Genomic DNA, 54,839 nt, shown 5'->3' with positions numbered 1-54,839 from the left:
CTTATTTACATTGCCTTTGTCCTTCACTTCTTGGCCTAAATCAGGGGTCTCAAACAACGTTCCTGATAAACTTTTTCATCCATGTGCAGAATAAATTTATGTGCACTGAGGCATGTGTGAATGTGCACCACAAGCAGAAACATAAAACCCAGCTGTGTGTGCTCTGCTCGTCAGCTGGGCAGCTCTGGAATTTCTCCGGAGTGGCTGCACAAGCGCCCGGCTTCCAGGGATAACGACTCAGAGCACTGCTGCTTTGTGTGCCGGGGCTCGTACTCATGGCAACATCAGGCTGTTTCCATAACGTACTCATTCAGCAAACAAAGTGCGTTTTTAGGAGATTAACCCAAACATTCTCGAAGACATGAATCACATTCACAGGAGCTCTCTCGGGTGCAGATGGCAGAACCTGCTGCCCAAGTTCTATAACCAGAGATCAGTCTCTGCCGTAAGGGAGGCTAGGGCTGTAGCACTCTGGCTGTGGGCACTTGTGTACTGGGAGTTACTGTCTGCGATGATACTCACTGTCACAGGGTGAGGAAGAAGCCAAGCCAGTGCAGGATTGCAGCAAATCTGCATGCACCAGGGTGGCCTGTTGAGTCTAATAGAGGATCTCCACTCAGGTGGACAAGGAGTCAGGTACAGGAACGGATACATGAATTTTAGGCCACGTCTCCACTTGCTGGAGGATTGACACTCTGGCAATCAATTCATTCTCTGGGATTTGATTTAGTGGGTCTAGGGAAGACCCACTAAATCAAACGCTGAGCGTACCCTCATTGGCACTGCACTCCTCGCTCTTGCTGTTACAAGGAGTTAGGGAAGTCAAGGGGAGTGTTTCTCCCACCGACCTCCTGTTGTGGGGCCGCCCCAGAAGATCGGTGCAAGATACATCGACTCCAGCTATGCAATTCACGTAGCCAGAATTGTGCATCTTGCATTGATTTTTCCCACCAGAGTAGACTTGGCCTTAGTGCATTAGATTCTTTTTCCCACCCATGATCCCACTCCAGAATGACATTTTCTACTGTTTGGTGACATCGACTGACCCTGTATGGTAAAGAGCAAGTAGCCGTCTTGTCTGAGAGCACGTGTGCTGTCGGCATAAATGAGCAGGGAAGCCATAATCTGTTGTGGGGTCACATCTTTGGCCACAGGAGTGTGGTTCTGCCTCTGAACATTTGCAGAGTCAGTGCAACAAGGCACCAAAACAAAGCTCCAAGGATACTCCGCGGAAATGAGAGACACACGACTGCTTGCTTCGATGGCACAGTAGTGACTGGAATGACTTGTTAGACCTCTGGGTGGCTGGATCGCGTAGGACGGTTTGGCTCCGTCACAAGAGGGACACCTTACACATAGTGTATATTACATGCCAAGGCTCATTCTGAGTGGCAGGATAATGCCGACTCGCACGCTAATTCTCACACCATTTCCAGATCTGCTCCTACTGATCGTTATTCCTTGTGCTTACTTTTTTAATGCTATTTCATATGCAGCGTGGGCCTGCAGAGTTAAGAAAGCTAAGAGAGAGAACGGGATTATTTTCGGGCTCACGCATCTTCAACAAATTTGTTAGTCCTGGTTTTAGACTCTATTAAAAGGTGATGCTAAGGGAACCGTGAAGGAAAGAGAGGGACTTACAGATCCCAGCCTGATCTGCAGGACTCCTGCACATTTGTATCCCTCACACACGTCTCCTCCTCTCCCTCCCTACTTTTGTAATGAGAAAAATCACTGACACATAATACACATTGTTCCCATAACAGCATTAGTGGAGAGACATCAGCCAGACTACAACCACACTCTAAAAATGAAAGCTTCATCCTTGAAAACTGCATCCTCTGGTGCTTTGGCCACACTTCTCTATTGCTGCAATAATTACTCAAAGCTCTGCAAAAATACCACACTGCTCCTGTGTTGTGCCGACCTTGCCGAACACCAGGCACGTCTCACGAAACCCGAGTTTGTTCTGAAAGACTTGAGCCGTAAGTAGGATTTTACCTTTATAAAGCACCTCTCCTGCCCCAGCAATTTGCAAAGTGTAGCGGGTACGAACCTCACCTGGAAATGCAGCTGAGATGGAGCAGTCGGCAGGGTAATGCACAGCTCCCTCTGGTGGGAGAGATGCAGGAGCCCCAGGGACACAAGCAGGAGCCTCTGGTATTAAATATGCCACAGGTTTGGTTTAAGGTCTCATTACTACATGCACGTATGTTTATTAAACCCGCTTTCTTACCTCAACTATCCAGCAGGGCCTATAAATCTTTTATTTCTGTCCCTGCACCCACCAGACAGTAGCTGCCTTTGTTTACAAGGGACACAATCAACTATTTTTAAAAAATCATCTTTTGGTGTCTGAACATTTTCAACCTACTAGTACAACACAGGGAGCATTAGGAGTCCTTCCAAATGAGAGATTAGAGAAAAACGTGTCCCTCTTCTTCCGCCAGTATCATGTGTTTGACAGCACTGTGGATGTCTCTGGTTTTTGTAAGGGGTTATTTCTTTTCTTTTTTTTCCTTTTTACAGAAAGGAGGAGGGAGAGACAAACACAGCTGGGGGATCTGAAACGGATTGTAACAGCCCATAAAGGGGCCAGCAGGCTTAGAGACTGGAACATCGGCCAAGACTGGACCATTTGTTTAAAAGAACTTAACAGATTTCAAAACGACGGCATCCAGTGAAGTTGTTTGCTGAGGATGATATCTCAAAGAAGTTTAAAAAAAACAAAGATTTTTCAATATTGCCACTAGAGATGGAATCAGACTCAAAATATTCATCCAAAGAGACGGGCAAAGGTTTGTGGGTTTTTTGTTTTGTTTTTTGGCAAATAGAAATGTTGCCCATTTTTTTTCCCAAGGCTCCAAACCTTGAACTTGGGTCAAATTCAACTCCTAGTTGCAGCCATTGAAGAAAAATGCCAAAATGTTTTATTTTGACCTTTTGTTTCAGAGCAGCTTTTTGTTTTCAAATTTGGCCAAGTGGAGAAAAAACACGGGAAAATAGCTGAACAAAACAAAACAAAAAAATCATCAACTGGATGCAAAATGTCTTTGTCAATTCAAAACAAAAATGTGAGGTATTTTCTAAATTTGATAATTGTTAAAAATTGGTTTGTTTGCCTTAAATCTGGATTTCTCATTCCCCCTCCCTCCCACTGGAAAAAAATTCACTGAGCTCTGTCTGCAAGCTCACTGACCTTATTCGTATAGAGCAAACGACTCTTAATTCACTGCCTTTCCTGGAGTTATTCTAGCTTTACACGAGGGTAACTTAATGGGTTTACTTGCATAAGTGAGGGTTGCGTCCCACCATTTAAGATCACAAGATCATGGCTGAAACGCTCTCTCTCTGGCTCGCAAAGCATGGTGGCAGCTAAATGTAGGTTTTCTAAAGGCAGCACATGGATGGAGAAAGCCCTAGTTCCATACACACAGTTGTTTGAAAAAGTAGATAGGGGGAGGGGGAGCTATTAAAAACCCACACCTGTGGGACTGTTTTGAAAGCATGTGATGGGATTCCTGTGGGGAAGTGATCAGCCTGTAATAATTTAGATGCTCTTGTTGCTATGGTTACATTTTTTTAGAAAAGTGACACATGGCATTATTATTTAAATTTACGGTTAGCAAAAAGCTAGCACATTCAAAATCATTTTGACAAGAGCCGGAGATATAACTGCGTTCTTGTTCCGGGCAGTTTTACTAACAGCGGCCCAGTCCGAAGAGGCAGAATACGTCCACACACGCGCCCCGTGCATTAGACTTCAGGCTTGCACACATGGGCATGTCATCAGGAGGCCGAAGGCCAAACCCTCTGATGTCAGAGTCACATTCATGCCACAGAGGGGAAGAGGAGGAGGCAGGTCCCAAAGCAAGCATGGCACTGTCACGGCGGGAGCCGAGGGGACAGGGAGGTACCAGAGCGAGAAAGCAGCAGCGTTTCTAGCTGGGAGGGAGGTTGTTGCCTAAAGTGATGTGACCATGGCGAACCAGGTCATCAAACTCCATCCACAGCTCATCTGTAACACCAGGTGTGGGGACACAGTGCTTAGGGTTACCAGATGATTTCAAAAAAATACCGGACACACTTGATCTCAGATGGGGGGATGGTGGCTGGGAGGGGAGTGGGGCTGGCTGAGAGGAGGGGGGGGGCTGCAGGAAGCAGGGCTGTCCAGGAGAGAATTGGGGGGGAGTGGGGCTGGCCAGGGAGAAAACCAGCTGGTGGGTTGTGGGGCTGGCTGGGGGAGATCGAGGGAAGGAACCGGCCAGTGGGAAGTAAGGATGGCCGGGAGGAGGTTGGGGGGAACAGAGCTGGCCAGGGGGGAGGTGGGGGGAACTAGCTGGCGGGAAGCGGGGCTGGCCGGGGGGGGGGGGAACTAGCTGGCGGGGAGCGGGGCTGGCCGGGGGGGGGAAGTGGGGGGAACTAGCTGGCGGGGAGCGGGGCTGGCCGGGGGGGAGGTGGGGGGAACTAGCTGGCGGGGAGTGGGGCTGGCCGGGGGGGGGAACTAGCTGGCGGGGAGCGGGGCTGGCCGGGGGGGAAGGGGGGGGAACTAGCTGGCGGGGAGCGGGGCTGGCCGGGGGGGAGGGGGGGAACTAGCTGGCGGGGAGCGGGGCTGGCCGGGGGGGGGGGGGAACTAGCTGGCGGGGAGCGGGGCTGGCCGGGGGGGGGAGGGGGGGGAACTAGCTGGCGGGGAGCAGGGCTGGCCGGGGGGGGAGGGGGGAGGGAACTAGCTGGCGGGGAGCGGGGCTGGCCGGGGGGGGAGGTGGGGGGAACTAGCTGGCGGGGAGCGGGGCTGGCCGGGGGGGAAGGAGGGGGAACTAGCTGGCGGGGAGCGGGGCTGGCCGGGGGGGAAGGTGGGCGGAACTAGCTGGCGGGGAGCGGGGCTGGCCGGGGGGGAAGGTGGGGGGAACTAGCTGGCGGGGAGCAGGGCTGGCCGGGGGGGAAGGTGGGGGGAACTACCTGGCGGGGAGCGGGGCTGGCCGGGAGGGAAGGTGGGGGGAACTACCTGGCGGGGAGCGGGGCTGGCCGGGGGGGAAGGTGGGGGGAACTAGCTGGCGGGGAGCGGGGCTGGCCGGGGGGGAGGTGGGGGGAACTACCTGGCGGGGAGCGGGGCTGGCCGGGGGGGGGTGTGGGGGGAACTAGCTGGCGGGGAGCGGGGCTGGCTGGGGGGGAGATAGGGGGAACTAGCTGGCGGGGAGTGGGGCTGGCCGGGGGGGAAGGTGGGGGGAACTAGCTGGCGGGGAGCGGGGCTGGCCGGGGGGGAGGTGGGGGGAACTAGCTGGCGGGGAGCGGGGCTGGCCGGGGGGAGGTGGGGGGAACTAGCTGGCGGGGAGTGGGGCTGGCCGGGGGGGGTGGGGGGAACTAGCTGGCGGGGAGCGGGGCTGGCCGGGGGGGAGGTGGGAGGAACTAGCTGGCGGGGAGCGGGGCTGGCCGGGGGGGAGGTGGGAGGAACTAGCTGGCGGGGAGCGGGGCTGGCCTGGGCACATGCAGATCCTGGGGCGCTGCCTGTCCCGCACATGGTCCCAGCAGGGCGCATGGGCGAGTCTGGCCCCGGGGATTCCATCCCGCCCTAGACCCTGCCCCCCTCCTCTCTACTGCGTAGTTGCTACTGCCCGGCTGGTCGACACGCTCACCCAGTGCGACTCTCGCAGCGTGAGCCTGTCGACCGGCCAGGCAGTAGCAACTACGTCCTGATACTCATGATACTAAAACTAAGTTAATTAGAAAATACCCAAGATTTCTATGTCCGGTATTTTCTCTATTTGTTTCCCGGACAGAAAGCTCAAATACCGGACACCTGGCCACCCTCGCGGTGCTCTCCCTCGGACAGCCCATTGCTCCCTGAAGAGGGATGCGGCAAAGGACAAACTGGGGAGGTGTGAACAGGCCTCAAGTGATCTTCAGTCTCAGCTTTCATCGGAAGCAGGTGGCTCCTTTGCAAAGAAAAGCTGCAGACCTGCCCTGAGCGTTACCAGCACCGAGCTCCCTGCCTCAACCAGTATCTGAAAACAACCAGCAGTCCTGAAATTCACCAGCTACTTAGAGAGCGAGTGGGGAGCTGCCATTCACCTGCGAACTGGACACGGTTTCCCTGGGCTTGAGCAAAGCCAGTAACTGGATGTCACACTATAAAGCCAGACTTTCCTGCGTTTAACCCTCATTTACTTCAGAGGCTCAGTACATGACACTTCCTGTCCTCTTAATTAGCTCAATTGGCACCGAGCCTGCAATTGACAGGTACCTTCCCCCTTCTCTTCTGTTCTAATGTCTGGGTTCCTGTTGTCCCTCTCCAGCTCACCCGAGGAAGTGCCCACGAAAGCTCAGGATGCCGCTGTACTGCGGTTAGTCTCTAAGGTGCTCCAGGGCTGCTCGCTGTTTTTAAAGTTACAGACTCTGAGACTTTTTAAAATAACATTGGCGAGGTGTGAACTGACCCACCCACTTCCTTGGGCACGATCAGATGCCAGCCCCACCGTTACCGTGCACTCACCGCCTGGCATCACAGCGTGCAAGGGTGGGCAGGAAGTGTACCAGGAAAAGCTGCACTCTGCTCTGCAGAACGGATGGCAGACGAAGCCACATCATGGGGGTTGGGTGCCTGGCTCCTTTCCTCGCAGCTCAGGTGCTGAGAGTCTGGAGGGAAGGGGGCCTCAGCCAACGCCATGGACAGCACACCTCAGCCTCGTGTAAAAGACACACGCGTGTGTTAAACGCTACGTCACAGCCAGACCCTGGAGCCGGCGTGTCGGACCCTCCCCCCACTGCGCTTCTCCCAGCTGACACCTCCCTGGGAGTGGAGGGAAGCGTTGCTGAGCACACGCTTCTCCAAGCAGCACTAGCGCCCAAGAGCGGCTGTCCCGGGGCAGGGAGGAAGGGATGGGGGGAAGCGGCAGGCTGTGGAGCGGGTGCCTTGTGGGCAGAATTTGGCCAGGAAACCTGCTTCCAGGGAATGGGCCCCAGGGGTAGCTACCAAGGAAATGCATTACTCAGGCGCTCGGATGAAATGTGGCTTTTTCTTTGTAGTTTTCAAAGAAAACATCGACCCCCACATCTGTCCCCCTCCCCCCGCAGCGGGAATTCACCAATTCCATTAGCTTTCAGCACTTCGGGAAGGAGAGGAGGGAAAACCCCCAAAGCTTAAGACTGCCGCACCAGGCAGGCTAAACGCTCTGATCCCAAACAAGATGTGACACCCACCTGCTACACCCCGCCAAGCACTCGACTGACACCCCTGAATTGTCACACGGCTTCCCCAGCATACAGATGGGGAAACTGAGGCACGACCGCTCACCCACGGCTGTGGAAAATCTGGAAAAAAGACCCAGAGGTCCCGGTTCGGTGGCGAAGCCATTGGACCGCACTTCCCCCGTCCCAGGCAGCCAGGTACAGCCCTGCCCAGTGCCTGGTGATCTGGAAGAAGCGGGGTTGGGTGGGGGTGGGGAGGTGGGAGGCCAGCGCTGGCGAGACAGAGCTCGAAGAGCATCGCGGCTCGAATAAAGTTGTTTTCCGGCCAGCGCTGTGACTCCTTGGGCTCCCGCCCCAAGCCAGCACGAGAAGCACTAACCTGGTCCCCAGCGGTGGCCGGAGCCGTGGGGCGTGGGATGGCCCATGGGGCGGATGGGAAAGCAACGTACAAAAGAGAAGAAAAGGAGTTAAAGCTACTGCCTCCGGGGGGGGAGGTCACCTGCTCACAGGCCAGCCAGCAGAGTGGGGGGGGCAAAGGGGCAGTTGCTCGAGGGCCCAGCGATTCCAAGGGGCCCGGAGCTCCCAGCCACCACAGCTGCACCATGGTCTGGCTGCTGCAAAGGGCTGACTGCCCTCAGCCCCGCCCCTTCCGCCCTCGGCCCCGCCCCTTTTGGGGCACAGAGCTGCCTCCCTCCGCCCCCTCCCCGCGCCAGGTGGCTGTCAGCATAGCCGCATCTCAGCAGATGGGCGCGTTGGGATTCTCCTCCCGTTACGTCTGCCCCTTCGCCCTCCTTCCCCGCCGAGGCCTTCACTGAGAGCGGCTCCCTCCATCCTGCCCCCCACTGCTCCCGCTCCTACAGACCGAACACGCCCCTCCAGCAGCCACTGCCCGTCCAGCCCACGTCCAGCCCACACGGCCCCTCCCCCGGCTCCCGCCGCCAGGGACCCAGACCCAGCTCACGCCTCAGGGGGCCCCAGTCCAGCCGCTCCTGGCTTGGTCCGGTCACCCTCCAAAGAGATTTTCAACGAGACGCACGTGGCTGCTGGCTTGGACTCAGACACGCGTCTTCGCACCAGCAAGCCAACGCGTGGCACACGCCTCCGCAGCCAGCAGAGCCCCATGTGACTTGGGTGGCCAATCAGGGCCACGTCGAAATATCGAAGGAGCCTCTCTGGAAACACCTCTCCCCCGGGTCCCTGTGTTCGGCCCAACTTCTGACCCCAGAAGGCTTCCCCTTTCCAGAAAGGGGCAAGCAGCTGCCCTCTGGAAGAGGCCGTGTCTGTCTTTGACAACACCTGGCGGAGCTGGTCCCCACTCTGGCACTCCGAGTGCAGAAAGTGGGGGCCTGCAAGAGACCTTCCAAAACCTCCCCTCTCCAGGCCCTGGTTACAAAAACTCCCCCCAAATCCTACTACCCAGAGTTTGGGGAATTCGCTGCCACCATCAAGTGTTTGGGACCCCAAGCTCTTCTGCCCCCAAAAGAGCTTGAAAAAGAAGAGAGAAAACCAAGCTGCAGCCTCTGGTAGCTGACCCCTCAGTCTGAGGCCTGCAGAGACACAGACAGACCTGCCAGGACAGAAGAATCAAATCATCACCTTACGTAAGAACATCAGAGCGGCCAGGCGGGGTCAGACCAAAGCTCCATCCGGCCCAGTGTCCTGTCTGCCCACAAGGGCCAGTGCCAGGTGCCCCAGAGGGAGGGAACAGAACAGGGAATCCTCCTGTGACCCCTCCCGTCTCCCACTTGCAGAGAAACAGAGGCCAGGGACACCATTCCTACCCATCCTGGCTAACAGCCATCGACAGACCTAACCTCCATGAATCTATCTAGCTCTTTTTTGAACCCTGTTAAAGTTCTAGCCTTCACCACATCCTCTGGCGAGGAGTTCCACAGGTTGACTGTGCACTTAAAAGAAGTGATTTTTATTACAAAACAAAATATAAACTTGATAAAGCAGACTTGGTTGCTAGATGTTACAGAGCAACTGAGGAAACCGAATTAAAACAGAGAAAAAAAGAAACCTCTGGCACAAAGCTTAGATGGTAGTAAATGGGAAGGGGAGGCGGAGATTCACACAGAGCAATTCAAACCAAACCACAAAATAAAGAAAAATTACCCTGAACGCGACTGGACGTGCATTTCCCTGGTCCTCACTTCTCCTTTTTCTCTTTGTTCAGTCCGCTCCCATGCCCTGAATTCCGTGGCAGGGGAGGCGGGGGGCATGGCAGTCCTGCCTGGGTTTAAATCATTCTGTGTGTCTCAACTCTGGGCTAACTGTCCCACACAAAGGAAGCCGGCAGGAGACCTCTATCCAATTCAGATTTCAACCCTCTATCTCCATTGGCTCTGCCGACCCCCGGCCGACACCTTTGTCAGGTACCCGAGTGTAGTCACCGGGTGCTGGTCAGCACTGCCCCTGGCCATGACAACACCCTGCCCCCCATGAGCAACGCGGTTCCTCCTTCGGATAATCCCTTTGCGAGGACTGCTCCCCGCAAAGCCGCTTGGCAGCTACAGCCCAACAGGGCCGGGGCTGGAATGACACGCCCCCTGGACTAGGGATTCCTACTACCGAGCTACACCCTGCCTCGTTGCTAGGACACGCCACACCCTGCCTCGTTGCTAGGACACGCCACACCCTGCCTCGTTGCTAGGACACGCCACACCCTGCCTCGTTGCCAGGACACGCCACATCCTGCCTCGTTGCCAGGACACGCCACATCCTGCCTGTTACACCCTGCTGTTCGGTCTGCTGTCCGAGCCCGGCCCAGCCCGGCCGTGCTAGTCCTGGAGTGCTGGACACTCGCTTCAGCGGCAGGATCAGGCGTTTCAGCCCCTTCCTCTACACATGCACCAGGCTCCGTGTGGGGGGTTGGCTCTCAGCAGCAGTGCAGGGCGCCACTGAAATGGGCACGAACCCACTTGCAGGATCCACTGTAGCTCTGATCCGTGCCGGCTGGGTACGAACGAGCCGCGTGCTGCCCTGTGTGCAAGCGACCCCTGGGCAGGGCTAGCTGGGGCCGCGTAGCCAGGGGCGGCAGGTTGATTTCGGGAAGGCGGCGGTGGGGAGAGACGTGCCAAGTGTTGCTGCCTCCAAGAGTCCCCTCAGTTCGCTGTAGCTAAAGCTCGGGGCAGTGGGGGAAAGCGCCTGTCACTCCCGCAAGGAGTCAGCTCTTCCTGAGAGCAGCTGGGTCGGAGAGGAAGGAGGCTGCTCCCGAGTCCTCCCTGTTGCCAGCCTGGGAATCGCAAGCACCTGAGCTGGAGCGGGAGGTCAGGAAAACTCCTTTTCTTCTGAGACCCCCTCTGCCTGCTTCCCCTGTGAGTTTAACTCCCTAGCCCGCAGGGGAGTGGTCCCTTCCTTTCCCACCCTGCTGTGGGGATACGTACATGCCCCTCCCCACACGGACAAGGGGGCCTGGTCCAGGCACACGGCGCTGGCCCTGCCGCCTCTCAGTGCATGGAAAGAAGCTGGCGCTGCAGCAGAGCCCTCCCTGGAGGAGCCATGGAAGTGGCGTTACTCCGGTGCTGGTGAAAGAGGCTGCATGAGCCTGGCTAGGACAGGAGGGAGCCGCGCTCAAGGACATGGAAACGCCTGTTTCGGGTCAGCGGGAGGAGAGGAATTGCTGCTCCGAGAGAGGATTGTTCAAATTCAGTGGTTCTAGCGCAAGCCCCCGCCTTTGAGAGATGTTGCATGAAATGCGCTCGGCCAGCCCGCCCCAAATAGCCCCCAAAGCAGCGGCTCAGCCGGCCCGAGAGACAGCAGGCGCACCAGCTCTCATTAATAGTGACACGTTCAAGTGTTGAACCACACCCGAGGCTGACTAGTTACAAGGGGCCAACCATCCCCCTCCAGCAAGAGGAGAAGATTCAGCTGCGCCCCACGATGCAGTCGCCTTCCTAAATGGTTGGAAGACGGGAGCCAAGGAGACCGTTTCACGCAGTGGAAGGAAAATGGATTCCTGAGTTTCTACCCAAACACGCGAAAGGTCACATCAAAATTGAAAGATCAATTTGTTCCTTGGCACCTTCATCAGTTATGCATGAAAGACCAGGCTGGATACTTAGCATTCATAATTCGAGACATATCCTTAGACTGGAAGAGCCAATAGGAATAAAAAAAACTTTTATGGAATTTGTGTTCGTTTGACACTGAAGAAAGGGATCTTTGTAAACTCAGACCCACTCCACATTCAGTCCCAGGCGGGCTCGGTGTTACATTTTGAGGCCATTCCATTACTCTCGGGTTACTGAATCTATTTGTCAACATCCTAAAATGAATTTCTGCATTTGCTGCTCGACAGGTGATTTTTAGCGAAGCGATTACATGTCAGCCAAGGACACTGTGTCCAAAGCTTGCTGAAAACCTGGGGTAGAATCAACGACATTTCGGGGCTGAGAAGAGCCTGGTTTTGATTCCAGTCCAAAGCGGAAACAGTAAAAATGAGCTGTTGCCTCTCCCGGAGAGGGCCTACGACATTCATGAAAATTAATCCCCGTATGTAAAAAATTTAAAAATCTGCCCACAGGTATTTGCTTTTCATTTGAATTGCTCCAGCCCCGCCCGAAGCTCTGACCCCATTTCACTCCTTCCCACCGCTGCTCTGTCCCTCTCCCCAGGCTTCCTCCCCGCCCCCCGCTCACAACCCAGCCCACGGCCTGTCGAAAAGCCGATCGGCAGCCGTCCCGGGGCCTGACAAACAGCTGTGGCTGGAGGATGCTGAGCCCGAGAGCAGCCGGAGCTGGCACCTCGGTGCTTGCCCATGGGTCTCGTTACTGCTTCCACGTCTCGCCCAGGGCTGGATTAAGACCTTTAGAGGCCCTAAGCACTGAAAAGATGATGGTGCCCCTCCATATGGAATTCAAAATAAAAACAACAATATACTGTAAAAATCTCTTCTTTTTGTGTGTGCCCCTGCTTTGCTGGTGCCCTAAGCACGTGCTTAGTCTGCCTATTGGGTAATCCAGCCCTGCTCTCGCCTTCCAGAGGCACCGCGCAGGAAAGAAAGAACTGCTGAGTCCAACCCTGGGCCCGAGTCAAAGCACGCAGGCAAGCGCGCGCCCGCCAGAGCGTTAGCTGCCGACGGCAGCATGACTCCAGCCACCACGCCCCACTGGCAGGCCCCGGGAAGCCACCGAGGAGGCTTGCGCCCTACAGGCCTGCTGGGCAAGGGAGGCAGGGAGGGCATTGTGCTGTGAGCGGCAATGAAAAGCTCGTATTTTCATTGAAAAGAATAAGAACAACCCAGGAAACTACAGATCAGTGAGTTTAACTTCTGTGCCAGGGAAGATAATGGAGCAAGTAATTAAGGAATCATCTGCAAACATCTGGTAGATATAAGGTGATAGGGAACAGCCAGCATGGATTTGTAAAGAACAAATCATGTCAAACCAGTCGGATAGCTTTCTTTGATAGGATAACGAGTCTTGTGGCTAAGGGAGAAGCGGTGGACGTGGCATACCTAGTAACTTTAGTAAGGAATTTGATACGGTCTCGTATGATATTCCTAGCAATAAACTAGGCAAATACAACTTAGATGGGGCTACTGTAAGGTGAGTGCATCACTGGCTGGATAACCGTACTCAGAGTAGTTATTAACGGTTCACAATCCTGCTGGAAGGCAGAACAAGTGGCGTTCTGTTTTGGGACTGAGTCTGTTCAAGATATTCATCAACAATTTAGATATTGGCAGAGAGGACTCTTATTAAGTTTGCAGATGATACGAAGCTGGGAGGGGTTGCAACTGCTTTGGAGGATAACGTCATAATTAAAAATGATCTGGACAAACTGGAGAAATAGTAAATAGGATGATGTTTAATAAGGACAAATGCAAAGTGCTCCACTTCGGAAGGAACAATCCATTTCACAAACACAGAATGGGAAGCGATGGTCTAGGAGGAGTCCTGCAGAAAGGGATCTAGGGGTCAGAGTGGACCAGAAGTTAAATATGAGTCAACAGTGTGACGCTGTTGCAAAAAAAGCAAACATGACTCTGGGATGCATTAACAAGAGTGTTGTGAGCAAGACACGAGAAGTCGTTCTTCTGCTCTACTCTCCACTAGTTAGGCCTCCGCTGGAGTAGTGTGTCCAGTTCTGGGCACCACATTTCAAGAAAGATGTGGAAAAACTGGAGAAGGTCCAGAGAAAAGCAACAAGAATGATGAAAGGTCTAGAAAACATGAGCTATGAGGGAAGACTGAAAGAACTGGGCTTGTTTAATTTGGAAAGGAGGAGACAGAGGGGACATGATGGTGGTTTTCAGGTATCTAAAAAGGTGTCACAAGGAGGAGGGAGAAAAATTGTTCTCCTTGGCCTCTGATGACAGAACAAGAAGCAAGGGGCTTAAGCTGCAGCAAGGGAGGTTTAGGTTGGATATTAGAAAAAACTTCCTACCTGTCAGGGTGGTGAAACACTGGGATAAGTTGCCCAGGGGGGTTGTGGAGTCTCCAGCCCTGGAGATATTGAAGAGCAGGTTGGGCAGACACCTGGCAGGGATGGTCTACTCTAGATGGTGCTGGGTCCTGCCGTGAGGGCAGGGGACTGGACTCCACCCTCCAGGTCCCTTCCAGTTCTAGTGTTCTATGATTTGGAGATTCCCGCCATGGCGTTTGCACAGTAAAGCAGTCCCATCACTGGAACTCCAGAAGGAAGAACTTTTATTAATGCAGATATTCTTTACAGCACGAGGTTAAGACTATTTACACGGGTGCACCATCCGACGCCTGCGAGCACGTACTTCCAGGAGCACCCCCCACAGGACGTGCAACAAACATTCTTTTGGAGAGCTCCGGGAGCCAGAGCAGGGTGCTCGCTAGTTCTGCTTCGTTGGGGGGCTGCGTATGCAGGCAGCATACAGTAGATACAAAACTCCATTTGCAGAGAGGAGTTTCACGGGTGACACCAGACAAGACAGATGCTTTGCTGAAAGCACTTCTGCAGGGGAGAGAGTTGCAAGTTTTTAGAGTAGAAATGATGAGTCAGCTACCCGGCTCCCTCCGATCATATCACAGTAACCTTTACAAAACGCATTGTCTGTAAGTTAAGAGTCATTCAGCCGGCTCCTAATACAATTATTTTCTCTCTCCTGAGAGACGTATTTATTTCCACTTGGTCCAATTTCCGAGTTATAAAGACTCATTCATTCCCCACATAGTGTTTCAGAACCAAGTTACAAATCTATAAAACAGATTAGTATATTTCTCACAAGGCCACAAACACCGCAAACTGTGTCAGCACACCTATTTAGGCTCATTACGCTTAATCTTTTAATTAGCATAATCCTTATACCCCCATTATTTATTTTCAAATCTAGAAGTCTAGGAGATTAAGGAGTGGCATTTTTCTCTTAGCTTCTCAGGAGGTATAGGTCTTGGAAGGGTAATTATCAAAATAGCATTCAGGGGACTGGTTTTCTTGGAAGAACATCTAGGTAAATATTAGTTTCACTTAATCCAATTCTGCCTCAGTCTACTAAGTGGCTCCCCTGAGGAGAGATTGGTATGGAGACCAGATACCGGCACTCTCAAGAGTGGCCACCAATGTTTAAGCATTCGCCTCTCATGCAACTGGTTTAATCCAACCTGCAATTTTCAGTGTACAGTCAAAAGCCGCGTTGCTAGCCGAGAGCCGTCTTACAACCGTCAGCGTGACGGACGTCTTCGTATTTAGAGTCACAGTGAAAACAACCCATTTCGAGCGGGGGAGGCTGGCTGCGAGATGCAGACCTGTGATGCGGCAGTGGGTTGGGATCGGTAGCTTCTGGGCAAGAAGAGAGGTTACAGATAAGGCGCCATTTTAGTCCCAGGGATTTTTTGTAAAAGTCGAGGAGAGGTCCCGGGGAGAAAACAAAAACTCAGAGCCTGTGACCTGTCTAATAGACCCTTAGCTAGAACTTGGGTGCTCGGGGGGAGGGAGCAGCCAGACACCCACTGGTGCACGGAAGGGTAAGGGGGCTGAGAGAGGCGACATCCCTTGGCCTCGAGGTGTTGGTGTGCCTGGGGCTTCTCATGCTACCTCAACCCCATGCACCAGCTCTGCAGCTCCCATTGGCTGGGAACTGCAGCCAATGGGAGCTGCAAGGACAGCGCCTGCAGGCAGAAGCAGCACACAGGGCTGCCTGGCCACATCTCCCTCTTCCTAGGAGCTGAGGGAGGGGGATGTTACCACTTCTAGGGAGCCCTTCTTTGGTGGGCACCACCTGGAGCCAGCCCCCCGCCCACGCTCTGACCCCCAGCTCCCTTCCACATCCAAACTCCTGCCGCTGCAGGAGGGAGGAGGGGGGCCACTACAAAAGTCACAGTATCGCTGACTCCCGAGACAGACTCGCAGCCTTACAGGTGACCGCCCAGCCGGTTGGACATTTGGGGCCCTACATTCAGTTCAGGTTTTTAAAGTGCAAAGCCACGAGTCTTTGGGTGAGCACGCCAGCTTCAGCCTGGAAGCCAGCAAACAAGGGAGTGCCTGCCAACTTGGGCCAGAAGGCTGCCACCTACGGGAAATGAACCCTCTTCCCTCTGAGGTTAATCCTTCCGCTGTTTGCTGCTGCTGCTCTTTCCCTCCCGGTTGTCAGGAAGGTGAGACGCAGGGGGACAACCCCGGAACTCGAGCCGGTTTGGAAGCAAAGGACGAGTAGCAGTTGGGCTTACAGTTTTATGAGCACATTTCCAGAGAAACGTGAACCCGCGAACGAGTCTTTGGTGTGGGGCAGCCCTTTCCCGAAGTCAGCAAGCTCCACGGGACACTGCCACAAGCCTAGTCCATCTCCATGTCCACGGCTCCTTGCTGGACCCTGCACAAACTAACCTCCACGATGTACGTAAACGGTAAAGGTCACAGAAGAAATATATTCAAGAGCATCTCATTCTTTAGAGAAAAAAGCAAGGCTAGAAAATGTATCAATGGCTAAAGCTTTGGTCTAAGTAGTTATTGGTGTGACATCAGCATCGGTCTGAAGGGTGGAATTTTCCGTCCAGAAATCCCAGAAGGGTCCGCGGCCAGTCCTTGCACGTTGAATGGAAACAGTTCGGCGGGGGAGCCGCTCAGAACCCAAACAAGTCCTCTTGCTCGGACGCATGGGAATCAAACCTGTCCCAGTCTACAGGCGAGAAGGGTTCTGCATTCTGGAGATCTTGAGCCGTCAGGCCAGTGTCCAGGACGTGGGGGTTAGTTCTGGACTGAGCGAGTCTGAGAAGAAAGATCAACCGATCAGCTTTACCGCCAGGCAGGTTTCTAGCCTCTCTATTTGCTGAATCTGTGCTGTTATAAGCAGCTTCGTGCTTCCTAGAGCTTGGAAAGAAATGCTCCTCAACAGGGGGAACAGCTGATCTTTGCAGCTCTCCGAAGTCGGATGCCTGCCTCTCTGCTGGCTTATCTGAGTTTCACCCTAAAGACAACCCACATTTGCAATGCGGGCCCTTTACATTACAGGCCTGGCCAAATGCTGCCTCTTCCCTCCCAGCCCAGTTCTGGCGGGTGCATTGTCATCAGGGACCTGGTCTCAGTTAAAAATGCAGGCACCAAAGCAACCTCCCTCACCAAAATCTGCATTTTCACCATTCCAGGAATACCTGAGCATGCAGCCGTTCCGTAATAGGGATGTTAAATTTCGACTAATCGGCTAATCAAGTAGTCGATGGAATTTCCACTGACTACTCATTTCGTTGATTGGGGGGGGAAGCGCTCAGTATCCAGACTGCACCTCTGCCTTTTCAATGTAGTAAGAGCCACCTGCGGGCTACATTGCTACATTGAAAAGGCAGAGGTGCAGCCGTCGGGACCTGGCGCTAGCAGGGACTGCTTGAGACGGTGCTGGGGGGAACCAGCTTTTAGGCCAGCTTCCCCCAGCACCAGCTCCCCCCCTTGCTGCCTCTCTCTGACACAGGCAGTGGGGTGGGGGGAGAGAAGCGACTAGTTGAGTCACTACACGACTATCCGGCAGCCATTTGCTTATCAGATGGTCGACTAGTCGCTTACATCCCCTGTACGTAATTCACCGCCACTGTGGGAGAAAAATCCAATAACTCCAATTGTGTCTAAAGGGGGGACGGTGCAGGAAATAAAAACTCTCTAAAAGAAAACTGCTGTAAGGGTTAAAAGTTTTCCAGGCCTCTCTCCCTGTATCAGAGAGAAATCAAATTAACTCTAATCAAGACCCTTACAATGCCTCCTATCTCAAGTTCATGAAGACTCCTGGTCTGTCACAATTTGTCATGTAAACTCTCTCATGTGCCTTTGTTCTGTAAAACTTACTTCTAGCACTCCTGGTGTGAACAGAAACATCTCAGAGTACTTCTGCTGAGACTTTGATATGTTAAAGAAAAACAATCAACAACTACTGTCTGAACATACTGTATAAAGAATCCCTGAAACTGTCTCTCAGGGCTGGCTGCTTTCACTCTTGGTGTGACAGCCTGCATGCATGCATAATAAAGTTTTCCTTCTAGGTTTCTCTCCTGCCTCACTGCTTTGACCTCCAGCCTCGGACCTTTCTGGGGGCTCTGTACCCCAGGGGAGCGAGATTTCCCCCACACCACCCCCAGCTCATAGCAGCACTCCTGGTCCTCGGAAGCCCATTCCAAACCGTTACTCTTCAGGAACACGGTTTTTGCAGGCTGTGGGCAGAGCAGACGTGGCAGTGGGGGTCTGCCTGTAGGGTCATTTTACCAGGCTCTTTTATCCCACAGCACCACAGATGTTCACGAAAATCAGTGCCTCCACTTCTGTCGCTGATGTTACTAAATTCTGTACATGCACGACTAACACTTCAGTGCAAACTCCCATGCACAGGAGATATCTGGCATTTCGACAATGGATCTTAACAGTTAAACTGTCAACGCAAATTTGACCCCAAAATGTGCCTCTTTAAAAACTACAAAAAAAGCCCAAACCAAACCCTGCCCCAAGGTGCTTTTCCACTGAAAGATGCTCTCGCAAGATGCTAAATGCCGCCGGGGCCAGCTTAATACATGTCCCTGCAGCATTTGCAGCTCAGTAAAACGTGGTGATTAAAGTTCCGTTTTAAGTAGCCCGACGTGTTTTTAGTCGTATGGGTGGGGAAGTTGGATTGGAGCAGGGTTTAAGTTGATAGCACCCATGGGCAGTGGGTGAAGGGTGAGCCCCGCCCCCCCGCCTCAGCCAGGCCCCCATCACATGGAGGAGCAGGGTGGGCAGCCCCAGCCTCGGAGCAAGGGAGACGGGCGCTGGGGGCAGCAACGTTCCACCCCTGGTAGGCCTGCAGCAGGCGTTCTGGGGGCAGGGCAAGCTGGCGGTTTGCATACCGGCCGCCCTCTGCACAGTGGCTGTACAAAGACAGCGAGCCCACCACCTCTGCAGTCCAATGCACCTGGGGTTTGGCGCTATCTGCGGAACTACTGTCTGCAGGTTTAAACAGGTCGGTATTAGGGATCTGCCCTGTAGCTCTGTTGCTTTGGTGGCAAGCATGGGAGGGGTCTCAGATAGACACCCCCGTGGTTAAGTGAGGCCCCAGACCCGACTTACAGTCTGACCCCTGACTACTGGTTGCAAGTCCCAGAGGGGTAACTGGGTTACTCTGTATCTGCAGAAACAACGGGGCGTCTCAGGCTACCTTGTGGAACGGCTCCGCTGCCACTTATTTCGGACTAAGCTGTTCCAGAAGAAATACTCGGAAATAGCTCATTTCGGAACAGTGCATCTACACTGCAGGGGAGCCTCAATGTGAGTCCGAGGCCGGCTCCTCTAGTGTGGCCGCGCCACCTCGAGTTAGAGGTGCTGGGGAGGAATGGCTCCGAATGGCCCCGGGGAGGCGCTATTTCGAAACAGGAGCAGCGGCGCGTCCACTCTACCGCTATTTCAGAGGAGGCGTTATTCCTCGTGGAACGAGGGTTACAGAAGTCGGAACAAGCCGCCTGTTATTTCGAACTTCTTTTGGGATACTGGAATGGCCGTGCAGACGCTCGCGCTGGGATTCTGGAATAACGCTGCCGTGCAGACGCCCCTTCAGAGACCAACAGATTTACGTGGCCAGAAGCTTTCGTGGCTGAACACCATCTGGCAGCTGATGCCCAATTAAGCCTGCTCATCTCTAAGGGGCCCCAGGACTCCTCGTTGGTTTCTGCGTGGCTGCGGTCCAGCGGGGGACCAGCAGTGCAAAGACCATTGCAGAGTGATGCTCAGACCGGGGAGGAGTGAGAAACGGGTGAGTCAAAAATGCAAGAGGGTCAGACCAAGATCTCTCTGGCCAGCATGGAGACAAGACGCTGCCGGCTGAGCTAACAGCGCTTCCGCTCCAGCAAGAGACACGATCGCCACGTGCCACTGGGGGAATTCAATCCCCATCTCACACCCCTCTCTCCGCCCGGAAAAGGTTAGTCAAATATTTTGACTCTCCGACTCTGAGGCTGGCGATCTTTCAATTAGCAGCGGGGGCCCGGGCAGGGCTGCTCCCGGGGTCAGATCCCAGGAACAGATTAGATTAGAGGCTTGATTAAAACTAGTCGCTGTCAAGTTTCCTGGGCTCGTCCCTAGTGCCATAAACTTGTAAAGAGTTATTAGAATTACCTGGAAAATGCCTCCTCCAGCCCGTCATCCATTTCCTTTATTGAGAGAGAGAGAGAGAGAGAGAGAGAGGAGTGAGCTGCTAAGCTAGCGGGAAAATGTATTTACAGAGCTGGCTCAGCTTTGTACAGACTCAACTCGGTGTCAGGGGCTGGGTACCATGTACCACTGCGGGGGGGAGTGCGGGGGTTGTGTGCGCCAAGATCTAGTCGACTGAGGAATGTTCCACCACCAACCACATCCCTTTCCAGCATCTCTCCTGTCTCTCCTTCCCCTCCCCACCAGCAGAAATCCCCCCTCACCCAGTACCCCGGACTTACACCCCATGGACTCCCCCTCCCCATTCCCAAGCCTTCCAAAACGAAGCCGCCACACGCCTTGGTTCGGGGGCGAGGGTCAGGGGTGCAGAACTGCAGGCCGCAGCAAGCTGGGCCGTGCCACCCCCTGGGCACGGGGGTGTGTGGGGCTGTGGAGGTGTGGGGGTGTTTTCCGCAGACTAGGCCTCAGACGGGCAGTCTCTGGCAGCCACGCGCCCTGGCGAAAGAGGCCCCCTCGCTGCTCCCCAATTGTGCCGTGGGTCGCAGGCTGTTCAGGACACAAGTCTAACAGCAGACGTGGGGCTGGAGGGCTGGTGTGACCCACAGCGGCAGGTGCGGCAGCTCCAGGCTGGTGCTCTAGCTGGAAACCAGGCAGGATGTGATGCGGCACATACGGAAACACCCAAGCATCTGACCTTGTGAAACCAGCGTACGAGCGCCGCTGCAAAGGCCCGGTCCTGCCAGTCAGCAGGCGCCTGAGCAGCACCTAGCAAGGGGCCCTCACTGGAAGCGCCGGACCCTTGGAAAATCCCAGCAGGGATGGCGGAGTCGCTGGAGGTGCTACCCCCATTTCTAAGGCTTTGGCTAAGAGGCGGGCCCGGAACGAAGACGAGCCCCACCCCAGAGAGGATGCAGTGACCAGCCCAAAAGGAAGCTCCCCCCAGCACCCCCTCCCCCTCTTTACGGCAGGACCAGCGCGCGCCGCCCTCCCCCCGCGCTTACCCAGACCACGTTGTTGTTCTCCGACGAGACGCGCGGCCCCAACGCACCCAAGCACGTGGCCCTTGCGCCGCCAGGCGAGGGAGATCGGGCAGCATCTTCCAAGTCCAACAGGTTCCCCGTGACTACGGCTGCGTGGAAAGCACAAGGAGGTTACTTAGAAAACCCGGCTCCAGGGGGGTTGTCCCGCCAGCGCCGACAGTGAAGAGTTCTGCCGCTCTCCCTCCTCCCGGATCAGAGGGACGGTCGGCCTCCCACGGGGCTCGCTGCCACCTCCCCCGTGCGCTGTCAACAGTCCTTCGCCGCCCTCTCCCTGGGGCCAGGCTGCTGCCGTCTCAGGGCCCGTCTATACCACTCCCGTCCCGGTAACTGCATTGCGCAGGGCTGGGGAAAGCCTTCCCGCCTCTCGGGGGTCACTAAGCCAACCGTGGGCGCTGCCCTTTCCTCTGCCAGCGTGGAGCCCTCGTTGCGCCCCGGCCCTCCGCCTGCGTTCACCACGTCTCCTCCACCGCCGCTCCCGGTCGGCAGCCCCCCACGCCAGCTGGCCAGGAAATTTCCCTCCTTTCCTTTGACCTCCGGGTCCGCGACATCAGCGAGGCTGGGGGGCCGGGGTCAGTCTGGCCGTCCCAGCCGGCAGGGCTCCAGCACTTCAGTGGCGTTACTGTGTTCCACACCCTGCCCCCAGGCCCTCACAGGCAATGCCCGCTGCTCTGCCATCTGCTCTCGCCTTGGCGTGGAATCCAGAGCCCCTCCTCTTTCACAAAGTGCCGCTGGGCAACCGCCGGGCCCCGGCTAGCGGAGCCTCGCTCCTCCCTTCGCTTCTGGCTCCAAAGCCTCTGCCTTGGCCCCGGCGTTCTCCCACAGGCCCCCTGCGCCCGACCCACTGCCGAGCGAGCGCCACGGCTAGCTGCAATTCCTCCCCTCCACCCGGAGCTAAGCTAGGGCCCTCACAGGACACGGGGCGGGTTTTGGGGTCAGCCGCCAGCTCTTCTGCTCGTGCCGTCACCGGACGGCCACTCTCCTACCGCCACGCTCTGCCCACGAGCCTCAGCCTCCTTCCCCTGGGTCTCTTGGATCAGCCTCTCGGCTGCAACCCGGCTGCCTGCTCGTCGTTCCCATGTTCAGGGACCCCGGCTGCCGTTCTCGGGATGCAGGAGCACTGACTTTCCACGGCCATCGGGTGGGTGTCGCTTCCGCGGGGGGGGGGGGGGGGGGGGGAGATCCCTGGCCTTGCACTGAGCTACTCCCGGAAGACAGGGAGCGCGAGTGACATTTCTTGGTTTGACATCAGAGTCGGTCGCCCCCCGAGGAAAGGCCCCGGCCGCGGCTCGGGGGGTGCAGGCCCCCGAAAGCGAAGAGACGTTCCTGTGCTGCCACTTACATGCTTCAAGGCCGGCCGGGTCTTCCGCGGTGCGGCCACTCGCCCCGTCGCCCTCGGAGCTGGACTTTTCCCGCTTCTCCTTCTCTGCAACGAGAAAGCCCCTCCTGTGGGTCGGGCCTGGGGTTCCGATGTGCACGTGGCAGAGGGGACGTTAGTGATCAGGAGAGCTGGCCGGGCGCGTCCAGAGGGGCGTGAAGTGTTGCTACATGCAGGGGGAGGGGGAGGGACTAGCCGAGGGCGTCTGGACTGGCTGCCTGGGACGCAGAAGGGTGACATTGACGGGGGCCCAGAGAGTCCGTCTGCGCCCCCACCACCGAGCTCTCCCGGAAACGGAGGAGTTTTGCATTTAGCTGGTGGGTCACTAATTAGGGCTCCGGTTTTCTTCCCCCGGCCGAGATTTCCATTCCCAGCCACCGTTTGGATCACCTGCCTCTCGGGCTTCGTGTGCTTGGGGCAAACGTTTCCGAGCCACGTCCTCAAGATTCACGGTGGCGACGGACGTTCCCTCATTCTCCAGAGGAGCCAGCGTTGCCCGAGACACTTGAGGCTGGTCCCTCCCCCTTCCCCGCCTGCCCCCCTGGGGGACTGCCGGGCGTGCCCCTGAGTATTTCCCCAGTGCAGGATGCAAGTGGCCCTGAACCCCCCGGTGCACGGCAGTGCTTGGAGCAATGGATGTTTTGGCGGGGAGCAAGGGACACTCTCACTTTCATGCCAAGGGATGTACAGTGGGGAGGGGAACGACCTGGTTTGGGGGTTGCTGACCCAGAGAAAAATCAGTCAGGGGCCGCACATAAGTGAAAAGCAAAAAGCCCCCAGACCCAACCAAGCCCTCGCTGACGTGGCCCCCGCCGGAGGGGAAGACCCTCCCCGCATTCCCCTCACACCCCAGAGCCTAAGGGCTGGATAGCAGATTTTGTGAGCTCCGGCCCCACACTTGGGGGGCTGGAGGGCCAGTGTGGCCTCCCCAATGCTGGGAGGGGCCCTGAACCTCAGGGGCCGGATCCAGGTGAGCCAGGGGCCGCATCTGGCCCCCAGGCCTTAGGCTCCCCACCCCGCCTCACAGCCACCTACAGCGCAGGTAACAAAGACCCATCGTGCTCCCCGGCGCCTTTGCTCCTGGGTCGGGCTCCCTGGGCAGCGCAGGCAGATCCCGTCCTGCAGGCTGGGTCTGTGGATTGGTGCGGTCCCCCCCACACACCCCCGGCTGGCTGCGGCCACCGCCCCCCACACTGGCACCGAGACCAGGCGGAGACAGAGCGAGGCGGAGCCGGGAGCCAGCTGGGTTCCAGCTCCAGGGGCTCCTCCCCGAAGCTCCCGAGGGCCCAGGTCCGGTTCCGCCCGACAGCGCAACCCGAGCGCTGCAGCGTCATTAGCGGGGGAGCAACGGCGCTCGGCACCAGGGCTGCACCGGCCTCCCACAGCCACGGGTGAGAGAGAACGGGCCCCGCGTCGGGAGCTGCTGGCGCTGCCGGTGCCTAGCGGGGCGCATTTCCGCGGCCCACTCCGGCGAGAGCCATGGGCAGCAACGAGTGGGCAGCACGCAGGCCCCCCTGTCTGTAGAGCCCCGCCCCCACAGAGCCCCACCCCCACCACCTGCAGAGCCCCGCCCCCACAGAGCCCCGCCCCCACCACCTGCAGAGCCCAGCCCCCACAGAGCCCCGCCCCCACCACCTGCAGAGCCCCGCCCCCACAGAGCCCCATCCCCACCACCTGCAGAGCCCCGCCCCCCCAGAGCCCCACCCCCACCACCTGCAGAGCCCCGCCCCCACAGAGCCCCGCCCCTACCACCTGCAGAGCCCCGCCCCCACAGAGCCCCGCCCCCGCCGCCCCCCCACTCGAGAAGATCACGGAAGGGTAAATAGCCCAGCGGCCCTGAGACACTCACCGTCCTTGGCTGCCTGCCAGAACTCAAAGGCCACTTTGAACGCCTGCGCGACGGTGAGGGTCACAGCCTGGGCCTGGAAGACAGTCGCAGGCCCGTCAGCAGGCAGCGCCGCGGAGAGACGGGGCCGGCCGGTGGCTCCGCGGGCAGCCATGCACCGAGAACTGGCGGCGCCAAGCCCAGGAGGGAGTCGGCTCGCCCTGGAGGTTGCCGCACTGCGCTGGCGGCAGGCGCGATGCCCACGGAGAGGGCTCGTGTCCGAGAGGAGGGAGCGTGCCGCGTGGACCGCTCAGGCAGCTAACAGTCCCGCCAGCCTCCGTGCGTACCAAGCGCTTCCCATGTGCCTCGGTCGTGACCAGGTGGAAGCAACTGCCAAGGTACCCACCCGCCTTCCCTCACCCTCTGCAGCATCTGAGCGCCTCCCCGCCCTTCACAGACTCATCCTAACGGTGGCCCCGTGAGGCCGGGCAATGCCATCATCCCCACTCTGCACCAGGGGGAAACGGCGCTAGAGAGGCTAAATGACTCTCCCAAGGCCACGCAGGAAGCCTGTGGCAGAGCAAGGACTTCCACAGGGTTCTTTCAAGTGGTGGCTGAGTGCCCTAAGCACAAGACACCCTCAGTCTCCAGGGACCACGTGGCTGCCAAGAAAGGTGCCACCGATGGCGGGGGTGTGGGCTGGACCAAGAGCTAGTCACCCATTGAAGTTCAGATGCTGCCTGGCCAGCAGTGGCTGTCACAGAGAGAGAACCCGTCAGCAATTCCTCCCCACTCCCCCCACTCAAGTCTGTTCTCAAGACCACATCATCTCAAGGAACAGGGTGGGGCAGGAAAAGGAACCGGCGGCGGAGGAATAAGAGCGGGCCCACCCTCGTGTTTCAGCTCTCCATTGGGACGGCCGACGTGACTGACACTCAGCACAGAGAGATACGGGGAAGCTTTGAAAGGCACAAAGGGCAGCTTAGGCACCCAGCTGCCAGTGCATGAGAGATGGGGGGGCTCTCCTTGCCGGGGGAGACGTGTCCTTGTGTGACTCCCCTTCTCTGGGGCAAGAGCTCAGTCACGCTTATGTCTCCCCCGGTGACAGAACTCAGCGACCCAGCTGGAACTGCCTCCGAACCAACCCAAGTGTCTGTCCCTGGGCTGAGGAAAGCAGACGAAAAGCCCCGCTCTCAGCAGCCTCCCCAGCGTGGCAAGGGAGGGACGGGAGACTCTGGTCAGTAAAGAGAGTTCACATGCAGAAGCACATCACACGCTTCAGACGGCAGGTGGGTTATAAAGTTTAAAAGCTGCATGTGAAATAAATGCAGGTTCCGAGACATGGAATTTCCCTTCCTCTAAGCTTTGGGGACAGCGAAAGAAGAAAAAAGTGTAATTGAGAAATAAGTTCCAAGAGCCAGGGGCTTGTTCGAAGGGGGGAAGCTCACAAACCCGTCTGCCAATTAAACCTCACAAAGCAGAGATCTCATTTGAATGTCTGAGCTATTTACATCTTTGATGGGCGCGTGAATGCTTTATGGCAAAAACTTAAATATGGTAATTAAGTATGAAACTCCCCTCAGCTGTTCACAATTTAAGCTGTCACATCTGAATCACGTTTAATAGAGCCAGCTACCGTTGAGAATTGCCCGTGAACTAAAAATACGGACTAATTATATGCCAGCCTGGTAGCTACACACACAGTCGGAGCCCGGACCCTGGGCTGGATGCTCAGATGCCTGGCTCTGGGAGAAGAGCGTCCTTTCCCTTCGATCAGCATGGCGTTCACGCATTTCACGCGAGGACAAAGATTCTACTTTCTACTACAAAAGGCCTTGGAGAAGTTTGTATTTCGAGGCAGCCGCATGGAGCTGATGCACTGCGCAGATAGCTCTGTTAGCGCTGGAGAGATTTACATTTTCATTTGCAGAGACAGCCTTATCTCGGCAGTGCAAAGATGGGGCCACACTGCAGCCTGGAGAGAAGGGGCAGCTTCCATTATCCTCCCGCTCTCCTGCGAGGTGGGGGAAAGGGACGGAATATTAACGGCGTTGTTCTGCCTGACTTGGGGGGCGGGGGATGTGCCTAGATCTGGTCCACCCCCCTCCTAGCGCCGGCCACCCCCGTTTCCAAGCCCAGCCCCGTCTCCATGGCCACATGGGTCCCTGGGCCGGAGATCTCCGCTCTCCTCCCGCGCACGGCCTGTGCCCGCTGCCCAGCTCCGCAGAGCTCCCCCCTTAGGCGAGACGTCGATCCCCCGCCCGGCACAATCCCCCCAGGCGCTCAGGACCAAGGCGCGGGCTACGTGCCGGCCTCGTGTTTCCCCCGGGCGGCGGCGCTAGCACTGCCGTAAGCGCACTGCTCGCCAGCGTGAGCCGGGGGGGGGACGACGAGGGGAAGCAGGGGCAGGGACCCCTCCCCCCACAGCTGAAAGGCCTGGTGCTGCCGGGTCCTTCTCCTGTTGGCGATTCCCCCCCAGGCTGGGAAGAAGCCGGAGCTCCAGCTGCAGCGCAGCCTCCCCGAGCTCGCCTGCTCCCCTCCTACTGCAGCCTGGGGCCCGGGCAGACAGGACCCGGCATTCACAGAGGGGTGCCAGGAGGGGCCCCTCCCCCCTTAAGAGACATGCCCCCTTCCCACCCACTGGGGCGTCGGTTCTGCCCCCTCCACGCGTGGCCCCCTCCCACTGGCGTCCGGCCGGCGAGGCGGGAGCTCAGCGCTGCGCACAGACGCCTTTACGGGCTCAAGGCATCATCCAGGACATGTTCACTCTGCATTTTGCCTCTTTCATAGGGGACGCTCCCTTCTGGGAGCAGGGGGGGGGGGCTTCACCTCATGGGGCGTGCTGCCTAGTGGTTAGAGGAGCAGCGAGCCTGGCACCCCCATAAGAAACAGGGGAATTTGTGGGTTCTCACATCTCAGACTCGGATCCAGCAAGGAGGGGCTGGGGAGGCTGCCAGTGCAGAGGGCCGGCTTTCCCGGGGCGGGAAAGAATTTGAAGAGGGAATGGGACCTGGCATTTTCAACAGGGATGATTTTGTTGGGTTTGGTCCTGCTTTGAGCAGCGGTTGGACTAGATAACTCCGGAGGCCTGTTCCATAAGAACAGCCAGACGGGTCAGACCAAAGGTCCATCCACCCAGTGTCCTGGCTGCCGACAGTGGCCAAGGCCCGGCGCCCCAGAGGGAGTGAACAGAACCGGGAATCATCAAGTGATCCCTGCCCTGTCGTCCAGTCCCAGCTTCTGGCAAACAGAGGCCAGGGACACCGTCCCTACCCAGCCTGGCTAACAGCCATTGATGGACCCAACCTCCAGGAATGCATCTAATTCTTTTTTCCTGGCCTTCGCAACATCCTCCAGCAAGGAGTTCCACAGGTTGACCGTGTGATGCGTGAAGAAAAACTTCCTTTTGGTTGTGGTAAAGTTACTACCTATGAATGTCACGTGGTGACCACTCAGTCTAGCATTCCAGCCCTAAGCGGTGATGAACGTAGCTTCTCCCAACACAGGCACACAAAGGAACACACCAGATTACACCCGCCCCTCCCGGCAGCACACAGGCAGGTGGATTCAGCCTCAGGACAGCCTTTGACATGCTCGGGCTGCCCTGGGCACCCAGCCACGCGGTGCTGCCGGCAGCCACGTGCCACGGCCTCAAGCACAGGAACCCCGATACCATCAGGTGGAAGAGCTTGCCGGATCAGGCCCCTTGACCAGCTAGCAAGGTTCCTGCCTGAAGCAGGGAGCCAAGTCCTGAGCCGTGCCCCCCCGGACCCCGCGCACTACTGACCATCTTCCGCTTGGGGCACAGGAACGCGTGGCACTCCAGGTTCTCGCTCTGCTGGTTCTGCGCGATGTAGGCGAACACCTTGTCGTGGGTCTTGTCGGCGGTGCAGTAAGAGATCCTGGAAGCCACAGCGAGGGCGAGAGTCAGGCCGGGAAGAGAGCAGGGACGTGAACGGCTCGTCGCGGAGCTTCAAAGGGGCAGCGCTGCGTGGAGCCGGGGCCAGACCCTGAGCTCCCCCGGCGCTGCCACTGGGAAATGCCTGGGCCGGGGGGGGGCAGCTTGCAGCCCTCGCTGGCCCCGGGCTCCCTGCAGCGCTTTCGCCCCAGGGCCGTTGCTCCACGCCAAAGGCGGAGGCGCCGTATGACTATTCGATCAGCCAGTTAACCAACACTCAGTGTCCCCAAGCAGAGCGGGGCAGGGGGCCGAGGGGCGAGCAGCTGGCGGGTGGAATTCAGAGCCAGCGGCGGCGCCCGACGGCCGAGGGGACCCGCCCCCACCAGGCTCCGAGCGCCCAGCCGTGGACTGGGGACTCCCCCGGGACCTCCAGCTCACGCAGCAAAGCCCCGTTTCAGGCTTCGGGACCACGAGGCGGCCACGCGAGAGCCCCGGGGAGCAGAGCCACGCCCGAGCGAGGCCTGCGGGGCCCAGCCCTTTGGCTGAGGGGGAACCACTTTGCCTGGGCTTTGAGCGGGGCCAGGGATGCGGGGCTGTCGGGACCATCGCTCGGGGCTTCTCCCCCCACCAGGAGAGGGGCCAAGTCGCTCCAGCGTCACTGACTCCCCCAGACGCTCAGTTAGGGCGAAGCCGGAGCGGGGCCCGGACAGTCGAACCCCAGGTGCCCGGGGCTCCGCAGGAGGGGTCCGGGGCTGGCCGAGGGAGGCCGCTGGGCACCCCGAGACGGGCGGGCCGCGCGCTGCCGGGTTTCAGCCAGCAGACGAGCCAGCCGTTGTGAAGGGCGGGGGCAGTTCTGAGCATTTCCTCCCCCCCCCGCCTGCTCCCCCTCCACACTGAGTCACGTGGGGATCGGCCACCCCGTTAGCCAGCGTGAGGCGCACGCAGGCGGCAGGCCAACTAGCCAGCGACTGAGGCTGCGGCTGCCCCCCAGGCAGGGCCTAAGGAACCTACGGAGGGGGAAGGGGAGCGGGGTTAGGAGCTCAGCCTGGCCCAGACCCTCCACTCAACTCGGGGGCGCGGGATGCTCTCAGGAAGCGGCGCAGGCGTCCCACGTGCCCGACGGTCGACGCACCAGCGTCCAGAGTCGTTTGCACGTGGACTCCACCTCTCCCCGTGTGCCGGGACCCTTGTGCCCACGGGGCCGACGCTCTGCCTGCCACACGGCTCCGAGCTTCGTGGGGAGACGCCCCCTGTCGCCCCCAACAACACTCCCTGCCGAGCTGCAAGGTTGGTCTTCCTACAATCCGCCACGAGACCATGGGCTGGGGGGGTCGTGCGCGCACACATGCACGCCCACGCTCACACCCACGTGCATGCCCACACTCACGTGCACACACACGCACGCCCACGCTCACACCCACGTGCATGCCCACACTCACGTGCACACACACGCATGCCCACGCATACACATCCCCATGTGCACACCAGTCCCTCCCCCCGCTTCATAGCGACCCCTCGTTCACCTCCACGTCCGCCCGTCGTGCGTGTCCAAGGGCAGGGCGGGTCACGCCAGCCTGTGCAGCGAACTGGCTTTGTCGCTGGAAGGCAAGTCGCTGTGCGCAGGGGGCGAGGCTGAGAACCGCCCACAGCAGGGCCGGGGCTGCGCTTTCAGCTGCAGAGTCCGTTCTGAGTTGGCCTAACTCGGTCGGGGGGGGCCGAGGGTTCCCATGTGACCCGGCACAGCGGGGAGAGCACTGGGGCAGGAGAACAGGGCGTTTATGGCCCATCCAAAGGGCTCCCGGTTTACACCAGCGCCTCTGCCGCAGACGCTCGCAGCCTGCTGGACACGCCGACGTCCCCAGAGCACAGCCCTGGCCCCACGGACTGGAAGGGGCAGCTCCCCGGGCCCTGTCCCAGCTGGATTCAGGTACCAGCTAACGACTCGGCCTGCAGGTTCGACCTCGCAGCAAAGCCCCACTGAGCTCTGTCGAGCGGGGTAGATCCGGGGGGTCGGCAGTGGAACCGGGTGACCAAAGGCCCGGCCAGCCCAGCGGCCAGTGCCAGGTGCCGCAGAGGGAGGGAACAGAACAGGGAACCGTCCCGCGGCTCCCCCGGGGCCCATTCCCAGCCCGGCACGCAGAGGCCAGGGACGCCCTTTAACTTTGTCTTCCGATCTGGGCTCCTCCGAAGAGAGATCCATCCCGCCCAGGCAGACAGAAGCCAGCCACGCGCTCCCCCCTCGCCGCCCACCCCACGGCGGGGCGCCCGCAGGCCAACACTCCATCCGCTGGGGCAGGCTCGGGCCTGGGCTTCCCGCCGGCGCGTCCGCAGCCACGCACCTGTATATGGAGACGTTTTCGATCAGCGCGTTGGTCCCGCTGTCGTTGAGGACGATCCCTCTCGGAGACACGCTCAGCGTCACTTTCTGCAGCTTCTTGCCACGGGCTTTCGCCTGGGGACGGAAAAGGAAAGGGACCAGTGGGCGCGGGGCGGGGGGCGCGTCCTGGGGGCCGTGGGACACGGCTGGCTCCAGGGAGGAACGCGCTGGCTGCTGCAGAGCGAGTTCACCCCCAGTACAACACGGCCCCCTGCGCAGAGGGATGCTGTGACCACGGCGCGGGGGCTACGTGACCGGCGGGGACCAGCTGGGCTCCGGCTGCTTCTCTTTTCAGCCGGCTACCCGAGGAGACGCCGACGCTCCAGGCTCCAGCCCGCCAGGGGGACCCGCCATGGCACCGGCCGCTCGCGAGCCCGTCTCTCCTGGCCACGGGCCCCAAGTCGGCCCCGGCTGTGGAGGGAGTCGGGGGGACGTTGCCTGCCCGCGAGACAGGACCAAGCCGGTCGCGGGGGGCCAGCTCCCACGTCCTCCCCCCGCCCGGGAGCGGCGCTCAGCTGCTAGTGGGCGACTCTCCCCGGGGGAGCTGCAGTCTAGGCTTGTCCTCCGCCCCCCCAGAGCTCGGGCGGGCTCAGCTGCTCCCTGACCCCTGCGGCCACACGGCCCCCCCGAGCAGCGGCAGCGGGAGAGCCCCGAGCACGGAGCCAGGGCTTGAACCGGCACATCCCCGGCCCGGCCATTCAAAAATCCCAGCCCCCTCCCCCCCCGAATGGACGTTAAAAGCCCAACACGGGACTGGGGCTCCCCTTGGCCCCATGGGCAAGCGCATCTCGGCCAGAAACCCCTCCAGGAAGCAGCGGCCTCACCAGCACAGGACTCCAGGAACTGGGTCTCCCTGGCCCCCGGGCCGGAGTCACCCTCTCCCCGGCGCCACGCGGACCCTCCAGACCAGAGTCACCGCCGGTTGCAGGTCGGGCACGGGGCCCCAGGGGCCAGGAGGCTGCCCTCTGACCCGGCCAGCCGGACACGGCGCAGCCTCGCCCATTTGGCGTCCAGCCGCCCGGGCCAGTGCTCCCCTCGGTAACTTGCCGGCTGGGAGGGGGAGACCTGCCGTGAGCCTCCGCTCTTGCCTCCTGCTCCGAGAGGGGGCTGGGTGGCTGGGTCAGGGCTACGCGGTTCCCCATGGGGTCGGCGAGCCCCTTCCCAGCCCCGGAGGCTGCGAGTCCCAGCGCGGCCGGCCTGCCGGTGAGTGCGCTGGGGGCACGGGGATGTGGGCTCAGGCGGGGGCAGGGGCTGCACTGGGGGGATGGGGCGATGCAGGGGTCAGGCGGGGACGGGGGTTGCACTGGGGGGATGGGGCAATGCAGGGGTCAGGCGGGGACGGGGGTTGCACTGGGGGGGATGGGGCGATGCAGGGGTCAGGCGGGGACGGGGGTTGCACTGGGGGGATGGGGCGATGCAGGGGGCAGGCGGGGACGGGGGTTGCACTGGGGGGATGGGGCGATGCAGGGGTCAGGCGGGGGTTGCACTGAGGAGATGGGGCGATGCAGGGGTCAGACAGGGGGATCACAGGGCCGAGGGGAGCGAGGTTGGAGCAGAGGGAAGATGTGGGGGGGGGGATACAATTTTACTTTGTACAAGCTGCACTTTCCTTTACTCCCACTTCTTTGCCTCTCTCCCCACTAGCTGGCTGCATTCTCCCCCTCCCGCCTCTTCTGCGTTACTCCCCCAGCCTCCTCCCGCCCCCGAACTCCCCCTCACACCCTCACCCCACCCCCTCTCCTGCTGCCAAACCCGGCCCTCCTCTCCCCGTCCTGCACCCCACCTCCCGCCCAGACCCTGCACCCCTCTCCCACTCGCTGGCTGCCTTGTCCCACTCACTGAGACCCTCATTTTTGTCCCCACCCCAGAACCTAAGGGGTCCACAAGATCTACTAACCCTAGACCCCCAGAAGAGTCAATCTGGCCTATGGGAAGCCCTGACCCTCGCCTTGGCCCCGTGGGGCTGGAGCGCCGGGGGGGGAGGTGTCTCATTTGGGGGCCACATCAGGGAGGGCTGAGGGCGTGGGGAGATTTTTTGCTTCTCCCTCGTGTGGTCCCCAACTGATTTTTCTGTGGGTCAGTGGCCCCCACCCCAGGAAAGGTGCCCCACCCCCGCCCTATAGAAAGAAAACGCTGAGACCTTTTGTGCTGCACGTAACGTTTTACTTTATTTAAAATGAAGTTTGATCAGCAGGAGAAAGTTAAAACGCTTCATCTGTTCAATCGTTTAAATTAAACCCTTCTCCCCGGCTGCAGCCCTAGCAAAATGGCTCGGGTACAATTATGTAATGAACCGTGAGTTTCCATTAGCAACGGGTGGCCTACGGAAAGGTTTGGAGAGGGCGGGGCCTCAAGGAAGGGGCGGGGTCTCAGGGAAGGGGCGGGGTCGATCCTGGCTTGACCTGACATTTAAAAAGTGATCTTGGGGGTCAAAAGGCTGGAGACCCCTGCTCCAGAGCCTGCAGAACCGGGCCCTTCACCAGCTGCTCACTTGCAGGCCAGCCAGGCTGCCACCGAGGACTAGCTTGGGCACAAGAGAGCCCAGGCAACCAATGGTCCCTCTTCCCCTCCCACCACCAATGTGTGGAATGAATTTTGTTGTGTGCGCCAATGCATGTGCGAATGTGCACCGCCTGTAGAAACAGGTGCTGCTGGCTGTGGGTGCTCTGCCAATCAGCTGGGCGGCACCGGACTCTCTCCTGGGCGGGTGCCCAAGCGCCCAGCTCAGAGAGAAGACGGCATTTGCAGAGCAGTTTGGTTCCCAGGTCTTCTCGCAGCAGGAGCGGGGCCAGCGGCTGGGGCCCAGACACAAGAGACTTGGACACCCCAGAGCGGTGGGCCGTCGCAGAGCCACCTCGGAGCACTGCAGCAGGCCTGCAGCTCCACTCACCAGCTCGTATTTGAACTGCCGCAAGCGAGCGAGCCGGCGGAAGAGAGCACTCGGCTGGCTCCATTCGGCCCCGGGGGAGATCCAGGCTAGGGCAGGACCAGCCACCCCCGGCTCAGGGGGCACCAAGGGAGATCATGGCGACACACAACGGCACAGCACTTGGGCACAAGCATCTGTTCTTGCCCCACGGCCCCGGAGCAGAGAAGCAAGCAGCCCCCTCCCGGGGTGAAAGCGACTGCCAGGACTTAGCGTGCGCCCAGCATCAGCGTCCTAAACGGGGGGCAGCTCTGGGCTCCTGGAATGGGCGGAGCCTGAGGCAGAAGGGGCGGGGCCAGGCTGGGGACAGACTCCTGCCCAAAGCTTACAAGAGACGGGCTACTCTTCCCCGGCTGTGCCACAAGCTGCACTATGTCATTGAGAGACACTCCCCTAAGGGGAGCCCTGCAAATCCCCGGGGATCCCATCTGCGGATGCCATTGCGGGTATCCATGGCTCATTTCTGCAGACAAAGATCATCCAGTGATCCATCCTGTCGCCCATGCCCAGCCTCTGGCAAGCAGCCATCGATGGACCTAACCTCCATGTATCTATCTAGCTCTTTTTAACCCGGTTAAAGTCTTGGTCTTCACAACATCCTCTGGCAAGGAGTTCCACAGGTTGACACCGCGCTGCATGAAGAAACACTTCCGTGTGTTTGTTTTAAATCTGCTGCCTGTTCTTTGCATTGGGCGACCCCGAGTTCCTGTGTTAGAGGAACAAGTAAAGAACTTTTCCTTATTCGCTTCCTCCACCCCAGCCATGAGTTTCACGTCACCTCCCCCCTTCGTCTCGTCTCTTCTTTGAAAGGCCCCAGGCTTATTACTCTCTCCCCATATGGCAGCTGCTCCAACCCCCACTCATTTCTGGGCTCCTTTCTGAACTTTCCCCAATGCCAAGGTCTCTGCTGAGATGGGCAGCGGGTGCGGATACAACTGGGAACCCGCGGAGGGCTCTGCCGCCAGCCTGGGGCCACCTGCTTAGCCTGACTGACGGCTGCGGAGAGCAGCCACGCCAGCGGTGGCTCTGCCCCTCGGCTCCCAGGGTGGGCTGGGCAGCGACAGGCGCCGGAGCCGGGAGAAAGGAGGAGGAGTTTGTTAACGTATCTGGTTTCATCCCCTGCCCCGTCTCCCCTCCCCGGACATGCTGCCCCAGCACGGAGCCGCCACGTGGCTGAGCCCATCGTCCAGCGGGGGCCAGCGGCGACGAGTGGGGGGAGCAGCGTCAACTCTGGCCCCCTCGGTCGCCGGGCCATGCTGGCGAGGGATCCGTCAGCTGCACAGAGACGAACCGCCGCCTGGGGCCAGGAGCGGGGGGGCCGACGGTGCTGCTCCCCGCCAGTCCGCCTCTGGCGTGCCACGCTCGGAGCAGCCCGTCCAAGCGGGGCCGGGACTGAGGCAGCAACCCCGGCTGGACGCAGTTCCCAGCCCGCCCAGGGTTTCCAGGGTTGTTCAGTGGCTTTCAGCAGCCCTGCTGGGAAAACCGTCCCGATGCTGCAGCACCCCACACGCCGGGGAACGGGGAATCCCCCCGGCCGAGCGCTAGTAACGGGGGACAGCGGGACAGGTAGCGCACGGAGGCTGCTTAGCACAGCGGCCCCACTGAGAGGTCAAGAGCCGGCAACATTTCCCTCTGAAAAGGCGCCTGGCCCCGCCGCCGCCGCTGCCAGCGTCCCCGCGCCCGGCCCCGCCGCCGCCGCCGCCAGTGTCCCCGCGCCCGGCCCCGCCGCCGCCGCCGCCAGCGTCCCCGCGCCCGGCCCCGCCGCCGCCGCCACCAGCGTCCCCGCGCCCGGCCCCGCCGCCGCCGCCACCAGCGTCCCCGCGCCCGGCCCCGCCGCCGCCGCCACCAGCGTCCCCGCGCCCGGCCCCGCCGCCACCAGCGTCCCCGCGCCCGGCCCCGCCGACGACGACACCAGTGTCCCCGCGCCCGGCCCCGCCGACGACGACACCAGCGTCCCCGCGCCCGGCCCCGCCGACGACGACACCAGTGTCCCCGTGCCCGGCTGCAGCAGTCGCCGTTCAAGCGAGCCCATGGGCGTGACCTCTGCTCACCCGGACAAGGGACGAGGGGCGGTGAGGCCTGAGCCCCCACCCCCGAGGCTCCCGCCTCTCCCTGCTCTTGCCGCCAAGCCCCCGGCAAGGGGAGGTGCCGCTGGGGGGCGGGTCTTCCTCAGCGGGAGCAGAGCAGCTGGGGCTCGGGGCCCAGCACTCACCATTGCTACGATTCTTCGGACGGCGGCCGCGGAGAGCTCCTCCCCCTTGGGCTGCTCCACCAGCGTCATGCCCAGGTACTTCAGGCTGAAGAGCATCCCCTCCAGCAGGGTCTCTCTGGTGTCCGTCCAGTTCTCCGGGAGCTCTGAGGAACAGCAAAGACCCTTCAGTCTCACCTGCTGGCGGCGGGGGAGCAATTCCAGCAGGCGGGGGAGCGCCACAGGCCGTGCCAGGCCCCGTCGCACAAGAGGCAACTTGGCTCCCTGGGGCAGGACCCTGCTACTTGCCCGCGGCGAAGGCTTCGAAGAGAAACCCTGCTGGACGGGCTCTGGCCAGGCCTTGGGGGGAGCGAGACTCGGCCGGATCCCCCTCTGAAGGGAGAAGACGAGGCAAATAGCAGCAGCAGCCCCCCAGAACTGGGGGTGCCGTGCGGGGCAGTATCCTCGGGGACACAGAATCACGGGGACCTCGCGAGGCACCGAGTCCAGGCCCTGCCCTCCCGGCAGGACCAAGCGCCGTCCAGACCAGTGGGACGAGGACCCGCAGGGTACGCGAGAGGCGCCTGGGGGGCGTCAACAACGGCAATTTGGGAAATCACAGAATTTGTGCTTTACGTTTCACAGCCCTTCGTTATTTTTTACTTTTTACCCCAGAATTTCATCGCCGGCCCGGCTGCGATTAACCTGCTGAAACAAACACGCTGCAATGGTAGAAAACCAGGGTGTGTCTGAACGGCAGGTCCCGGGAGCACTGGCCACTTTGCTTTTAAAGGGGGCTCTTCAGCAACATCGAAAGGTTGAGAAACACGGCTCCGGAGCATCCCCCAGGCGTGTCCAACCTGCCCTGCAAGGTCTCCAGGGCGGGACTCCACAACCCCCCACCCCGGCAACTCATTCCACTGGCAGCAGGAAGCTTTTCCTGGTGTCCCACCCGACCCTCCCTCGCTGCAGCTTCAGCCCCTTGCTTCTGTCCTGCCACCAGAGGCCACGGGAAGCGCTTGTCTCTCCCACGAACACCCCTCTGCAGGGAAAGTCACCCAGGGCAGCTTGGCGCCTGCAAGCAGCGCCCGGAGCCCCGCCGCCCGGCACCGGAGAGAGGAGGCTGGTTCACAGAGCTCCCTGCCCTTCCCTGCATCGCTGACCTAGTGCAGCGGGCCCCACATCTCCCCTCCCTTGCCCCGGCCACACCCCTTCCCCAGAGCTGGGGCCAAGACGGGCCCTGGCTCGGGGGACGGGAGAGAGCAGGGCAGACGGGGCAACTGGGGGCAGGCCCGGTGCCAAGGCAGGAGCAGAGATGAGGCCAGGAGCAGAAGCCACTGCGGGAGCTGGGGACTGGGGCAGAGCAGGGCTGGCTGGTTCCCCCTCCCTGCCCTCGGGAGGGGTCAGGAAAGGACCCACCAGGCCCCCATAGGGCGATGCAGCCGACAGTCCAGGGCCCTGTGATCTAGGGAGAGGAGAGCGCCAGGGGGAGTCACCAGAGAGGACTTACTGCCCTACACAGGGGGTCACCCCTGCCCCTTGGGGGCCAGCCAACCCCTGGCATGGGGCGGCTTCCCACAGCACAGGCCAATCACAGGGCGGGCCCAGGGTTTCAGCCCAGCCCCCGCAGCCCCAGGGGGGAGTTACGCACACGGCAGCGAGGGCTGAGCCCACGGCCAGGCGCCGAGCCGGAGCCAAGGGGCTGCCACGCGGGACAGCGCTGACGCGAATGACTGGGCGGCTCCAGCCAGCTCGGCGTGGCCCTTCCGGGCTGCTGGGACCGCGGCGTCCAGCCAGGTCTGAAGCCACCTGGCGGCTGCTGCTCTAGCGAACTAGCCGCACTCGAGCGGCCCCGCGGGGACAGCGGGCGCCTGGCCCAGCTGCGGGCAGGGGCGCTCGCCTGCGCGGACGCTGAGCCTGCTCCGGGGATATCCTGCCCACAAGTAGCGTCCGCGCCCCCTGACCGTTAGCGAAAGCCGCATGGCGCGGGCAGAGCCTTCGCCAACCACCCCGAGCAGAGACGGAGCCAAGCGCCCAGTCCCAAGGGGACGGAGTGTCCTTCGCACCCGCTCACCCCTCTCCCCCGCCAGCGGCTCCCAGCCAGCCCGGAAACCTCCCTTTCGGGATCCGAATTGGTCTCGTGCCCCTCCCCCGTCACCTCGCTTACCAAGTCGGACGGAAAAGCGCAGGAATGTCCCCGCTCCCCCGCTGGAGAACTGCTCCCTTCATAATTACAGGGTCCAGAGGAGCACGTCAGTCAGCCGGAGTGTAATTATCGGCCTCCATTTGTCCACAGGGCTGTGCCAACCAGCCGAGTGTATCCTGATCTCTCCGGGGCTTTGTGAAACTCAGGGGCCCGGCCTCGCTGAGAGCCACGGCCTGGCCTGCTGGGGGCGCCGCGGCCTCCCACTCCAGGATGCAGGGAGAGCGGCACGTACGTCGGCCCAGCAGCGCAGGGATGTTAAACAGCGCCTGGCCGACCCAGCCAACAGGCCACGCGCTCGGTGTCGACTATTCGGTTAGGCGATCGGGCGATTCCGCCTGGCAAGTTGGCGGTTGCAGCACTCCGAAGGCGAAAGCGCCGTGTGGCACCCGGGAGCAGCTGGGGACTCTGGCTGACCCTGGCTCCACGCTGCACGGCCGCTTTGAAATGCCACATGCAGCCTGGGGCACCCCAGCTGGCCCTGGGCTGCACGTGGCGCCGGCGCCTTGCAGCACCCCCCCCGCCCACCCCCCGTCTGACAGAGGCAGCAAGGGGGGAGCGACTAGCCGACTGGCGCGTCGACTGGCCAATAAGCATTCGCTCGCGGGCTAGCGGGTCACAGGGCGGCGTTGCTCACCGCGCCTGCGTGGCGGGGTCGTGCGGGCTGTGCCCATTGCACCCCAGCCGCCCGCCACTGACTTAGCTCATCCCTGTCCAAGGCTTCATTCATCCTCTGGCCTTCGCCACAGCCTGGGGGGCAGGACCCAGAGCCCTGCTCCCTGACGTGAGGGCGATTCCCCTTCCAGCAGCACCCGAGTCCCGGCTCCGCCGCGCCCCCGTCTGCACCCGCTCGGCCCAACCGGGGAGCAGGGCGCCCGCCCCGGCGCCCACATTAGGGACAGGAAAAGCCAGGTGAGCACGGAGGGAAGGTCTCTGCCCCAGGGACGCTGCTAGGAGCATGCGAGGCAGGGAAGAGGGCCCCAAAGGGTGTGGCCGCTCTGGGGGGCAGAGGGGGATCAGTGCCACTCGGCACGGAGCCAGTGACAGCACGCGGCAAGGAGGGGAAAGGGCGGCACCCTGGCGAGGACCCGGCCAGGGCCCCACTGCAGGAGGAGGGAGCCAGGGAAGGGACTTTGTGCGACGCTTCCAAGGCCGGGACCTTCGGCCTCACCGTCGGCAGGCGGCAGCGTCCAAACCTCCGAGGGGCCGGCGCCTGCGTCAGACACACCAAGGATCCTCCGCCGGGAGTCACGGCCAAGGTCCGACTGCTCCTCCCGCCGCCCCCCAGCTGGTGCAGCAGCGCCGGTCTCCCCCGCAGAGCCAGAGCTTTGCGATTTCGCTCGCCGCCGTCCCGTCGCCTGCTGCAGCGTTCGGCCGCGCCGGGTCTCCCGCTGCATCCCACGCTCCTCCCGCGCAGGGCGGCGAGGGCACGGCTCCATCACGGGGCAGCCAGGGGCCGCGAGCGGAATGAACACAAAGCCACTGGGGAACTCAGCTGGGTCGGGCTGTCTGAAGACTCAGGTATCAAGTCACTCACATTTGTTGACTCAGACATGGCTCCCCTCCCGCCCCGCGGCTGCACAGGCAGGGCCCCCCCCCGGCGCAGGCTGAAAGCCGGCCGAGCAGGGGGCGCAGGCGATAGGCCATCAGGCGATTCCGAACACTCCGCGCTGGGCACGCCGGTCTGCTCTGGAGAAGGGCACGTTGCATGGCCGCCTCCCGCCTTCACCCAGGCACCTGGAACGTGCCCCACGTTGTCCCTACACAAAGGCGTGGCGGGTCTTAGAGCTCTCATGAATGAAGACAGGTCCGTACACTCCGCCCCCAATGACAGAGCCCCGAACACACAGAGCCCCCAACGCACAGAGCCCCCAATGACAGAGCCCCGAACACACAGAGCCCCCAACGCACCGCCCCCAACGCACAGAGCCCCCAACGCACAGAGCCCCCAACACACAGAGCCCCCAACGCACCGCCCCGAACACACAGAGCCCCCAATGCACAGAGCGCCCAACGCACAGAGCCCCCAACACACAGAGCCCCCAACGCACAGAGCCCCCAACGCACCGCCCCCAATGCACAGAGCCCCCAATGCACAGAGCCCCGAACACACAGAGCCCCCAATGCACAGAGCCCCCAACGCACAGAGCCCTGAACACGCCGCCCCCAATGCACCGCCCCGAACACACAGAGCCCCCAATGCACAGAGCCCCCAACGCACCGCCCCGAACACACAGAGCCCCCAATGCACAGAGCCCCCAACGCACCGCCCCAAACACACAGAGCCCCCAATGCACAGAACCCCCAACGCACAGAGCCCTGAACACGCCGCCCCCAATGCACCGCCCCGAACACACTGCCCCCAAAACTCAGCTCCCAACACACCGCCCTCGACGCACCAACGCTGTCACAGCCCCGTCTCCGAGCGGACGTGCACGCAGCTCACACAGGGAATCCAGAGCAACCGCCCACCAGCTGGGACTGCTCTGAGCCTGACTTCTGGTTCCAGGCGCGCCCGAGAGCCAGCACGGTTGACCCTGGGCCACCGGAAACTAGAGTCTGACTCCTAGCCCGGTCTAACCACTAGGCTGGCCAGCCGCTGTCTGGCTCACGCAGGCAGAATGTGGCCTGCCAGGGCAGGGGAAACTAGACTAAGTCTCCCCAGCGCGGCACACCCGAACCGGGGGCTCTGCCCTTGAGCCTTGGGGCAGCTCACCCCCCGGGGGACCAGACAAGCGTCGATTTGGCTTGGCTGCCCGCCGGGCTGAGGAGCCGCCGGCACGGGGACGCTCTTTCGAGCCAGGCTTTGTTTGCAGCCCCTTTCCCCGCCCCCGCCCGTGTGGCCAGGCAGGCGACCCGCTGCCAAGATTCAGCAGGGAACCGAGGCCAAACCAGATGCCGTGTCTGTTCCCAGGCAGCGCAAGGATGGCTGGCGCGGCTCCGCGCTGGAGACTCGCTGTCGTTGGCTGGAGGGAGGGACGCGTCCTCGCCCGCCCCTTGCCACCCGGCCCCGGCTCTGCTCGCGAGGGACACGCCGCACCCGGGACCGGCCCCCGGGGCTTCCCGCCCTCCCAGCACGTCGCAAGCCGCTGGGGCAGCCCAGGCTGGCGGAGAGAGCCCAGGGTATGAGCTAGGCCCACCCTTGCTCATCTGATCTGCTCCCACCATGGCTTCCTCTGGGGCTTTTGGGGAGGGCTCAGCCCCCCCCCGCCCCTCGGCTCAGGCACTAGAGACGTCGCAAGCTAACCGGTTAACCACAATACCCAGGGTGGGACAAGCAGCAAGGGAGGTTGAGGTCGGATAGTAGGAAAAACTTCCTGCTCGGGGTGGGATAGTGTCGTCGGTTCACTGATTAACCGATAACGTTAGTCTAGATGCTATTGCTTACAGACTACACGCATTGCCCCGCCCCCTGGCCAGCAGCCCGGCTCAGTCCTGGCTTGCAATGGGTCCGGGACCTACCCCCGCTGCGGCTCTGCAGTTAAAGCGTATTAGGAGCCAGGTGGGCAGCCCGGCTCAGTTCTGGCTCGTGCCAAGTCCAGGAGTCAGATCCCACCGGGACAGGGGCTGCTGCCGCCCGGCGCTGTGGCCTCTGTATCAGGCAGCTGGTCCGTGAGGGGAGCTGGGTTTTAAACTGGTTCCCCTCACGGACCAGCTCCCGCCTGGCACCCTGTGCTCTGATATGGAGGCAGCAGCGCGGAGAGACGGGGGGCTCCGTGGGAGTGGGGCTGGAGCGCACAGGCTGCTGGCCCCACCCCCGGGGTCGATAGAATAGTCGACTAACCGATAAGAATTCCTGAGGTTACTCGACTAGTCAATTAACCGATATTTACCATCCCTACTTCCTACCTGCCGGGGGGATAAGTTGCCGGGGGGGCTGTGGAATCTCTACCCCTGGAGACGTGCCAGAGCAGGTTGGACAGACGCCTGCCGGGGATGCTCAGACGGTGCTGGGTCCTGCTGCGAGGGCCGGGGACGGGACTCGGTGACCTCTCGAGGTCCCTTCCGGTTCCAGGATTCTGGGCCAAGCCTCCCCCTTCACAGCAAAGGCTTCCCAGTTCCGGTTAACTGGCAGGGGCCGGAGCAGCCCCTTCCGTGTCAGGGCCCCCCCCCCCCGCAGGTTACAGGCTGGCTCCCCACGAGCGGGGCTGGCAGGGGCGACCGGCCCCGTTCCCCAGGAGGCTGCGCTGTGGGCGCTACGGTCAAGTTTTACTGGCGCTTTATTCTACGGCGCGCACAGTGCGTGTCACCGCTGGGAGTTTCAGCGATTATGGCGGGCAGTGGGGGGGGGGTTGGAGCACCCGCATGGACTCCCCAATGCTGGGGGGGGCTGAGCCTCGGGGGCTGGATCCAGGCAAGCTGAGGGCCACATTCAGCCCCCGCCAAGCTGAGGTGCCCACCCCCAGGTTACGCAGTTACGTTTTTAAATATGTTTTACATCCCTCGGACACACGGCCCTTCCCAGTGCACTGACCGGGAACAGAGAAGCACATTTTTTAAATTAAACTAATGGAGATGCCTATCTCCTAGACGTGGAAGGGACCTTGAAAGGTCATTGAGTCCAGTCCCCTGCCTTCACAGCAGGGCCAAGTACCATCCCTGACAAATTTTTGCCCCAAATGGCTTCTGCAAGGATTGAACTCTCAACCCTGAGTTTAGGAGACCAATGCTCAAACCACTGAGCTATCCCTGCTCCCCGACAGTATCAGGGAGGTCAAATCCCTGGTAAAAAGTGAACCGGTTAAACATTCCCGTTAGCCAGGATCCCACAGGCGAGGGCGCCCCCAGCCGGGCGGGGCCACCGGGTTACCCGTTACCTCCCTGCTGCCAGGGGCTCCTCACTGGGGCGCATGTTGCTTAAAGGGGAAGTCTCTCTCCAGCCCGGCGGCTTTTGCAGCCCCTCGACACGTGGCAGAAGGCTGCTGCGGGGCGTTTCCATTTCCACCAGGGAGTGCAACGAAGGCCCCAAACCGTTCCCACAGCTGCCCGGGGCTGGGGTCAGGGGCACCGTGCCCCTAGGGATCTGGGAACCGCAGCCTTGCTCTGGGTGTCCCATCTTCGAGCTGGGATAGGGGGACCAAGGGAGAGGCTCCTCGGGTCCCACTTTGTGCTGACGTCCCTGGGGGTCGGGGGAAGGGTCAGCAGCTGCTTTCGGAGGTGCACAGAGAGCCCGGAGGGGCTGGCAGCGGCGCCTGGTTCAGAAGGAAGCGCCTTTTCATTCATGGGTGGCGGGTGAAGGCCCAGCAGGGGAAAAGCTGAAGCCACGCCCCTTCTGTTGGAAGCCACGCCCCTTCACATCCTCCCCACCCCAGGTGAGGGCCATAGCTGGGCGGCACAGGCAGGCTGGGACGGTCATGCCTTCCCCCGCCTGTGTCGCCCGCTGCCCGTGCACTGAAGTGCTCGGAGAGGAAGATGGCTTGCGGCCCGGGGGGGGGCGACTGTCCGAGCGAGGATCATTCTGGAACCACGACGCAGCTCTCCCGATCCCTCCCCTGGGTTTCCCACCGTGGCTCCCAAGACCTTGCGGGGCTACAAGCAAAGCCCAGCCCCCCCCACTGGGAAATCCCTGCTCCCCCGCCTGGGACCAGCAACCCTCTCCAGCCTCGGTGGGCAAGGGCAGACGCGATCGACTACCTAGGACCAAAGGCTCAGGGGGAAGCGGGGTCAGTCTGTATCTGCAAGCACACCTGGGAGTCCGGGGCACCCTGGAAACCGGATTCACCCGGGCGTAAGCTTGGGGGGGGGGGTTATCCGACTAAATCGGTCTCTAGGGTGCCAGCAGACTCCTCGTGGCTTTGACACAGGGCCACGCGCACCTGTGTCTGGCTCTGCCGTCCAGAACCGAACCCACGCGCAGCTGCTCGGAGCAGCCGGAGAGGCTGCAAAGTCGACAGTGCTTTATGCTTTGGTTTCGGAAGGCGGGGAGGGTGAAGTGGCGGGCGCGGACGTCCCCGCCCATCTCGCAAACACAAACAGCTCCCTGGCACCTCAAACAACTCCCAAGCCAGCCACAGTTTGCACACGCCTCCCCCGGCCGCACGGCTCCTTTTCCTTCCAGCTGCCTCGCTCAGCTTGAGATGCTTTTCCGCTGTCTGGAAACCCACAAACACGCCAGGGCGACAGTTCCCTGGAGCATCTGGAGGTCACGGCATGTCTCCCTGGGGCAATGGCCCGGAGTTACCAGTGGGGTTGCCGGACAGTTTCACAAAAAATACCAAACATGGTGGGAAAAAATTGGTTGAGCAAAAACAAAAACAAAGAACAAAGTTGTTAAGCAAATCTAACCCCAGGCCACAGAGCACGGAAAGCAGCGGGGGCGGGGCTGGGGAGAACAGCTCTAGTCAGAGCAGAAACTTTTGCTATTTTGGGGACGCCAAACAGGCCCCAAGAGAAGATTTTTCACAAGCCCCCGTTCCAAAAGATCTCTCTCCTGAAGCTCATTTCCGGGGGGGGGGGGGGGGGGGCGCGGAATAATCTCCAGCAAGGGAACCTCTAAACCTGCCCGGAGCCTTAAGCCCAGTGCGATCAAGTACGCTCACACCCGGACTCCGCTCTGCCTGTGCTCCGACTGACAGCCGCTCCATTTCCCATCCCCTCGGCATGCCGGCACCCGAGATCGCTTCAGACAATGTGACAGCAGAGTCCGAACAGCTTCAGCCTCCGCCCAAAGTCAGGTTTGCTCCCTAGCAGGGTGCTTGTAATAATAATAATAAATGGAGACGGACCTATCTCCTAGAGCTGGAAGGGACCTCGAGAGCCCATTGAGTCCAGTCCCCCGCCCTCACGGCAGGACCAAGTACCATCCCTGCCAGATTTGCCCCAGATCCCTAAATGCCCCCCTCAAGGATTAGAACTCACGCCCCTGGGTTTAGCAGGCCAATGCTCAAACCACTGAGCTACCCCTCCCCTATCCTAAAAACCCTCCCAGACCAGGGCCTGCAGCCCCAAGCCCTTGCCCAAGGGTCTCGAGCAGAGTTCGACGCTTGCTTAGGCTTCCTACGCCCGCACGCCAGGGCTGCATTCCAGACCCGGAGACACCAGCCTCTTAATCCTCAAAGGAGGCCCAAGCCCGGGAGCGAAGTGGAGAGGGTTAGTAAATACTCAAGCCGCTTGATCTTCCCAGGGAGCAGAGGTCCCAAGACGCAAGGTGGGCTGGGGGGAGGGGAGCCGTGCCCGGGAGAATACTTTACTCTTCAAACCGGCTGAGTGCGTTTTGGTGCGGCAGGGGTCTTGGCTCGGCTGCACACCCGCTAGGAGCAGGCTTGGGGGAGGGACGCAGATCACAGAGCAGCCTGTGTTAGACAAGAAGCGAGGCCTGAGCGAACCAGCGCAGACATGCACGGGCCACGCTCTGGAGGCCGGGAGAAGCGAGCGCCACGCCTGGCAGGAAGCGAACGTCTCGTACGCCCATCCTAGGGCCGAGGGAACACGCGGGGTTTTGTGCTGGAGAGGAGTCAGCGATCCGTCGGCACAGTGCTGCAATCCAGTGGGAAGGGGAAGACCGTGGAAAAAATTCCACTCGGAGGCCGTTCGTTGCTGCGTGGGAGCTGGGAAAGGCAGCCGGGCACATGGCCGGTGCCCCGCAGCCTGCGGGTGCAAGGCCAGGCTACTGGCCAAAGCTCAAGACGCTGCAGAGGTGCACGAGGCAAGCCCTGCGGTGGGACCTTTCAGCAAGTGCCGGGCGGGGTAGCGAGGAGGAACCGGCGTTAGGAACCCAGCTCATCACACCACCGTTACAAGTTAACCGCGGAGTCGCCTCTGCCACCCAGCCATCGAGCAAGACGCCGGCAGACCCCGAGCCCTCCCCATTCACCCAGCAGCCTTTGGGTGCCTCCAGCGGGGAGGGAGGGGCACAAAGTCACCGGGGACTCTCCTCCCATGAGGAGCCCAGGGCTCGTCGCTGCCATGATGGGAGAGAACACGCTCCAAGGGCCAGGAGGCCAGCAGTCGCGTGTGTGTTCACGACATACAACTGCTGACACACCACATCACGCTATGGCAGTCGCGTGTGTGTGTACACAACGTACAACTGCTGACACACCACATCACGCTATGGCAGTCGCGTGTGTGTACACGGCGTACTACTGCTGACACACCACATCACGCTATGGCAGTCGCGTGTGTGTGTACACGGCGTACTACTGCTGACACACCACATCACGCTATGGCAGTCGCGTGTGTGTGTGTACACGGCGTACTACTGCTGACACACCACATCACGCTACGGCAGTCGCGTGTGTACACGGCGTACTACTGCTGACACACCACATCACGCTATGGCAGTCGCGTGTGTGTGTACACGGCGTACTACTGCTGACACACCACATCACGCTATGGCAGTCGTGTGTGTGTGTACACGGCGTACTACTGCTGACACACCACATCACGCTATGGCAGTCGTGTGTGTGTGTACACGGCGTACTACTGCTGACACACCACATCACGCTATGGCAGTCGCGTGTGTGTGTGTACACGGCGTACTACTGCTGACACACCACATCACGCTATGGCAGTCGCGTGTGTGTGTACACGGCGTACTACTGCTGACACACCACATCACGCTATGGCAGTCGCGTGTGTACACGGCGTACTACTGCTGACATACCACATCACGCTATGGCAGTCGCGTGTGTACACGGCGTACTACTGCTGACACACCACATGAAGCCGTGTAACGAGGCCACACAATGAGCAATTTACTCCACTGCTCTCTAGTAAATGAAGCAACTTTTTTTGTTTAGAGTTTTAGGCAAAGCAGCAAAAAGTCCAGGGGGACAGTCCCGGTCGGGGAGAACAATTCCAGAGGCTGCCGCGGCCGAGTATGGGGCAGGCGGTTTGTCTGCCAAAGGCTGGAACTGGGGCAGGGAAGGGGTCGTTTGGGGGCTGAGAAACACCCATGGATGCTGCCAAGTCCGGGCCCAGTCTGACAGCAGAGCCACAAGTCAGCCAGTTCGCGGGTAAGCAGGTGACTCACTACATTGGCCCGTACCTCCAGGCAGGCGGGTCACCTCCCATGACCTCCCCCAGCAGCAGTCCCTGCCCCGGGGTGCTCCCACACAGGGAGCCGTCACCCTCTCCCCATTAACTCGGAGACGCGGCACGCACGGTGGCCTCCTGCACCTTAAGGAACTCTTCAGCCAGGGTCCCGTCCCGGCCCGGCCTGCGGCGTGGCCCAGAGCTGTCCCTGGCAGGGCACCCAGCTGGGCCAGCAGACAGCGAGGAGGGGAGCAGGGCAGCAGAGCCTGGGCAGGGGGCTGTTTTCCAGGGCGCCTGGGCCGCCTCTGGCGCTGCACCCTGGGCCTGCTGGAAAGGCCGGAGCAGGGAGATTTCCCGGGGGGCTGGAGAGACGGGGAGGGGGGTCCCCACTGCCCACAGGGCGGGTACCACGGGGCTGTGGCAGGGGCACCCGCCCCGCTGCTCCCCGGGCTGCCCACGGCCTCGGGCAGCGAGTCCCAGCCCCACCTCCCCCGCGGGCAGCAGCAGGAAGGGGGCTGGCGTGCGCCTGGGGCCCGCTCCCCGAGCAAAGCAGCAGGTCGCCGCGGGGCCCCGCACGGGTCGGGGGGGGGGGGGCGGGCTCCCCCCGGGACACCCCGCGCACTCACTGCGGTGCCTGCCGCTGCCCCAGGACTGCTTGGCGGCGCTGGGGCTCCGGATGAGGGCCCGGCCCGCGGAGCGCAGCGCCTCCATGGCGCGCCGCGAACTCCCGCAAAGTTACTTTGCCGGCGGGGCCGGGCGAGGGCTGATCGCGTGGGCGAAGTGGGAGGCGGCCGGCCGGAGACCCGCCCGGGGAGGCGCCGCTGACGTGCCCGGCCGGGCTGGGGCGCAGGCACCGCCCCGTGCGCTCCGCGCTGCGCCCTGCCCCGCGGGGAGCGCCCCGGGCTGAGCGCGGCCAGGCCAGCGCCGGACCCCGGGGGTAATAAAGCCCAGTGGCCTAACCCGACGGCCGGGGGGGGGGGGGGCGGCTCCTGCTGCTGGTTGCCCGTTGCTGGGGGGGCCTGATCTTGCTGCTGCCCTGGGGGCGGAGCGCGGCTCTGGAATCGGCAATTCCCAGAGTGGGGCTGGGGGCGTCGGGTGCAGGAGTCGGGGCAGGGGACTGGGAGGGATGTGGGGGCTCTCCGGGGCCACCGCAGGGGACTGGGAGGGATGTGGGGGCTCTCCGGGGCCACCGCAGGGGCAGTGCTGCCCAGTGACTCCCCAGGGGTAGCAGCAGGAGCTGTGCTGCCTGCCTAGGCTGCCCCCCCCCAGTCGCCGGCTGTCCAGTCATGGGGACCAGGGGGGACAGACAACCCCGTACGGTACCAGCATGGACCCTTACCTGTGGATGGCCACTGTGTACAGGTCCCCCGGTGGTCATGCTGCAGTGTAACTGTGCCCGCCCGCAGGCCTCTCCCTTAGGGTTGGCTGAGAACCAGTCCGAGTCCAGGCACATCCCATGGGCCTGGCCTGGCTGTCGGTTCCGATAACAAGCACGTTTGGTCCTAGGAGGAGTTCCTGAACAAACCGACTCACAGACAGACGGACGCACAGAGCAGGTTGAACAAGCTGAGAAACCCCATCCTCAGGCAGCGCCGGGTCCAGCTTTCCTTCGGAGCCCTGGTCAAGTTCCCCTGGCACACGCTGACTCTCCCACCTGCAGAGTCAGCGGCCATGACGGCCCTGTGCTGCCTCCGTGTGTCCTCTAGATTGGGCACGTCCTCATGGCCCCATGCCACAGGCGCTAAGTGTCTGCGGCAGCCACTCGGATACAGGGACCCTCCCTGCATTACGGTTAAGGAGGCCACATGCTTAACTCTGTCAGCTCAGCCGTCCCCACACACATCACGTAATGCCTGCAACTGCCTGCCCCTCCCCCCAACTCCGGAGTGTCCAGCTGCTCCAATCAGTGGTCGTTTCTCGCTGAAACTTTCCACCCTATTTTATGGCCATGGTCGGTCTGAGTCACCTTTCCATTAAGGCCGGAGCCTATTGAGATTCTGAATTGAAAATCATGTATGCGATGAGATTCCTGCACTGCATCGTGCCCAGGACACGGGAATCACAAACAAGAACTGCTCCCTGCAGTAAGAAGAACTTAAACCTCAGATGTGGTACAAGCAAATTCCAGGCACCACTTTGGCATCCCAGGGAACAGCGAGCTACCCCCGTGTCACTCCATGCACGCGCTAGCTGAGTGCAGCCGGCGGTGACGAACGTGCTGTCCATGAAGCGTCAGTGTTGGGAGGCTGTGGGAGCTCGCTCGGATGAAAGGGCTGTTAGTGGAAGGAGGCGGGGTAGGCCCAAAACGTGGCTCTGGGAAGTAATTTTTAAAGGTTTTACAAAACTTCCTATTAATAGATGGATTTTAACATGATCGAAAACAGCTTTTGGGTTGAATTTAAACCTTCCCATCTGGCGCTGGCACCCCAGCCCTTGCAGCGCTGCTCTGGGAGCCAGAAAGGGAAACTGATCTAGCAGCGCACGTGGAATTGGCTGAGAGATCTGCAGGGGCCACGCTGAGTGAAACGCAGGACACGGATGAGCCACCCGAATGATGGAAATGAACGAGACGGAAGCTGTTCTTTGTTTTAACAATCTAACCTGTTAGTAATATCCCCCCCACCCCGCTCCAAAAAATACTGGCTGATTTTTAACCTGACTATCCCTTGAAAACCAACTGCAGCCTGAATTTGAAAGAGGAAATTTTAATTAACTGAAATCAAAAGATACAGCTGGTTCTTAATGCAGCTGGTAACAACAGCAGAGGCATGTGGCAAGGGGTAATAAGTCAGTTTAAAGGTCCCTGTAAAACTGCAGGCCCCAATTCAGCAAACCCCGTAAGCGTGTGCTGAAATCCATCCCTGCTCAGCAGGGCCCATTGCGGGCGTTGTGCCGGGAGCGGCGTGGGAGCCCAGGCTGGAAGCGCACTCCGAAATGCTTTGCTGAATCCAAGCCCAGTGGCGGAGCTGCTGGCGGAGCCGGGCTCCCAGATGACAGCGTGCCTTGTGCTGGAGAGCTTCCGCCGAGCCAGCCTGCGCATGGCCACACAGACCCCCGCCAATCCTGGGACAGGCTGGGGGAGGCAGCCACACAGCAGGCCTGTGGCCCAGCAGGGCTCAGTCTCCCCTCTGCTGGGCGCCGCTGGCTGTGCTTTGCACGCGCCTGGGCTGAGCGTGTCGCAAGATGCTGCTTCCCTCGGACAGCCACTTCCCCACCGGCGCTTGGCTCCCTTCCCACCAGTTCCCCTGCAGCGTTTGCACAAACAAGCCGCTCGTCAGAGGCAGGGCCTTCTCCTGACTGCCGTGTGGCACCCTTGCACGTGCACCATTCTCACTCTGGGGCACGTTGCTGACTCTCTTCGCCCCTCCAGCGTGCACGTGGGACTGGGGGTTGGATGCTGATGTTCGGAGCACACGCTCCGGCGGCGGAACGGCCTCTGCTGCTGCTTTCTTCCCAATGAACACCAGCCCCAGCGGCAATGGCTTTGCCTGGGCTGAAGATGCTGGCTCGGGCCGCCGGCCGGCGAGGGAGCAGCAGAACACGTTTCTCCATGTCGCAGCAGCCTGGGCGGGAGAGACGGCCACAGCACGGAGGCCCAGCACGGAGGCCCAGCACGGAGGCCACAGCACGGAGGCCCAGCACAGAGGCCACAGCACGGAGGCCCAGCACGGAGGCCACAGCACGGAGGCCCAGCACGGAGGCCACAGCACGGAGGCCACAGCACGGAGGCAGCCCGAGTGGGAGAGGCTGCCAATCAAAGCAAGGGCTCCAGCATGGTCAGGCGGCACCCGGCCAGCTTCCGCCAAAGTAATGGCTGATCTTTCAAACGCCCTTGTCATCAAACCGCCTCTCAACGGCTCCGAGGGCTACACGAGCTTTGCATCGCAGCCCTGCCCTGCGCCAGCGAGGAGCCCCCGAGCCCCAGGGTCCTGTCTTGGCCTTGTCGTCACTATCACGGCCCTGCACTCGACACCTCCCGCCAGGCCTCCCGGCCAGCCTGCACTGCCCACTGGCTGCATTGTCTAGCAAGCCCGTTGGTGCTTTCTCCCACCCTGGCCCTTGCACTTGGGAACATCGGCCAAACTACCTCCGCCTCTTCCTCCTCCACGCCTCTTCTCAGGGCTCTTTGCCAGGAGGCCCAGGGGCGCGGCTGCTGAGCGTTGAGGCCGCTGCGGGGGGAGCAAACGGAAGATCCAGGGGCGGCTGTGTCCATCCACCAGGCGGGGGATCCGCTTGCCAATACACGTTTGCTGCAAAGCGTGTTCCACGGCCCGGGCGTGGCTGCGAGGCCCCCTGTTTAGAAGGGAAATCCCTGCTGGTGTCGGCTCCGGGGAGGAGGTGGCAATGCGGACACGGCCCGTTTCTAGGGTAATTCACTCCGTGTTAGAAGTCCTCCCACTGCTGTCCCATAATGCACTGGGCCCTGCAGAAGAGGCCCGTCTGGTCACTTTTGTGCTCCACCTCCCAGAGAAGTCGGCTTGGCCAGATGCCGCTTGTCTCGTTATCTGTGCAGACATCGGCCTCACTTGTGCCGTGCAAGCAAGCGCTGGTGCCACGTGCGCTGCCTTTTCTCTCCGGGCGCTCCAGCCCGTCACGGATCACCCGCTGGTGAAAGAGCAACGGCCACGAAAATTGAGAGTAGTGCTGGGCACTTGGATTGCTCCCTTCCCGCTCGAGCGCTTCACAAACCGTGAATTTAGCCACTGGGCCTCACTGCCGGACCCTGCTTTGGTGCGGGAAGACCCGTGGCCTCGCACTTAGACCGGGGGCGGGGCAATACGCAGCCCCGGGGCTAGACGTGGTTCACCAGGGTCAGCCACTGGCGGGCTGCCGGATGCTTTGTCCACAGGCCCGGCCGCTCGCAGTCCCGGTGGCTGCGGGACGTGGTACTAAGGCCCCTCGTTGCCAGTGCAATCGAGAGTTGGACGCGTGTCAGAGGGGCAGGGCCCGAGTGCCACTGGGCGTGGGGATGCTTTTTCTAACCCCCAACCCAGAACCCCACCCAGCAGCCAAGTCACAGGACAGGAGACCCATGGCGTGAAACCCTCCGCTCGGCCGCCAAGCCACGCTCCCATCCCCCCCGGGCGAGGGAAAGGCCGGGGAGAGGCGGAAACCTCCGGGGGGGGGGACGGGGACAGCACTGGGCACTGGACAGAGCACCCAGCGCGGCGCCAGGGCCGCTGCGGGTCAGAGAGAAGCTCGTTTGCACGGCGAGGGCTGGGCCGGGCGGTTCGCTGCCCCCACGCTACGAGTGTTTGAGCGCGAAGGACGAACCGTTTCATCGGTAGCGGGTGCTAATCGGTTCACGGCGTCGGCTGCACTCAGCGAAGCCGCCTGCCCAGGAGAGGGGCCGGCCGGGGCTGGGGGCTGCTCCCCGGGGGGTTTGCCGCGGGCTCTAAGCGTCCGGCCGCAGGGCTGGTAACCGTGGAACCGCTGAGATAGAATCCCAGGGCTGGCAGAGACCTCACGGGCCTCACGTCCAGCCCCCTGCCCAAGGCAGGACCAACCCGACTCAAACCTCCCAGCCAGGGCTTGGTCAAGCCGGGACTTCCACACCTCTAGGGATGGAGATTCCACCCCTCCCTAGGGAACCCAGCCCCGTGCTTCACCACCCTCTTAGGCTACCTCTACACTGCAGGCTTTTTGCACAAGAACCGCTGTCCTTAAGCAAAAACTTGCAGAGTGTCTGCACTGCACGCACGTTCTTGTGCAAGTAAATTTACAGTAAAGCGTCGGAAACCAGGGCTTCTTCCGGAAGAGTGATTCCTTTCCCCCTCTTGCACAAGGAGACAGTGTAGACAGGCAACATGAATTTCTTGCGCAGGAAAGCCCTATGGCTAAAATGGCCACCAGAGCTTTCTTGTGCAAGAGAGCGTCCACACTGCCATGGGAGCTCTTGTGCAAAAGCACATGGCCGTGTGGACACGCTCTTGTGGAAGATCTTTTGCACAAGAACTCTTGCGCAAAACAGTTCTTGTGCAAGAAGCCTGCAGTGCAGATGTAGCCCTAGTGAAATAGTTTTTCCTAATATCCAATGTAGACCTCTCCCTCTGTAACTTGAGCCCATTGCTCCTTGTTCTGCCACCCACCACCACCGAGAACAGCCTCTCTCCAGCCTCTTTGGAACCTCCCTTCAGGAAGCTGAAGGCTGCTATCAAATCCCCCCCTCACTCTTCGCTTCTGCAGACTAAACAGACCCAAGTCCCTCAGCCTCTCCTCGTAAGTCATGTGCTCCAGCCCCCTCATCATTTTGGTTGCCTCCGCTGGACCCTCTCCAATGGGTCCACATCCTTTTGTAGTGGGGGGCCCAGAACTGGACCCAATACTCCAGATGTGGCCTCAGCAGAGACAAAAAAAGGGGAATAATGACGTCTCTGGCTCTGCTGGCAATGCTCCTCCTAATATGCCATTAGCCTTCTTGGCTACAAGGGCACTGTTGACTCGTATCCAGCTTCTCATCCACTGTAACCCCCAGGCCTTTTCTGCAGAACTGCTGCTTAGCCGGTCGCTCCCCAGGCTGTAAGTGTTTGGGATTCTTCCGGCCCAAGGGCAGGACTCTAGATTTCCAGCTCTGTCGCTGGTACACGATTTTTAAATCCCTACTTCACACTCACTTCTCTGGCCCCGTTTCAAACCTGCCACAGAACCCAGCACGGCTCCGCCACACCCTGAATCCAAAGCCTTGGCCCCGTTCCCCAGCCAGGCTGACACGGGCACAGAACCAGTCTGCAGCCCAGGGACACGGCGGCACAACCTGCTTTTCTGTATCCGCCCTCCCTGAGGGGCCCCGTGGAAGGTCGGCGCCATTATCCCAGGTTCACAAAGGGGGAAACCGAGCCACAGGAAGGAGCGGGGACATGCCCGCGCTCACCCTGTGCCCGGCTCTACATCAGCTCTCCCGTCTCCCGGCCCCGCCCGCCGTCTGCCAGGGCACAGCGGCTCCGGCTCCGCGCGGTGGAATTGGGATCAGCCGGTGACGCCGCAGCAGCCGTGACTGCAGCCAGGGATGGGACGTGAGCGCAATTCCCCCCGGGCCGGCCCACAATGACGCCCCCTCCCCCTCGCCTGGGACAAAACTCTGGAGGGTCTCAATTCTGCCTCCTCCCTGTTCTGCTCCTCTCGGGCGCCGGCAGTAGACACAGGTTTCTACACTCTGGGGCCTAGTGGCGCCCCCCACAGGCTGGCACGAGGTTCCCCGGTGGCAGGGCCGGCCCGGATCCCCACTGGCGAAAGGAGGCGCTTGCCCATGCAGAGGGCTCCAGGGTTGGGTCCGATGCAGCGACTGTGCTGCAGGCGGAGCCGGGCCGATGCCAGAGGCTCCTGGGTTGCAGAGATAAAGGCGGTGAATGCCGTGCAGCATGGGCCGGGGGGGGGGGGGATGTGCCTTCCCCAGCTTCCATCCGCAACAGACACTTGCCCCCTCCCCCAGACACAGCCACCGAGCAGCGCTGCAAACACACGCGCGTTCCCACGCCCACACAGACATGCCACACGCACTCGGCACTTGTGTGCTGTCACGCCCACTCACCACAACGCACAGAGCTGCCCCCTCCCCCCGAACACCGAGCAACGCTCGACACCTGCCGCCCCAGCGACACCCGGGGCACATCCGTCCCCTGAGCGCGCACGCTGGCCGACTTCCAGCGCTGCCTCAAACAGCTGCCCGACACGGACACGCAGGCTGCTGCGCCCATTCCCGGCCTCCCAGCTGACAGCTGCAAATGCTGGACAAACCATCAAGTGGTGCAGAGCCCTTCCTTCCAGAACCGCGACGTGCCCGCCTGGCCCCGCCTGCACCTCAGGAACCGAGGTCAGGGCTGCGTCGATTTCAGCAGTGGCTCCCCCAGTCGCAGGCAGCACACGGTGCCCCCAGCCCGCTTGGCTCCGCAGGTCGCGCAGGGCACAGAGCCTGGGGCGTCCCTGCGGTTCAGCCAGCGTCTCCGCCGTTCCCCTTTCACACTTTGGGGCTGGTGCGGTGCGTGAGATGGACTCCGAGGGCAGATCCTGCAAGGCGAGCCCCGCGCCGGCTGTCGTGGTCTACTGCACAGAGACAGGCGGACAAACGAGTCGCTGCCAAAGTGCTTCCGTTAGGGAGGTTACAATGGGGGAATTGTGTAACATAACACCGAAACACTCAGTCGTTACACGCACCCCCGGCCGGCTCCCGGGAGCCAGGGCAGGGTGCTCCCGGGGAGCCGGCTGTCGCCCCGGGCCTGTATCGGAGGCGGCAGCCGGCTCCCGGGACTGGGGCAGGAGCCTGCATGTGACCATGA

At 60.8% G+C, this 54,839-nt stretch overlaps 1 protein-coding gene across 1 annotated transcript; it reads right to left on the bottom strand.

The window, feature by feature from the left end:
- Positions 1–13,824: 13,824 nt before the first annotated feature.
- Positions 13,825–47,333, bottom strand: LDLRAP1 (low density lipoprotein receptor adaptor protein 1). The gene is made up of 9 exons (XM_075909126.1): positions 47,193–47,333; positions 35,412–35,554; positions 30,236–30,348; positions 27,786–27,900; positions 24,023–24,095; positions 22,138–22,221; positions 20,760–20,887; positions 19,723–19,757; positions 13,825–16,368 (listed from the first exon to the last, which is right to left on the bottom strand). The coding sequence occupies exons 1-9, from the start codon at positions 47,275–47,277 to the stop codon at positions 16,224–16,226; spliced, it is 921 nt and encodes a 306-aa protein (XP_075765241.1). The 5' UTR covers positions 47,278–47,333; the 3' UTR covers positions 13,825–16,223.
- Positions 47,334–54,839: the final 7,506 nt, after the last annotated feature.

Source organism: Pelodiscus sinensis, chromosome 25 (genome assembly GCF_049634645.1).
Source record: "Pelodiscus sinensis isolate JC-2024 chromosome 25, ASM4963464v1, whole genome shotgun sequence".
In the NCBI taxonomy this organism is placed as follows: Eukaryota; Metazoa; Chordata; order Testudines; family Trionychidae; genus Pelodiscus; species Pelodiscus sinensis.
The sequence above is the reverse complement of the archived record's forward strand: the minus strand, read 5'-3'. Positions and strand labels throughout refer to the sequence as shown.

What these genes read in the sequence shown, in the direction of transcription:
- LDLRAP1 (XM_075909126.1), bottom strand. Translation starts at nt 47,277, where the DNA reads ATGGAGGCGCTGCGCTCCGCGGGCCGGGCCCTCATCCGGAGCCCCAGC. An exon ending in CTGGCAGGCAGCCAAGGACG is followed by an intron (nt 22,222 to 24,022) that starts GTGAGTGTCTCA and finishes TTCTCGTTGCAG; the next exon opens with AGAAGGAGAAGCGGGAAAAG. An exon ending in CCCGGCCGGCCTTGAAGCAT is followed by an intron (nt 20,888 to 22,137) that starts GTAAGTGGCAGC and finishes CTTTCCACGCAG; the next exon opens with CCGTAGTCACGGGGAACCTG.